Source organism: Brassica napus, chromosome C6 (genome assembly GCF_020379485.1).
Source record: "Brassica napus cultivar Da-Ae chromosome C6, Da-Ae, whole genome shotgun sequence".
Taxonomy (NCBI): Eukaryota; Viridiplantae; Streptophyta; class Magnoliopsida; order Brassicales; family Brassicaceae; genus Brassica; species Brassica napus.
In genome coordinates this window covers 10,689,164-10,760,250 of record NC_063449.1, presented here as the reverse complement: position 1 = coordinate 10,760,250, position 71,087 = coordinate 10,689,164, and the positions used below count along the sequence as shown (strand labels likewise).

The 71,087-nt window shown below is 37.0% G+C and overlaps 8 protein-coding genes, 1 non-coding gene and 2 pseudogenes across 20 annotated transcripts; 4 read left to right on the top strand and 7 right to left on the bottom strand.

Annotated features, from left to right (window-relative positions):
* Positions 1-6,115: 6,115 nt before the first annotated feature.
* BNAC06G06900D lies at positions 6,116-6,809 on the bottom strand. Its single transcript, XM_013791751.3, has one exon. The coding sequence runs from the start codon at positions 6,583-6,585 to the stop codon at positions 6,211-6,213; it is 375 nt and encodes a 124-aa protein (XP_013647205.1). The 5' UTR covers positions 6,586-6,809; the 3' UTR covers positions 6,116-6,210.
* Positions 6,810-18,501: 11,692 nt separating this feature from the next.
* Positions 18,502-18,828, bottom strand: LOC106350601 (uncharacterized protein At4g02000-like). The gene has a single exon (XM_013790465.1). It carries the CDS (start codon positions 18,826-18,828, stop codon positions 18,502-18,504), a length of 327 nt encoding a protein of 108 aa, XP_013645919.1.
* A 5,334-nt stretch (positions 18,829-24,162) lies between these two features.
* Positions 24,163-24,882, bottom strand: LOC125588336. Its single transcript, XM_048759633.1, has one exon. It carries the CDS (start codon positions 24,880-24,882, stop codon positions 24,163-24,165), a length of 720 nt encoding a protein of 239 aa, XP_048615590.1.
* Positions 24,883-28,568: 3,686 nt separating this feature from the next.
* On the bottom strand, positions 28,569-32,452 carry BNAC06G06880D. 11 transcript variants are annotated; one of them, XM_022705265.2, is made up of 7 exons: positions 31,926-32,450; positions 31,582-31,747; positions 31,186-31,310; positions 31,026-31,083; positions 29,759-29,878; positions 29,346-29,474; positions 28,569-29,267 (listed from the first exon to the last, which is right to left on the bottom strand). In XM_022705265.2, exon 7 carries the CDS (start codon positions 29,254-29,256, stop codon positions 28,816-28,818), a length of 441 nt encoding a protein of 146 aa, XP_022560986.1. In that variant the 5' UTR covers positions 29,257-29,267; positions 29,346-29,474; positions 29,759-29,878; positions 31,026-31,083; positions 31,186-31,310; positions 31,582-31,747; positions 31,926-32,450; the 3' UTR covers positions 28,569-28,815. The 11 variants fall into 11 exon arrangements, 7 of the variants coding, with proteins under 7 accessions (XP_022560986.1, XP_022560985.1, XP_022560984.1 ...); XM_022705264.2 differs by having other exon boundaries at positions 31,026-31,087; positions 31,926-32,442; XM_022705263.2 differs by having other exon boundaries at positions 28,569-29,260; positions 31,026-31,310; positions 31,926-32,452.
* A 1,353-nt stretch (positions 32,453-33,805) lies between these two features.
* Positions 33,806-36,844, top strand: LOC106348450 (oligouridylate-binding protein 1A). Its single transcript, XM_013788189.2, has 11 exons — positions 33,806-34,173; positions 34,407-34,468; positions 34,552-34,654; positions 34,744-34,820; positions 34,907-34,968; positions 35,043-35,130; positions 35,209-35,284; positions 35,379-35,409; positions 35,684-35,892; positions 35,968-36,144; positions 36,220-36,844. The coding sequence occupies exons 1-11, from the start codon at positions 34,036-34,038 to the stop codon at positions 36,472-36,474; spliced, it is 1,278 nt and encodes a 425-aa protein (XP_013643643.1). The 5' UTR covers positions 33,806-34,035; the 3' UTR covers positions 36,475-36,844.
* LOC106348451 (dormancy-associated protein homolog 4-like) lies at positions 36,590-38,956 on the bottom strand. Of its 2 annotated transcripts, XM_013788190.3 has the most exons (3): positions 38,469-38,956; positions 37,095-37,188; positions 36,590-36,984 (listed from the first exon to the last, which is right to left on the bottom strand). In XM_013788190.3, the coding sequence occupies exons 1-3, from the start codon at positions 38,722-38,724 to the stop codon at positions 36,957-36,959; spliced, it is 378 nt and encodes a 125-aa protein (XP_013643644.1). In that variant the 5' UTR covers positions 38,725-38,956; the 3' UTR covers positions 36,590-36,956. The 2 variants fall into 2 exon arrangements, with proteins under 2 accessions (XP_013643644.1, XP_022561058.1); XM_022705337.2 differs by lacking the exon at positions 36,590-36,984 and having other exon boundaries at positions 37,128-37,255.
* A 125-nt stretch (positions 38,957-39,081) lies between these two features.
* Positions 39,082-40,399, bottom strand: LOC106348449 (trihelix transcription factor ASIL1). Its single transcript, XM_013788187.3, has one exon. It carries the CDS (start codon positions 40,156-40,158, stop codon positions 39,256-39,258), a length of 903 nt encoding a protein of 300 aa, XP_013643641.1. The 5' UTR covers positions 40,159-40,399; the 3' UTR covers positions 39,082-39,255.
* Positions 40,400-44,865: 4,466 nt separating this feature from the next.
* Positions 44,866-46,575, top strand: LOC106352064 (annotated as a pseudogene).
* Positions 46,576-51,465: 4,890 nt separating this feature from the next.
* LOC106348448 (epithiospecifier protein) lies at positions 51,466-52,768 on the top strand. The gene is made up of 2 exons (XM_013788186.3): positions 51,466-51,935; positions 52,432-52,768. The coding sequence occupies exons 1-2, from the start codon at positions 51,759-51,761 to the stop codon at positions 52,648-52,650; spliced, it is 396 nt and encodes a 131-aa protein (XP_013643640.1). The 5' UTR covers positions 51,466-51,758; the 3' UTR covers positions 52,651-52,768.
* A 4,860-nt stretch (positions 52,769-57,628) lies between these two features.
* On the bottom strand, positions 57,629-57,734 carry LOC125589365. Its single transcript, XR_007325555.1, has one exon. It is a non-coding gene; the product is annotated as a small nucleolar RNA R71 (small nucleolar RNA).
* A 7,537-nt stretch (positions 57,735-65,271) lies between these two features.
* On the top strand, positions 65,272-69,055 carry LOC106370984 (annotated as a pseudogene).
* The last annotated feature ends 2,032 nt before the right edge of the window (positions 69,056-71,087 follow it).

The window sequence follows — 71,087 nt, the reverse complement described above, 5'->3', positions numbered from 1 at the left end:
TGTATTTTAAATCCTTCTTCTTTTAAATTATTACAATTTACTCCATAAATTTCTAATTGTGTACTATCTAATCATTCTCGCACTTATTAGTCCGAAATAAATAAAATAATATAAATATATTTTAAACTTTAAATTTATTAATAACTAAAAATACATAAACTTTCACCATTTTATTGTTTTTTTTACTATTTTTTCTTATTTTATTTACAAATTATATATTTATTAATAATCAAACTAAGAATAAGAAATTAGAGCACCAACACAAATAACCAAGAAAACGAGCCAGATGGAAAATAATAATCGAAGGCCAAAACCACTAAGAAGTAGGAAGATATATGCTTAAAGCACCAGAATCACAACTAGTAGCTAAAAGGTAAGAAACATCTCATAAACTAAACACGACCATGCAAGTGAAAAAACACAAAGCTCTGGATAGAAAAGACCAAAGCTACAAGAGACTAACTCCGCACACCTATACCAAAAGAAACATGGAAAAAAAGAAACAACTTGAGGAATGGAGAATAGAAGACAACCACCAAAAAATCAGAAACTAAACTTGAGACCAAAAATTACCTTCCAAGCCCACATAGCATACACGAACGAAAACATTATCTAAACCTCGAGTGGCAAACATGGTGAAAGGGAGAGCCACCAGAGATGCGATGAAAGCTGCAAATAGATGCGAGAATAGTGAGGGAAAGAGAGACGAAACGAAATCAGCAAACTATGGAGCCGCCCTCGAGCTATGAAAGAGAGCATAGAAGTCAGAACACCAAAAACTAGATCTTGAAAACCAAGACGAGCAAAGACTATTGACGGTAAGCCAACGACGAGGAATAAAACATCAAAGACGACTAAACTCTGACCCAACCAAAGAGATGCAATTCCTAACATCAGCTGAAATCTAAAGAAAAAGATGAGCAATCAATATTGACTGGAACAGCCTACAATACCGTGAGAATCAACCGAACAACTGAAAACTCAGAAATCTGATCTACAACAAATACCATATAATCTCACAGGTGAAGAATCCAAAGAAAAACAAGAGAAAGAAGTGAATCTTTTTTCGGTAATGGTGAGAAGCACCGCACACTAGAAAGGTAACGACCTACATAAACGGTGACGGCTCAAGTCAAAATATGGAAAGAGGACAAAAAATATCTTAAAAGTTTTAATTTTCAAAAATATGAAGAAATATAATACAATTTTGACGTTGAAACCGTTAATCTTAGAATTAATCAACAAATGCGTAGATGCAAAGTTATTGAAATTCAATATTCTTTTACGTTAGAGGTTCATTTCACTATTAACAAGTTTTGTACACACAATAACACATTATTCAAAAAAACAAACACAAAATATATTAACCTATCACCTACTACTACATAACACATTAAAAACACCAAATAATGCTCGTAACAAATAAAAACGACAAAATAATTACATTATCCAAAAAATCATGTTCTTATCAATAATAAAACAATATTCCGCGCGCAGCGAAGACACCCCCTTAGTGAATAATAAAGATCTTTTCCACGGTGAAAACTCAAATAAAACAAAAAGAGAAGATGAAACTATTGAAAAGAAAACGTGAGAAAAAATATAGAAGAAAAAAACAGTTGATTGAATGTTATATAGAAGATACAGAGACGATAGAGATATTAGAAGTTACTGAATTTTCAAACGTGTGGTTTGATAGTGGTAGATTGGAAGTTACAGAAAAAATAGGAAACTAATTTTTGCAGTTCCCTTCAATTTATTAATAAAAGGAACGGGATATAACTTTTTGTTTTAAAAATTTTGTTAATTTTTTTTAAAATAATGACATGTGTCAGAATATGATTGCTCAAGTGACTTGTGATTTAGTATATAAAAGATATTCTCTATATACTAAAGCACAAGTCACTTGATCAATAAGATTTTTACGCATGGAAAATATTTTTAAAAAACAAGAAAACAATTATTCAAATAACAAAAAATATTTCGATCCCAAATTTTTAGCAAATTTTACAGAATATTTCATCCACGTTCCAAAGTAACTGATCACGATCTCAAACTGTTTGTTTTCTTATATAATTTTTAATCTACAACTTTATGCTCTGTTTTTTTCTTTTGTTTTTCTCTATCTTTTCCATTAACAAAGAGACAAAACAACAGATCTTTTCATCTCTCCTATATTTCAATTTTGATCTCGATCAGTTCTTTCGTATCTACCTCCTTTTTTCTGTACCGATTCGAAAATTTTATTATTCATAGCCTTGGATTAATACTTAAAAGTTCAGCATAGACAAGTTTTTGGATTGATATGGATTGTGGCAGTGGAGTTTAAAACCATGCACGTCGGAAAGAGATTGACACTATTACTGTGATTTTGGAGAGATTTGGAGAGCATTAAAGTTTTTGTTGAAGGACTTCCAGAATTTACAGGTATTAATGGTAGTGTGTGTAATACGTTCATATGAATTTTTTTCCAAAAAGGCAGAGTAAAAAAATATAGCATAAACATTTGTATTGCGTAATTTTGAAATTAATTTTAGTTTGTTGTAGACATGTATGATATGAGTCCGGTCAAATGTTGGATCTGCGAAGAGTCCAGTCAAATATTACCTGAATAAACAATTAACTATGCACGGACGTTGATAGCATCCCTCTTGTGGAATATAGTGGCAGCAACTGTAGCTTGGATCAAAGGACCAGGTTACTGTTTTTACGGAATTGTCAGATTTTGTTATCTCCACTGATCTGATTTTTATGCAACCAGGTCCCACTACATGGCTTATGTCAATCATTTATTTCATTTTTGGGATTCTTGGGGCTTATGTCTTATGGCGTCGTCCTATTTACCGAGCTACTAGGTAATTACAGCTCTATAAATATATGATGTACATCGCTAGGGACACGATACATGAGAATAATATTGTATCCTCATTGGTAGATTTTCTTTGCATCAGAGTTCTTTCACGAAGCCATGATGTATGTTAGAGGAGTACTTAATTATACAGAGTAAAATATATTGTATCCTCATTGGTTTTTCTCTGCATCAGAACAACACTTTATTAATAGACTTTTTGAACATAAAGAAGGCATCATATTTTGTTTGGTTTCCTTCAGATTGATATTTACTTATTGTTGTTCTGGTAAAGATAAATAAAAGTTATGATAACATCTTATAATACTTCTTGTGATTTTTGTTTAAATGCTATCTTGAATAATAATAAGTTAATCAAATTCTTTTCCCCTACGAAGTAATAACTAATCTTATCTTTAAACATTAACTGTTTTTCTTAATTTATATACAATTACCTAAAATAAATTCATAACAAATTCATGATAAATCTTAAATTTAATTAATACACCACAATTCGAAATCCATATATTTAAGATCTTCGTAATTGGCAAGTTTTAAATTATAAAAATACATGACCTTTGTTTCAATTTTTCTTAAAAATAATTTTCACTGATTAATAAATAAATATATATGAATTATTATAAGCTATTATAAAATATATTTTGATGATATAGTAAAATAATGGAAATATGATAATATATATGTATATGTATTAAACAACCATACTTATACAATATCACACCAAGTAATACCAATGGTTAAATTTAATATGAAAAATTTAAATTAGTTTTAAAATAATTTAAGTAAACGTACAGAAAAACTAAAAAAATCATTTCATTTACAATATAATTTTGTCAAAGTTTACAATATACTTAACTAAAATAATTATAAAAGCAAAATAAATACCAATGGTTAAAATTTCAAACCTATAAAAATTGTAAATATATATATATATATATATATATATATATATATATATATTTTTAGATTGATATTCAAAATTAATTTTCATATTTCACAAGATGAATATGTCTGATATTTTTATTTAGTTATGTGTGTCATTAGTTTTAGTCAAATAGAATTATATAAAACTCAACATGCATTTATATAAAATTGATTTCGAATATGGAAGGTGTTTCATTAATTAATAAACATGATAAAACGTGATATAATGTTAAATATAAAACAATAATTAATTTATATAAACGTAAAATAACTTGTAAAAACCACCTAAACTGATTTAGGTATCCATTTATTCAATTTAGAATACAATATCGTTTTAAAAATATATATTTATATTTTCATTATTTATTAGTAATAACTAAAAATTGAAAAATACATAAAATAATAATTTATATAATATATACATAAATATAAATTATTCCATTTTTATATTATTGGTAGCTTAGTTTCATAAAAATTAATTTTCACTCAAAATCAAATACAATAAATTTATATGATAAAAATATGGTGATGTAATTGAATGTTAAAAAAAAATATAATTACTCAATGTAATAAATAGAATTATTATGTTTAAATGATATATTTAACAATTATATAATATATGTCAAAACTTAAATAATATAATTTATACAAAACAAAATCTTACTTATTAAAATGAAAATAAATACCCATATTTTTTTATTGGTTAACAAGGAAGACATAGAGAACTTTCTATCTCTAAAAGACGGGAGAGAGAGAGAGTCCCATATTCACTTTATTTTCACAAGGAATAGAGATAAGAGTGCTTTCCGACCGGTTTTTGCCTCCGGCGTCGCACATTATCCATCGTTGGTGGGCCTGCTCTGTTTCCGCGTAACGGTGGCTCGTTCAGCATCAGTTTTACCGTACTTTGTTTCTAGGAAGTTGTGGCTTTTTAGCATCGCTTTCGCCGGCTCTTTTCTGAGGTTCTCCCGCTCCTCTTCAATCTGTGTTTATGGGCTTCAGCTGTTCTCCAGCCTCTTAATCTGATTCTCTGTGGTTTCTTCTCCCATTCTTGTCAGGTTGTCGCATCTTCGGGTTTAGATGGATCATTAAAGATGTATGTTTGGCCTAAGCAAGTAAATCGGAGGTTAAGGATTAATTGTAGGCGGTTAATTTTCTTCGTCGATTTCGCATATCCGCTAGTTTGTTGACCAATCAGCTCGAGCTTAGTGGTGGTTGTTCCGTTTGAACAATTCGTCTCGGGTTTCACTGGCCTCGATGGTGATCCGTCGTGTCGCTTCGCTGGCTACGGAGGAAGCCAACACTTCTAATCAAAGACCAAATTCGCTTCTAATCTTAGGTCTCCATTTTATCCACCAAGGTATTCTTTTCCATACTTCCTTAGCGAAAGGGCATTCAAAAAAGATGTGCTTTGCTGTTTCTTTTTCTTTGCATCTTATGCACATCGCTTGTGTTTGAATACCTCTACTTTGCAAGTTCTCTCCGAGAGGCAGAGCTCTTTGGATGATGGACCAGGTGAACACTTTCATCTTCGGGGAGCAGTGGCTAGACCAGATGTCTTTCACCCAGTCGAAGGTCTCATTTGTTGTGTTTAGGGTGGTGTCTCTACTCATTGAGGTTGAGCTTTTGTTTCTTGTTGTGTTCTATGTTGTGTTGAGCTTGGTTCAGTTGGGCCTCGTTCCATTAATAAAATATCAGGGAAAGAAAAAGAAAAACTTTTGGAAACCTGGTAATTTAGTCGGTGGTGACGATATATATAATTGGAAAACTAATAACTAATCATCCAAGTTGGTTGCTTAAGCATAGAGATTCCTGTAAAGCAATCGTCAAAAATCTGATTAAATATTTCTAAATTATATCGGGAATCAGCGAGTTTGTCATGTAATGAGTGTACAGTATCGATAAAGATCTGAATAATAATGATAGTTAGTACTAGTATTTTATTCAGCTCAATGCCTAACTGCATTTCCAGCAAGGCATTCATCTTAACTCAATCCATTAACAAGATAGGAGTATCTCCTAATCACGTTACTACGCACTCACATTTTTAAGATTATATAGGCATATATGCATATGTTTCTAACTTGTAATCTTTTTCATTCTATTGTTTTATCAAAATATTAATACTAGAAAGTAGAAAATATCTTTTGTGATTGAAACAGCATGCAATGTTTTATTATCTCTCACCTCATTATTATCTTTGTTCACCTACGTATGGTATAGTTTTTGCGTTTGGATATTAACTATATAGTTTTAAAACCATATATGCTACTAATACCAATGTCACATCCCAGCGGTCTCATGATTCCACGAAATACGAAATCACTGTGAAAATAATATTATAGTTTATAAGAAACAATTACAACAACAATAAAGGTAATAAAAAGCTTATGAATATGATCATTTTAATATTATTACTATACAAGTAAATGCCTTGCTCGGTCATGAACTGACATAGAGGCGAAAGATAGACCGAAACCCGGAACCGCAAACGAAGCTGCTTCAACTGCCATTCGCTTCTGAATCGCTTCAATCTCAGCTCCTGCGTCTAAGAACTCTTTCACCAAATTACGATAAAACCCGTTGATCTTCTTCACCAGTCTCACGTAGTGTAGTCTCAACCATCTCAGCTTCATCTTCCTCACCATCTTCTTCAACGAGAATCCGCCACGTGGTACCACGTTGTTATTCCCGCCAAGACGCACTACCTGAGACTTTCGACGGCGGATATGAATCTTCCGGCGACCCCGAGACCATCGGAACACGGAGGTCGCAGCTATGCTAGGATCCATTTGGTTAGTGAGAGAAGAAGGAGAAGAGAGAGAGAGAGAGAGAGAGAGAGATTATGTTTAGAGAGGCACATTGAGAAACTAATATATAGAGACATTATATACACATATACATATTAGTTTTGGGGCCAATGACCTTGCATGTGACATGTGACATTTTATGTAAAATACTATTTTCATTGTCTGAATGATGCAATACTATTTTAATGGGTTTGTTAATTAGTATATACAGTTTTGATAAAAGGTATATGGCCTATTTTTTTTTTTGAAACACTGGTATATGGCCTATATATCACGACATTTTGACATAAAAACGCAACTAGACCACACATCAAACTCATGGTATGTTAAGATAGATGACTTCCAACCTAAAACTAATTAGTGATAAGTGGAGTGGACATCTATCTTATATATTACAAATGATCTCTTCCAACATCCGATGTTGGCCACAAAGTGTCTAATACACCCCATCGAGAAGATGGTTCTTTGAGCGTCAATCTCGGAATGCTCGGACAAGGATCGATGAGCCAATTTTGGACTAGATTGATGTGGATCGGGTTGTACTGCATGGATCGAGCTCTGATACCATGTTAAGCTAGATATACTTCCAATCTAAAACCAATTGGTGTAAGTGGAGTGACCATCTATCTTATATATTACTAAGGATCTCTTCCAACATTCGGTGTAGGACAGTGTCTAATATATTCTTGCTTCAGATTCTAAATTAATTTATGTGCAGCAGATTTTACGTATTTTTTGTTCTCAATAAATTGTAACGAGAGAGGGTTTGCTCATGTACATGAACTTGTTTTCATGTTTTCTCTTTATGAATCAATCAAACAATATTTCTTGTTTAAAACACACTTTAGCTATATACCTGGTTTCTTCTCTTTTTTTCGTTTTCATCTGGTAAGTTAATATTAAGCTTAAAGCAACAGCATATTGTATCTTACAACCAGTAGCAAACAAGAGTAAAGGAGATTCTAACCCAACCACTCTGTAAACCCATACATCACCCAAAAAATTCATAATCCAGATCAACCTAACCAGCCAATGATCTAGCCAAAACCCACAAACAGTCACAGACAATCCAAACTACAAAGAAGAGACAGTTTCCTCATTAACAAAGAGATCCATCAGCCATCGAGGAGCTCCTGCAGCAACATAAGATTGACCAAAACCATATTTGATAACACTTTGAGCAATGAGGAAAGCCCCTCTATTAGTTAATCTATCTTCTTTGATAATCTTCCACCGTTCCAATCTCCTTAATCTTCCCATCAACTCGATGTGTTGACATCTGAAATTTGGCCAAGCTTTTGGTCTCAAGATAACCTTTGAGAAAGTATCATCATCTAAAGTTATGATAACTTTGTTGAGATGATGAGCCTGCAAACTATCTACAGTCCACAATAGACTTTGATAGGTAGCTTCAACAGCAGTTCTGGTATTAACAAAAGCCGTGCGGCTGTGTAATTATACCTTTCCTTTCTCATTCCTCAAGACCCAAGCAGAGCCACAATTGTTTTGCAATTTGTTCCGGAAGACACCAATGTTACACTTTAACCAGCCAGTCGGGGGAGCAGAACAAGACTTCATCACAACTGTCTTTGCCTCTAGATCCTCCTTTTCTCGTAATTTCTCATTTTTTGGGCCATCAACCAGAATTCAGCCTCTTCCTTAATTTTCACCACAAGATCAATCGCTGAGACTTGCTTTCCTTCAAAAATGATTTCATTTCTGTATTTCCATAAATACCAAACTATCCAAGGGATACAGTTTCTCACCTCTTCTGAAATGGACTCATTCTTCATCATCAGTAGCAGTAAGTGGAATATTGCATAATGAGAAATCAAATCAAATCCATTTTCCGGGTGTGGCACATTTGCAAGAGCCCATACTTGTCTAGCTATAAAGCAACCAAACACAATATGGTTGATAGATTCACCCTGAAATCCACAAGCTTGACACACCAGATCTATTTTGATTCCTCTTTTGACTAGCAAATCTCCAGCAGGGATTGCATTACTCATAGCTCGCCAGAAAATTCTTAATTTTTGGAGCTGTAGCGATCTTCCAAGCCTCTACTTTAAGATCATTCAGCGATGGTCTAGCTTCAGCTTCCATATTATCCAATCTTCTAAGATAGCTGTTAATGAACCAATACCTGGATTTAACCGAGTAATTTCCATTCCTGTTGTGAAGCCAGACCCAATAATCTCCTTCATTGAAAGCTATTTTTGTAGCCAAGATGCTTCTGATATCCTCATCATAAAAAAGTTCCTCCAGTTTTTCCAAGTCCCAACATTTGTTTTGGAAGTCAATGAGGTCACTTACTTTGAGCATTATGTCTACGAAAATGTTCTTCATCAAAGGTCTTCTTCGTTCATTTCCTTCAATCCAGGCATCAGTCCAGACATACACTGACCTTCCATCACCTAAGTCCTTTCTTAACCCTTGACTAAGAAGCTCTTTGGACCATTGGATACTTCTCCAGGCATACGAAGGTCTTGGGGCATTCTTCGCAGATAAGAAAACAAAATCAACGAAATATCTGCTTTTAAATACTCTTGCAAACAGGGACTCCAGTTGATTCTAAATTCTCCAAGCCTGCTTTGCAAGTAGAGCTTGACTAAAACTCTGAATGTATTTGAAACCTAACCCTCCTTGTTCTTTAGCCAAACACATTTTTGTCCAACTTAACCAATGAATCTTCCTTTGGTGTTCTAAGGAGTTCCACCAAAAATCTGCCACAGCTTTTGTGAGATTTTCACAAGATTTCTTTGTCAGTTTGAAACATGACATCACATAAACCGGCATTGCCATTGCTACTGCCTTTATTAAGACCTCTTTTCCACCCAGTGAGAGCAATTTTGAAAACCAACAGAGAGGCGATCCTTCAATCTATCATAGATGTATGCCAACATTTCAGTTTTTGAGGCACTGAAACATTCTGGCAGACCCAAATATGATCCTGAGCCTCCTTCTTTGGTTATACCCGTAATGTCTTTGATGAGGTTCTTTGTAGAGACCTCAACTTTAGCTCCAAACGTAATCGCAGATTTATCCGCATTCACTTGTTGACCCATAGCCTTTTCATAAATCTGAAGGATCTTCATTAATTCAGCAGCTTGATCAACTGATGCTTTACATATGAGTAAACTATCATCAGCGAACAACATGTGGTGTATCATGGGCCCTTCAAGTGAAAACTGAATGCCATGAATCACACCACTCTGAATTGCTTTCTCAATCAGATGAATAAGGCTACATAATACAAAGAGGAAGGGTGATAGAGGATCTCCCTGCCGAACCCCTCTTTCCGAATGAATATACCCAAAAGGCTGATCATTTATGAGAGCTGAGTACTTCACTGTTGAGACGCAAAACATCACTATTTCCACCCAGATAACATCAAAGCCCATAGCAAGAAGAAGAGCTCTCAGATACCCCCACTCAACTATATCATACGCCTTTGACATATCTGATTTTATTGCCATGAAATCGCTGGAAATGTATCTATTAGTCTCAAGGCATGAATGACTTCATGGGCAATCAAAATATTATCAGTGATGAGTCTCTCTTCTACAAATGCAGTCTGAGTTGGAGAAACAATCTCAGCCAAGAAAGGTTGGAGCCGAGTGACTAAAATCTTTGAAATGATTTTATAAAGTACCGAGCAAAGGCTAATGGGCCGAAGATCAGACATGAAAATAGGATCCTCAGTCTTTGGCAATAGGCACAGGTGAGTATAGTTCCAGTCAACAGGGAAGCTTCCTGAGATAAAAAAACTCATGCACCTCCTTTGTAACCTGATCACCAATGATACTCCAGTATCTCTGAAAAAACAGACCAGTCATCCCATCTGGACCCGGAGCACTACTAGCCTTGATTGAGAAAACAACATCCTTCACCTCCTCTGTACTGACTTCTCTAGACATATCTTCATTCATTGCATCAGTCACCCTACTGGCAAAACCTTCAAAAAGTGTCGAAAAATCTCCAGAAGCCGATGATTTGAAAAGGTTCTTGAAATAATTAGTAGCTACTTGCCCTTTAGCCGCCTCTGAAAACTGTTCTTGACCTCTGTTATCCACCAACTTAACAATTCTCTTCCTGGATTTATTAGTTTTCACAGATGCATGATAATACTTGGTGTTCAAATCCCCTTTTACTGCCCATCTATCTTTGCATATCTGTTTCCAATAGAGTTCTTCATCTTTATAAGCCTGAACAAGCTCAGATTTGAGAAAGTTGATTCTCAGCATAGAAGGATTCATTGCTGATTGCTCCATTTCTAAGGCATACTGAAGCTGATTAATTGTATCCCGAGAGTTCAGATTCTCCTTTCTTTTCCAACTACTTAGCGCTTTCCTACACCTCTTCAATCTATCAGATACTTTGGTAACAAACAGCGGATGATTTGTCAACCAAGCCTTCTTTATTTCCTCAGTCACTCCATTCCTATGAAGAAAACGTCCATCGAAACGGAATCTGCCTCTGAATGGTACTGATGAGGATTTCAATTTTACCAAAACAGGTCTATGTTCAGACCCTCTCTTGTCCATGAAGACTTGATTAGAGACCGGGAACAATTGGAACCATTTCTTGTTTCCAAAGCACCTGTCTAGCTTGGACTGAATAGAAAGAGTGCCTCTCTGACCACCCCAAGTAAAACTGTTACCGATGCTGGGAAGTTCAGTCATATCACCAATCTCCAACATAACATTGAAAGCTTGAAATGATGCCTCACTTCTACGAGGACCTCCAATCTTTTCATCATTATTTCGAACCTCATTAAAATCCCCAAGCATACACCAAGGTTATTTCCTGAAAGCTCCAATACGAGATAACCTTTCCCATAACCTTGGTCTATCACACCTTACAGGTTCACCATATCTACACGATACAAAAAACCGGTCGTTGCCATATTGAACACCAAAATCCAGCAGGTTCTTATTTACAAACTTGAAGTCAATATTGACAGATTGTTTCCACATCAATGCTAAGCCACCGCTGTACCCGATAGGATTTACAGTCAAGTTCCTATCATAGCCTAGCCACGTTTATAGATCTACAAAAACATCCCTCTTGTTCTTCGTCTCCATTAAAAACAAAATATCCGGAAAATGTTCTTTACGCATTTCCCGTAGTCTTGGAATCACCAGATCCTGTGCACGGCCCAAGCCCTGGCAATTCCAACTTATCAGGGACATTTTAGATGCTGGACGGTCCCTCAACCGGGACCGTCATAGGTTTCTTAAACCTTGCAGAGCTTTGAGATGGCTCGACATCTTCTTGAGCTTTCTTCTTTGTTTCTGTAGCTATACCATCACCAATCTTCTTGCCACTATCAGCATCCGTCTTCATAATATTTTTTCCATTAATCTTCCTTGTAAAAGTACCCGGCCTTATCCTGGATTTTGGTTTTTTCAACTGAGTTCCGGAAGCACTCATGAAAATCAGCGCTACAACCCGTAGAACTCTCTACCAGAAAACCAGAATTGCTAGAAGCGGATTGATCGATCAAAAAAGGCCTCTCTGAAACTATCCTTCCAGATTGCAACACTTTCAATCTCGATGAAATTGCATTTGCCATAAGTTTTTCAGGCCTTTGAGACATCTTGGCATTGTCACTAAAGTCGAAGACAACGCCTTTTCCTTTGTCTAGCTCTTTTGTCACCGATGGATGAGGCTCCAATCTAAGAAAAGTCTTCTCACCGATGGGATCATTTTCAAGATCCACAATGGACTTTCTAACTCTTTCCTTCCTTGCCATCATCTCTGGTCCATTCGCCGCAAGAATATACACTCTCATATCTTCCAGAACTTCTTTGGTGATCTTAGGTCTTCCTGAAATAGGATCAATGCCCAAAAGACTTGCTGGGATGAGACCGAAGAGCGGATCATTATCATCCAAGGCTTCAATTACAGACTGTCTTTTACTTTCAGCAGACGACTCAACTACTAACTGAGGAACAACCTTAGACATCCTGAAGATAGGACATTGAGATTGTGTAAGGCCCGACCCGGCTACCCTTACCGCCGGTTCGTCCTTAGTTCGCTTGCCCCGACCCAAACTAGCCCTTTATGAAATATCCGCTTTACTTACGGTTTTTAATCAGCTTTCCTCTAAGAGGTTCAGTTCAGATCCGAGTGTTCGCTAAGTATATCCAGCATCCTAGCGAATCAATACAACAGACAGTATAATAAACATGTACCTTACTCCCTCGGTGCTTTGTTATCTAAAAATCCATCCATACACTCCGCCCTTGCTGTCTTCCTGCTTCCCATTCATCTTATCCAGCTAGCTCGATCGGATACTTAACCGAATCTCCTTGTTCCTTAGTCACTCAGCCAACCATCCCCACGTGACCCAAGTAACAAGGAGAGACGGCTTGGTCTCCAACCAGCCATCCAGAACAGACAGTACGCTAGCCATGCTTAGCGCCCCAGAACTAGTCCCTGATCACACCCGGATCAGTCAGTACACGGTCGGCTCCACAGCCCTCGATCCAGTCAGTTCTCCTCACGGCCATCCTGCCCTCAAACCATCCAGTTCCAGTATCACGCTCCCGTGATGTCGTGTACATCAGTACACTATCCAATCCAGTACAAGTCTCGGTTAAGTCAACACCAAACAATAAAGTTTCGGCCTATACCATAGCCGGTACAGAACCTTAAGACTCGATCTGAGCCCTAACCGCCAGTATCACGTTCCACATCCATTCACAGCACGGTCCGACAGCATAACCGTCGTATCCAGACACATACTCGCGTTCCCGTACGCTACCAGTACTGCTCGTAGCCCTACCAGAATCCACAGGACAGTCCATCGCTTGCTCCCTTCAGTACGTTGAATGTCGTCTCAAGCGTTAGATCCCAGTCTCATATATATCGATCGTAACCGCCCGCGCCTTGTCGATCCATCAACCCAGTCAGCACCATGCGCGCACCCGGTACACGGCTCCCGTCGTACAGACCAAGCCGATCGTCCCACTCTCTCGGTTTGTGCACGGATTCGCTGTTCGTAACCACCGTACATACCCTTGTATACATCACGAACTATCGCGATATCCTTTTCTCAGTACGCGGCTTGCTTCTAACCGCCGTACGCACCAGTAAACCCAACACGTACCGTTGCTCGGACGCGGGCTGCCGGAACCAGATCCGACCGGTCCTTTCACGGCGATCTCTGTCTCTCTCGATTTGATTCCCCCCTCTCTCGGTATTTCTCTCCAGAAAATCGTGTCCCGGACAGATGTCCGCGATCTCCCCCTTAAAGGAAACAGATGGGCGGTTTTCCTTCCCCACATAACCGCTCCCGCGCCCATTTAATTCATAAACTGCCCTCGAGCAGTTTCTGTCTCGGTTCCGTAACTACCTTAGCAGTTCCCGTCCCAGTCAGTTAAGTGGTCTGGCAACCACTCAGAACCGCCCTATAACTGCTTCGCTAACTGCTTATTAACTGCTCCGGTAACCACTTAGTAACCGCTCTCGGTAACCGCTCTCGGTAACTGCCAGATACTGTTCCCGCCATTTTCCTTGGTTAATCAGTTCATGTTTAGCTCTGTATCCGTTCCCACCATAACGTATATTAATCAGTCCTTTGGCCGACTAACTACTCTCGAGAGACAAGTCCAACTACCTTGTCTGAATCCGACCAGCTTAGTCCGTCAAGCTCAGCTACTATGTCTAGACCCACAGTAGAGTCTTAATCCGGCCAATACAATCCACACGACATGTTGCACATGCCTTGTTCGTCTGATCAGTCAAACTAACACTCGACCTTGGACTGATCCAGCTCAGACTGCGGGACGGGGATGCTACAAGTCTCCCCCACTTGGAATGAATTCGTCCTCGAATTCTGCAGTTAATAGAACTTTGTTCTATCCAATCAGAATTGCTCCAACATACGGCACTCATGCCTTAACTTAGTTCTCATACTTTCGGTCATTCGACCATTACTGTTCTCAAAACTTTCGGGTCAAAATCCCACTCACAGATTCAATTCAGCTATCGATTTCCTCAATTTAGTGCCTTTCCACATACTTAATCTCAGCAGACTCAGTTCAGTTCACCAACTCAGTAGGCATAGTAGTTCTTACTTCCGAGCACTCTCTTTGTGTTTGGACACGCACCTTGGTGAGAATGTTGGACTCCCAACAGTGCTGACCAGTTTACCTCAATTCTCAAAGTGTTAACTCACTATCTTAGCTAAGTTTTCCAGCTTAAACCTTAGCCGATCACAGTCACTTATTGACTCAGATTTTGTCCTTCCGGAACTCAGTTCCAACCACTCTCAGTCTGATCCTGACTTGACTGTTTGATTCTCGCACTCTAGTGTTCCTTAGAATGGCCTAACTCCAAGTACTAGGAACTTAATCTTTTCAGAACGCATGGATCTCATCTTGATCCTTACAGTTGTTTTCCTCGGATCACTCCCTCCCTGATCCTAACCAGTCCCCGACCACTTATGATCGACATCAGCTTTTCTCATATCTTTACTGATCTTTATTGACACCTCCGGATCATTCTTGATCCTTGCAGACATTTCTTACCGGATCCTACACTTGATCCCTTGCACAGTTTCCCTTTCGGACTCCCAGTCCTTCCCGGTTCACAATCCCATAATGACAAACTCATCTTGTTCCCATTGACTCAGTCACATTTATGTCTTGGAAACTCAACTGTTCCTAAAGACATCAGCACATACAGGACATACCAAACAGACAGACGTCCTACAGACATGTGATGGCAAACTCTCAATATTTCCCATCCATGCTTTCATCACGATCAGAAACCCACAGTAGTGAACTCCTTGAGTTCCAGTAATAGCACAATTATGTCTTGGAAGGTACATCTCCCACAGACATCAGATTGAGTTTCCGCAGACTAAAGTACAGACACGCGATGGCGAACTAATCTAGTTCCCACCGACGCGATTACAGTTACGTCTTGGCAACTCTCCGGTTCCCACAGACGTCAGGACAATACACGCGATGACAGACAGTCACGTCTTGGAAACTCTCGGTTTCCATAGATGCCAGAACAGACAGTATCTGTACAGTTATGCCTTAGCAAACCCATTCAGTTTCTAATGGCATATCATCACCACTAACACTAATGTTTCAGTATTCCCACTTGTCCAGTTGATCAAACACTTAGTCTAGTCTAGCATTATCATTCCAAGTCATCGAGCAGCCGTCTAGCAATCCAGCTAAGTCTTAATGAGCATCTCAGCCATAAGCACCTAGACTGATCTAGACTCTCACATGAAAGGAATCAATAATCTAAACTCAAATGATCATCCCAAATTTTCGAGTCATCATCAAAAATTCAGCAAGCCTTAGCAAGCATCACAGCCCCTAAGTACATTGTCTGATCTAGACGCTCCTGGTAGGAACCGATCATTTACTACTTTTGAAACTCTGACCACAACTCATCATCAATAGCATCTTATACCTCCAAGTAGTTTCTTGATCACTTAACAAGTCTTTGGCAAGTACACCTGACTTCCAATCTCTTGTTCCGATGATCCCAACTCTCGGACCGCACAAACCTACTAAGACAATCAAGCTTAGTCAGTCTTGACAATTCCATTGTCCATTTCTTTATATCCAGACTTGCTTACACTTGCCACTTGCTATGTATAAGTCTTACGCAGATTTTTCCGAATCCTTCCATGGAACTTCCAGTTTCAATTTCCCGGGCCAGCTTGTTCATTACCTTGAAAATCTTTGAATCCGTCTAAGCATTCTCAACAGACGTTCCATTCGAATGTAAGTCTTTGTACTTCACATTCCAGCATCAGTGCCTTAGCCATTAGTCCTTAGGCTCTTCCACGGACGACTTGTCCAATTCAGTTTTTCCGATTCCCTGATTCTTTCAGGTTATCTCTCAGCAATCCATCTATCGCATTAGCCAGTTCATTGAGATTCCATCTCAATCCTCGGACCACCTGTCCAACTCTGTTTCCGTTCACAACCTTCAGCTCATCCACTCGGCTATTCTGCCTTGAACCTTTCCGCTGAAGTCTTATTTCCAAATTCAGTTATGGACGTCTTGTCCATACAGAGTTAAACTCATCAGCTCCTTGGCTTCATATCCGACATCATTGTACTTGACAGTTCCTTGTCTTACTTAGACTTTTCCGAAGCATCCTTGGCTTCCTCGAGCCACTTGATTCAATCCTAACTTCAGTCAGCTTATTATCCTTACGCTTCGGATTACACTTCGTCAATGTTTCCCGTTTCTTCACTTCAGAATCAGGATCCATTGACTTAAATAAACCTCTCAGTTGTTTCCAACACTTACAAAAATTTATTGGATAACTCTCTCGAGTAATCCACTACAACAGACAGTATAATAAACATGTACCTTACTGCCTCGGTGCTTTGTTATCTGAAAATCCATCCATACACTCCGTCCTTGCTGTCTTCCTGCTTCCCATCCGTCTTATCCAGCTAGCTCGATCAGATACTTAACCGAATCCCCTTGTTCCTTAGTCACTCAGCCAACCATCCCCACGTGACCCAAGTAACAAGGAGAGATGGCTTTGTCTCCAACCAGCCATCCAGAACAGACAGTACGCTAGCCATGCTTAGCGCCCCAGAACTAGTCCCTGATCACACATGGATCAGTCAGTACACGGTCGGCTCCACAGCCCTCGATCCAGTCAGTTCTCCTCACGGCCATCCTGCCCTCAAACCATCCAGTTCTAGTATCACGCTCCCTTGATGCCGTGTACATCAGTACACTATCCAATCCAGTACAAGTCTCAGTTCAGTCAACACCAAACAATAAAGTTTCGGCCTATACCATAGCCGGTACAGAACGTTAAGACTCGATCTGAGCCCTAACCGCCAGTATCACGTTCCACATCCATTCACAGCACGGTCCGACAGCATAACTTTCGTATCCAGACATATACTCGCGTTCCCGTACGCTACTAGTGCTGCTCGTAGTCCTACCAGAACCCACCGGACAGTCCATCGCTTGCTCCCTTCAATACGTTGAATGCCGTCTCAAGCGTTAGATCCCAGTCTCATATATATCGATCGTAACCGCCCGCGCTTTGTCGATCCATCAACCCAGTCAGCACCATGCGCGCACCCGGTACACGGCTCCTGTCGTACAGACCAAGCCGATCGTCCCACTCTCTCGGTTTGTGCACGGATTCAGTGATCGTAACCACCGTACATACCCTTGTATACATCACGAACCGTCGCGATATCCTTTTCTCAGTGCGCGGCTTGCTTCTAACCGCCGTACGCACCAGTAAACCCAACACGTACCATTGCTCGGACGCGGGCTGCCGGAACCAGATCCGACCGGTCCTTTCACGGCGATCTCTGTCTCTCTCGATCTGATTTCCCCCCTCTCTCGGTATTTCTCTCCAGAAACTGTGTCCCGGACAGATGTCCGCGATCTCCCCCTTAAAGGAAACAGATGGGCGGTTTTCCTTCCCCACATAACCACTCCCGCGCTCATTTCATTCATAAACTGCCCTCGAGCAGTTTCTGTCTCGGTTCCGTAACTACCTTAGCAGTTCCCGTCCCAGTCAGTTAAGTGGTCCGACAACCACTCAGAACTGCCCTATAACTGCTTCGCTAACTACTTATTAACGGCTCCGGTAACCACTCAGTAACCGCTCTCGGTAACTGCCAGATATTGTTCCCGCCATTTTCCTTGGTTAATCAGTTCATGTTTAGCTTTGTATCCGTTCCCGCCAGAATGTATATTAATCAGTCCGTTGGCCGACTAACTACTCTCGAGAGACAAGTCCAACTACCTTGTCTGAATCCGACCAGCGTAGTCCGTCAAGCTCAACTACTATGTCCAGACCCACAGTAGAGTCTTAATCCGGCCAACACAATCCAGACGACATGTTACACATGCCTTGTTCGTCTGATCAGTTTAACTAACACTCGACCTTGGACTGATCCAGCTCAGACTACGGGACGGAGATGCTACAGATTGCCTATGAGTAAGTTTTTGGCACGTGTAGCATATTTTCTGAAGCCTTTCATAATCATACAATATGTTAACAACCTCGCCTCCTGGTAACGTCACTTTCTTTGATCTTCGCAGAGGTTTCGAAACATCAAACTTAACAAGAACCCTTACGTAGTCTTTAACTTGAGGTTTATCTGGATCAAAAGCCACTTCCACTACTTGAGCAGCAAAATCTCCAAGAGACCATAGCGCTTTTTTGGTGTAGTGGTTGATTGGAATGTTTCTCATCTGCACCCAAACAAAATATATACTGCAGATAATCCGGTGGTGGCCTCTCCACCCATCTCTCCAAAACAATAGGCCACAAGTCGTGAGTATGGACTCCTCTGTTGAGTACATCGATCAAGTGATGCTCATGTTTAAAGATAAATTGAAATCTCTCCCTCGAAAGAGCAATTCCTCTGACTCGATCATACATATGCCACTTCCGCGGCATGTTCAGGATCAAATCAGACATTTTTTGACACTGGGGATTTAGCAGCCTTCCAACCAAACTTAGTGCGTTCCTACCCGTTGAGTAGAACTCCTGATGATCAGGAAGCACGATTGGCTCTTTCTCTTCCTCTAAAGAAAGATGCAGAAGGGCGTTATCTAGATGCGATGTCAGTCTTGTTCCAGCTTTAAGAAGTGAAACCAAAAGGAAACAGAAACAACAGAAACCCCTTGATTTGAAGATAAACTTGAAAGGATATCAAGAACAAACTCAAGTATTTCTTTTAGATTTGGATGAGAAACGTTGAAAAAAAACACCAAAGAGGATAACTTTCAGATAGGGAAACGTGTTTTGTAGAAAACGATGCCCCACTTTGCTTAAGGTGTATTTTAGCAAACAAGGAAATAAGCCCAAAAAAGGGACAAAGCTAAGATACGCCGAGAGAAAAATCTTTTATCCTCAGATATTTTTCGCGATCTGAGAGACCTCTTTTGTATAGAATTGCTTGGTTTCTTCTCCTTTTGTATGTTTTAATATGATATACTCCTTCCATATCATAATACATAATGTTTAAAAAAAAATTGTTTCAAAATATATATTTTTTTGATATTTTTGTGTCAATTTTAACTTTACTGAAAACTATTTAATTAATTAAATTATGCATATTCTTTTATAATTTGTTGTATTATTTTTAATTTATATTTTTGAATATGTTGATAAGAGAAACTGTATTTTCTTAATCTTTTTGATTTTCTCTGACATATCATATATAATATATAATGAAACATTGTTAATATATCCCTTTCTTATTATTTGAGGAGCATTAGATAAAACTAACCTTTACTTCATGTGTTTATTACATGTGTGCCATTTTCTACGTGACATCACCACAAACTCTCTCACACCTTATATTCAAACACTCTTTCTTAACTAGACTAATTACAAAATTTGCCATTGCTAATTACATTAAAACTTCCGTATATACTATAAGCTTATTGACTAACAAAATAATTTATCCCATGCCCTACTACTCTTTGATTACAAACGTTTCAATTTTCAAATACGCAGAGATTTTATTACCATAACCACAGATTCTTCATAATTATCGATTTCAATATGAAAATTCGTATAGTCTGACTTAAATATTAATGCCTTTCTATATAGTTAAACTATATAAAATCCATTGTGTACGTATGTATCTACATATCTACTTATATATGTGTTGCTATATCACGAATTCGTTATATATGTGTTGTCAAACACAATGTTCAACAATTCTTACATAATCGTAAAATTTTATAGATATATACATACATTTTTTCAAAAAAAATTGCATAAAACGATCTAATATATAGTATTTTTAAAAGCTAATAATAGTTTCAAATCTCCTCCATTGTATGTTAACCACGTTTATCGTTTCCATAATTATCAATGCAATTGTAATCGACGATCATTTTATGATAGTTTGGATTCAAGGCAACACAATTTAATACATTACCATTTCGAGTGTTTCGATAACATATGAATCAAAATTGATTTGTCAATCACGGGATCAAATAAATTATTGTCAATGATAATGTTAGCGTAGGAAATGGCAACACAATTGACGTGAAAAGAGGAGTTTTCTATAAAATTTATGATACAATATTTCAAATGTAAATGTAGATTTTGTTTTCAAACAAAGACTTCCTTTTTGGATATGTAATTACTGAGTATTTTTTTTTACTCTCAATAAGCCATATATAATAACATTGCTATGCATTTTAAAGATATAGTATACATGAAATCCTTGCTATGCATTATAAATATCTTTGCTATGCTTTTTAAAGATTTTCTTACAGCAATAATGGCATTGGTGAAAAGAAATATATATTAAAACTTACATATTACAATATTTTTCTACTTGAAGGGATTGTCAATCACACAACACTTAATGGGACATACGATGATCTCCATGATATTTCAAATCAGGAATGTATAAAGATAAATATGACACTATTGGAATAAATGTATGTTATAGGAGTTGAACTCAATAATTTCTATACAAAAATTACGACGAAAAATGAAAAGTTTCAAAATCAGAATTGATTATTGATTTGAGATCGATTGATTTTTTCAATCAAGCTGCAATCTTTGTTTCCTTATATTAAAAATAAGAATAAAATGTTTTCTGATTTTGAAAGATCAATTCGCAAATAGAGTAATAAGGCGAGTTTCAAAATAGAATTGTAGCGCAAGTTATTCAGTATTAATTATTGAATATTACATATATTTAAAGCGATTTCGAATAAAGATAGCAAACCCTAGACCCAAAACTTCTTGTATATAAATATGTAGCTGATGTTAACATCTCCTCACCACAGTCTATATCTCAAAACATTGTTACCAAAACATTAGGTTTTTCTGATTTTACCTAGGTGGTAACATTGTCATTTTACCTAGGTGATAACATCGTGATTTCACTTTATTATGTTATTCTATCACATATGCTGCAATATCATGTTTTATGATTACAGTAACGTCATCATTAAGTGTGTTTTTTATGGTGTCAATACTCATGTTTTTCAAGAATTTTATTAGTTTATTGCTTATATTTTGTTTTATCTTATATGTATATTTTATTTTATGAAAACAATAATTCTATTGTATGTGTTTTTTTTTCCTTCATAATTTAGTTTATATAAGTTTTTGATTACTCTTATAGATTAGCTTTCATCCGAATCACATACGATTTCATCATTTGAAATCTAATCCTTCCTCATCGTATATATAAATAGGTTGTTTGGAGCACATCTACTCATCACATTCTTCTTCCCAAACCTTCATTACAAATTCGATCTTGCAAGCAAAACACTTATGGTGGATCTCAACTCATTATATAATATGTAATCTTGTAACTATAAGTTTTGCATTTCTAATATCTATAGATTAAAAGTTATAATCTCTTTTAATCCATTCATTCCGCGTAGGGCGCGGATATCACCTATTGTTATTATATGAAGAAAAGTTCAATGATTGACTGAAGTGTCTCAGAGTTTGTCTTTAACCTAATTATGTTAATTAATTCGATAATATTTTCCATTTTGGTCCACATAACTTGAACTAAGATAACGGATAATTCTTTTTCTATATGGTAATGTATGTATCGTTATCAATCACTTGTCAAACTATGCGCGTTTAATCCTACCAAAAAAAAAAAAAAACTATGCGCGTTTAACTAGATTGAATGAAAACTTTGCCTATATATATGCTAAACTTCGAATACAATTATAAATCCCAAATGTTATTATTCAGCGTACTACATAGGCCTAGGACGGATCCGGATATCCGGAAAATTCAGGGTACCCGGATCCGTGAATTTAATATCCAGATCCGGATTCGTCGTTTTCGGATATCCGGATTTCGGATATCCGTCCCGATATTTTATTACCCGCAGATATCCGGATCTGGAAAAATAATTAAAAATAATATATTTTTAAAAAATACTAATTTTTAATATAATAAATCAATTAAATATTTATAAATATATTTATATATGTCTATAATATTGAAAAACTAAAATATAATATTATAAAATTAATTCATGTATAAATATTAATATATCAAATATAAATATTAATAAAATTTAAAAATTTAATGTGTTTTAAAAATACGGATCCAGGTCCGGATATCCGGACCTAAAAATTAAGATATCCGGATCCAGATTCGGTTTGGACGGATCCAAGATTTTACTATCCGGATTCGGATCCGGACACTCTGAATATCCTATTTTCAGAGCGGATCTGGAGCGAATCTCGGATCGAATCTGGATCTCGGATAATAAGTCTCATGCCTAACTACTATATAATGTTTTTAGATCTGACGATTTCCCTCAAAAATAATTGTCATGAACAATTAAAACTGGTAACCACAGAAAGGCATATATATATATATACCCAAAAATAATTAAACACAACCCATATGAGTGTCAGAGTTGTCATTTTGTGTGAACATATATCAATAATATATAACATGTTTTTGGATGTCTTGGTCTGAGTTGAGCATATTCAGACCCTATTATATAGTCATGTACACAATATCTATATGTAATGGTACGAGACGGTGTTATATGGCATCAAAATTCTTAAATATTATATAGTTTATTTCATGCGCAAGAAGGTTCAGTGACATAAGGTATGACGTAATTTGTTTTGTTTACTTCATGCGCAAGGAAGAGATAATGTAAATAAGTTTCTACGACATCGTCACTAACTTTACGCATTTGTCTCCATACTTGCATAGCTCTATTGACCCATTTTGTTCAATTAAATGCGAGATAATATAATATGTTACATGCTAATTAATGCATTATTTAATTATGTAAATGTTATTTATACCTTGTAATATATTGAAAAAAATTACTCTTTAAAACACATTTTCACTTTCCAATTACACAAAGAAACACTTTCCCCATGTAAAACTGTAGTTTGTGCCTTTGTGGACAGTCACCAAGATTCAGAAAATGAATAAATGATATCTATGATTTCTGTGTACGTTGCATGACGGTTGAAAATCAGATAAAACAAATACTCCGTATTTTCTAGATACAGCATATCGCACTACCACGTGACGCCGTACAGGTGACAGATAACGAAAAAAGTGGGTCTACATTATTGAGTGGATAAAGCCGACCCATTAAGACTAAGGCCCGTTATTCTATAGTTTTTGTCAATCCACAATCGATATCAACCAAAACGGCCTAGATCTAATGGCCCAGATTCATTATCAGTAGCATTCCTCTAGTTCCCTTTACTGGTAGCTCCAAGGTACTTTATTCTACTACAACAAAACACACTGAGACTACTTCTTGTCTTATATCAAATATTTTTAAATTATGCATATGTGGGTTTAATGGTACAACACACAGTAAGTGGTATAGATCTGGCAAAACATTGCTAGAGTTGAATGGGAACAATGCAATCAAAGTCATGGACGATGCTGATATACGATTTTTTTTTTCCACTAAAATGTAAATATCATATAATGAAAAAAAGATTTTACGAAGAAGATTTTAAGTTTGAGCCATCTTGGCAAAAAAGAGAGAAAAAACAAAATTGACCATAGAGATTACAAACTAACAAGGAAGAACCTTATCTCAGCCACATCGCCATGAGCGAACGAAAATGCTTACTAACTCTCCTAACTGATATAATGTTTCTCATGTCTTTGTCAATGCCATAGAAGATAGATTCTGGTGAGATCGAAGTCTGGTTATGCATTAAGTTGTTTCTTTGTTTCCAAAGATGGAAGATAGTGGTTTGAGTAGCCAACTTTCGTAGCAAAGTGAGCTTCTTGGACGGTGATGATCTGATCCAAGACAACAGCTCAGACCAGTTGGTGAGCAATGTTGAAGGCGATTGGCACCTGAGAAGCACCTCCTTCCAGACTTGAGTGCTATATTCGCAGGTTAGCATGAGGTGGTCTCTGGTTTCATCAAATCTGGAGCAGAAAGCGCATTCCGCAGAGACGAGCATTCCCCAGCCAGCGAGCCTTGATCTTGTTGGTAGTCTGTCGTAATTCGTCACCCACATCGTGAAGCAGTGCTTGGGAACCGCCCCCTTGAACCACACTACGTCCACCCAGTCCTTTTTCTCTTGTCGTGATCTAAGCACTTCCCACGTAGTGGACGACCTGAAAACACACAAAGGAGAATTACCAGCAACCCATTCGAATATGTCATCCTTATCATGAGTTAAAGGAAGAGTAAGAGTAGTTAAGTAAGCATGGAGTTCCACTTCCTGCTGTGATCTTGGATGCGGTAATGACCATGAAGATCCTGAAATAGCGTCAGACACCATTGCATTCTCCATGATTCTCAATACACGAGGCCCGGCCGGTCCTATAACCGTGGAGAGCTGATATACAGTTAGTTGCTCGTTCTGTTCTTTTTGCTGCTGTTGGAACCTGATGTAACACACATCATTAACTTAACGAGCTTTGGTTTTCTAGTTTCCTTTTCTATGTTAGTTGCTTTTTCCTTGTGCACTGAGGTTTCAGTTATATTTCATAGCCGACTAAGACTTTATTTCGCTATATATAGGACAATTTTTGATTATTGATTTGTAAAATTTAGAGCGTTGTGTTAAACAATTTTTGAATCCTTACTTTTGGGCATTCTCTAAGAATTCAATAGACTAAAAATACTAAGTTAACTAGCATTCTTAGAATTTAACGTTACCTTCCATCGGTTACTTCCGCTCCATCAGAACCGCTGGCCAACGTTGCACAACTTACCGTACGCTGGTACAGAATCTGATCCTCTACTGTTCCGTTTGCTTAATGGTTTGAAAGTGTTTTTTTCTTTATTGTCTCAAATCCTTTTGCATGAGAGTGCGTATGACAAAGTACTTGAGCAACTCCTTACTTCATACAAACAAGTCAAGATCGGTGATCCTCTTGAAAAAGGGACGTTGTTAGGACCATTACATACTCCTGAATCGAGGAATAACTTTGAGAAAGGAATCGAAGTCATCAAATCCCAGGCAAGTACCTCAAGTCCAAAGAGTTCTTTAAACCTTTTCAACTTTCGGCTAAAACCATTTTGCATTGCAGGGTGGTAAAGTACTAACCGGCGGTAAAGCAATAGAAGGTGAAGGAAACTTTGTGGAGCCTACGAAACTTGAGATATCATCAGATGCTGCTGTTGTTAAAGAAGAGCTATTTGCTCCGGTTCTATATATATGCTCTAAAGTTTAAGGTAAAAAGTCTTTAGAAATCATATAAGACTAATAGAATTTATATACAAGTAAACATCTTCTTGTGGATATGGACAGTCATTTGAAGAAGTTGTAGTGATAAACAACTCGGTTCCTCAAGGTCTAAGCAGCTCCATATTCACACGTAAACCTAAAACACATCTTTAATTGGATAGGGTAAGTGCTCTTTTGAAAAGCCACAATCTTTTGTACTCCAGTCTACTGAAAGTAGGTTTTGACAACTCTCTAGACCAATGGGAAGTGATTGTGGGATAGTGAAAGTGAACATACCGACGAATGAAGATGAGATAGGAGGTGCTTTTGGAGGTTAGAAAGCGACTGGTGGTGGTCGTGAAGCTGGTAGTAACACTTGTAAGCAGTAACAATTTCTCTCTCTCTCTCTGTTTTGATTTAATAGATTTTCCAGTTTAAGTTTTTTTGATTGGTTAAATCGGTTTATCTTTTGTCAGTACGACTACGATCAACTATGGGAACAAGTTACCTCTAGCGCAAGGAATCAACTTCGGTTAAGTCCCCAGAGATTTACTTACCGGTTCATGTTGTATTTGGCGGGATGTTTGTATGGGTTAGACCAATGAAAATTGATGGTCCAGTTTATGAGAGACCTTGTGAGGTACTCCCACTAATGATGGTCTCAATTTCCACTTGGCAAAAAAATTGATGGTTCAATTTATTATTAAAAAATATATTTACAGTAAAAATATTTTATATATTAAAACAGAAGTAACAACCTTGATTTATGTGTGATTTTTAAAAAATGGACCTAAAATGGATCTAATAGACCTAGTGGACTTATTCCTAGAAAGTCATGTTACATTTAATCTCTAATCTTATCATTTAAATTTTGGGACTACCAGAAATTTTTATTGGCTATCAATAATTGGATTTACAGAATAGATGATCCATTGGATTTATAGATAATATAAATTAAATAGATATAATTTAATGTTGTAATACTATACCTCCATATGTTAAATATTTAAATATTTGTCGATGTCAACTTTTAAAATTATAAAGATTTTCTTAAAATAACAAAAATCATATTATCTAGCAATGATTAATCTTTACTACCTTAAACCAATGAAAACAAATTTTAAACTATATATTTTATTTTAAAATTTAAACAAAAACTAAAAGTTTAATTATTTACTCGATAATATAAATATATGAAGCGAAAAGTTTAATTTTTTAAAAACTTTCTAAATTTGTGAAATGTTACAATATCTTTGAATATGACAATAAAACAATATTTTACTAATCTTTATATATATAGTTACGATTTTAATAATGAAATAATAATTCAAAAAAATATATATATATAGAAGAAGATACAAATACATGTGAAAGTTTAAAATAATCTATTCAATGAAAAATATACCGTAAACTTATTATGTTTTAAAAATTGATAGACACATATATTATAATATATACCAATTTAGAATTGAAAGCAAAATATTTATATAAAAATAAATAAAAACAAAAATCTGCGCAGTTCAAAATCTAGTTTTTTTTTAAGAGACTTGTGTGGTTTCTATCCACTGTGGATATTCTTAGGTTGAAGATGTTATAAAAGTATTTAAAATCGTTTCTAATATTTCTTTTCACTATCTATCTTACTTTTATCATTATTTTTTATAAATCACTTTATCATTATTTAATTTTTATTATAAAAAATCAGTCTAAAACCCGCAGTAATGCTCTTAATCTTTACGAAAGAACTTCTCTCTGATTTTATAATCAAGTTTATTTTGATTCGGTTGTGTCTCTGAATATGAATACGAATTGCCTGTGAAAATGTTTTATTTTATCTTCATCGATTTTAAATAGCGGTTTCTGTTTTGTAAAAAGTTGTATTAAAGTTTTGCGCAAGAATTGTGTGGATGGATTTGCAGCGAAGTTGACATCTTGAAGGTTTTTCTTTTGAAAAAATATTATGTCAAAAACATGAGGGGGTTTGTTGGAGAAGAGAAATAGATAGATGACATCAGATTGCTGTCCGTTCTTGATCAACGGCAAAGGTAGCCAATATTTTTAGCGGACGTCCGAGTTTCAAGCAGGTTGCTCATAACAATTCTCACTGCCCAACAATTGACAAACTTATTATAAGCTTTTTGGTTATATAACCCAAAGGCCAACAACATAGATTTGGCTTCTTTGGAACAAGGAATATGCCATGGACAAACAATAAGTCCTGTTTCAATCTCACACCAATCTTAAGATGCTGATTCTTTGTAGATGTGTATACAAATTTCTGTTTGTAGACCTCTTTGTGTACATAATAAACAATAACTACCCAAGTGAAACTAAAATATTTATTTCTTTGTCAATACTATATCAATAAGTTTATTTAAATATAGCTATCTAAGCATATTACGAAGCATTATTCCTTGTGGTGATACAACGTTTTTCTTCCGTAGAAGCCGGCCAAATTATATTTTGAGAAATTTAAAATACTTAGTGGAACCTAGAATCTTCCTCTAATATTTAAATTTCGATTAATATTGATTACTGAAGACTAGACTAGATGAGAAAACAGGTTCCACATCACACATATTGTTTGTTACTTGGTTCTGTAATTAAATTAAAAAAAATATTATGTTTTGAGCATTTTAAAAACAACATTATGGGTTTATTTTATTTTATTGTCATAACACAAGATAAACATGGTGACAATTATATCTTATTTAACATTCGGTTATTTAAACGAACATTTGGGACAAAATTAACGATAAATTAGTTTAAAATCATATCGTAAAATAAATTCCAACAACCAGTCCTTATTATCACACCAAAACTTCCATTAGTAAAGGACTCGTATCAACACTTGACATTGCCACATAAATAGTTACAGTATATTACAACAAAACGATATCCTAATTTTTTCAATTCTATTTACATCATTTTTCATTCCCGATTTTTTTTTCTTTTAAACATCTTTTCTCTAATTTTTTGTAATATATATTATTCATAATCTTCCTTCACACACACGCTTCCTTCTCAGTTTGATTCCTCGCGGAATATTCGAATCTACACACCACCGGACAAAGCAGGCAAGCAACTCCCAGCCCCACCAATCACCGCCGCAGCACAAATCACTCCACCGTCCACAGCCGGAACACTCCTCGGCGACGGCAAAGCTGAAGTCACGACCCTCGGCAAACCCAGAACCAATCTTCTCCTAAACATCTCTCCGATCGCCGATATGAAATCGACGGCCGGAGACGGAGAAGACAAAAACTCGCCGCAAACCTTCACGTGGATCGCTATAGCCTCGTCGACGCCGATCTGTCTCCGGAACATCTCGTAACTCACCGCCTCGGAACAGAGCCCGCAGATCAGTTTCCCGGCGTAGAGAACGCGTATGCTCTCCATATACGCCGCCGTGTACTCTTCCGTCATACCGCATAATTCGCAACTCACGAACTCTGTCTCCGACGACTTCGTGATCGCCATAAAACTCGCAGACATCTCTCTGTATACTAAAGAAACATAACAAGAATCAGTTTTATTTGAATTAAAAAACAGAGACGAATCTGATTCTCAGACAGAACACAAACCTTTTGGTCCGAATCTGAACGTGTGGTGATAAATCTAGTAAGTTATGTAAGTACACGTATGTATGTGTGTAAATGATTTTGCTATCTCTCTTTCTCCCACTCTGCTACTTGCGCTTCGCCGTTGAATAGCTTGGAGAAGAAGAAAATCATTTTATGAAATAAAAGAATGATCAAACACAGGAATACTTAGAATTCATTTCAGTTATCAGAACAAAAAAATTGTAACTTTTTGCAGTTTTTTTTGGTTGGAAAACCTTTTTTTGCAGTTTTGCTTTAAAATCGTTGGTGGAAGAATGAGGGAGATAGAGAAAGCAGATGTATTTATAAGGATTTATAAAATAGAAAACCGCGACTCTTTCACACACTCTTCATAAACAAAACATTTAAATGATCAAAAGGAGGAAATAGTACACAATATTTTGATTTGTTCCTTATAATTCCACGTCCGCATATGTTGATGCGGATCAAACTGCCAATTGATCGTTGCCACTGTGTGGAGTTGCATGCCAGCTGAGCATTTTATTTTGTTTTGACTGACAAACATAAAATCGCATTAGGTTGAATTGTTAGTGAATATGTATAGCTGTAACATGATTTTATGTTTTCCTGGCAAACATTTACAATTTTGTTTCTGACAGAAATGAAGTTAGGTTAAGCTCAAATCCTTTTCATACCGCCAGACTACTACTATTTGATTAGTTTACGTGATTTTTTTTTTAAATATTTAAATTTATTCCAATTTTTTTTTTTTTTGGTAAACATGTTAAGATTTATACCAAAAGATTTTAAAGTAAAAACTCACAAACAGTGAAGTAACTTAAGCAAAGAGTAGTTAAATTGTTCGATTATGAGTTTGTTTCTAGTAGAAACTAAATTAGTGATTAGACGAAGATGATATCCTATCTTAAACTTTATCAGAAAATGTAACATTCAGAATCAGATTACCGATATATACTGTCTTAGGATTAGTTGAATTTAGGTTTACACATATAAAAAACAAAAAATATGAAATTTTATAAATCAAATTGCAATTAATTTCCAAACTAAATGAAATGGATTAGACTTAAATCAATTTAAAAGTACAAGTTAAACAGATTTTTGATTGTACCAGTTTAGTAACACATGTTTTTTGAAAAAGAATACATGTATTTTTTTTTTTAACAGTTATCATGATCTTAACGTGCAGGCTTTATTTGGCAAAAAGTGTCAATTATGGTATTTTTGATCTTCGATAATCTGGACAATTATGAAGTGCACGAATGGATGAGACACACACGTGGACGAAGAAGAGTTGAAAGCGTGCAAGATAACTCTAAGATCATGATTATTCCTAAACCTTAAAGGGGTTCTTAATAATTTTTTAGTAATAAATATAATTTTAAGAACTTTTGTTAAGAAACACATAAAATTTATGATACAATGCTAGTTTCTTAGTTAAAGGTTCTTAAAAAAAAATTAAACATTGTTGTATACTTGTTCTTTTAACTTCTGGAAAATCAATCACCAAGATATGAATATATGAGATGAAAGAAGGGGATCCATGAGGAAACTAGAACAAGAAGGAAGAAAACAAAGCGTTACTGGCAACATGACAATGAAACAACAGATCTGCATTGTGAATCATCCAATCATAGGAATTAAAAGCTGTGTGATAGACAAGATAATCTGAAAAAAACTCACAGTATAAGCATCACTTAGACATGTATACATCATCAAGTTCTTGTTTTACCTGCACCATCTAACTGACGAGTTGTACCACACATCAATAATAACAATAACTGAGAAAACACAAACTGAACAAAGCAAAAGAATATAAATCCAAAGGAGTGCTATAACTAACCACCATACACGGGCTGCACTAAAGAGACCATTCCCATCATAAACAACCACTCCATCTTTATTATCAATTCCAAGAGCAGAACGGCCAGCAGCAAAAGCTTGCTCAGACGGTAACATATGTGGCAACTGTTACAAGACATTGGTGTATCATATTAGATGATCACACTCATAGCACAAGAAAGAAGCATAATAGGAAACACAAAAGGGAAAGTTACAATACTATGAAGTTAACAACAAAGAGTCAAGATGTTTTCAATGGATGTAATAGAATGAACAACCATATACTCACTAAATTTATGTTGAAAATGGCAGCACAATAAGATAACTTTTATATTGATAAGATTTCACTTCATACAACACGTTTTTATTCATAAAAGGGGAAGATAGTGATTCTTACACTTGTTGATCGATCTGATATTCCATCCAAATCAGAAAAGAGAGCACGGGGAATATGAGCAGCCTGTAGTAGGAGAGAACAAAGTTCATTAGGAGCAAAGCCTGCTTTTGCTTCAACTCCAGTAGAAGCTATAGCCAGAGCCTAAGCGAGTGTAGAATCCTCTCTTCTGCAATTATCATCACAACAACACACAAGAAAGAGTCAAACTTTATAAAACAGAGCATCGATTTGACGCTGACCTCATCACAAACACACAAGAAAGAGTCAAACTTTATAAACAGAGAGTAAAACAGAGCAGAACCCAGTAGGTAAAGCAGCGATCAAACGAACACTCAGTGACTTACACTCAGGAAGGCGGCGAATTTAAGGGTCTTTTGCGGAGAAAGAGAAGGAGTGAAGCATGCTCTTGTTTTACGTCTAAGTCTAATCTAGTCCGATCAAATTCTAGTTCGATCTAGTTCGATCAAATTCTTTCGAGCGTAGACATCACTCTCCCTCTCCCTCTCCCTCTCTCTCTTCCTCTTCCTCTTACTCTTGCCCCAGAGCTCAGAGGTCCTTTCGATTGGTGAGCCACCGAGAGAGAGGTCCGTCGTCGTCCACGAGAGCCACCGAGAAAAGCCACAGAGACAGACCTCCCGTTGAGTCTAGGAGACACAGAGAGGGACAATATCGCTGTTGAAGTCGCATAGAGAGAGGTTTGGACGGAGAGAAAGAAGAAACCGAACAAGCCAAAAACGACGCCACCTCTCGTCTCTCTTCTCGTTGCCCTACACGTGTCCACTAAGAGTCGACTCTTCCTTCTCCTAAATAAGACGCGGTTCTTCTGTAATTAGGTATTTTTCATTTATTTTTTTTGCAAAATTAGCTTAAGAACCGCGTCAAGACACCGCGGTAATCATGCTCCTAGATCGGGTTAAAATCGCTTGCCTTGAAGAGGATAACTAAAGAAGGTTCGTCGAATATTACCATTATTGTATACTTTAGTCAACTATTTTATCATCTTTTAATTGGGTTGTTGTGTTGGCAATTATGCATCTGGAAAAGGGTAACGAACGAAGGCTTACGCTAGGGTTGCGTTAGAACAAGCAAACCTTATGATAGAAGATCACACTGTTTTTTCTTTTGGACAGCAAGTAAAATCACAATATCTCTATTTTGTGACGTCGATTGTACTTGGTCTACTGACAAAAATAACATCGAATACATTGCTGCGCTGTCGATTTTTATTAATTTGTTTGATAACAATTTTCTTCCAGAAGTTTCATCTGATCAACTGACTTTCAAAGTCGTTGACATTTTGCATGTTGATCTTAAAGAATAAGAAATCAAGATGCATTTAGACGTGTTTCTGAAGAAAAGTACACAAGAGTCACAAACATACAATAAAAGCAATTAAGCCAACATTTATCAACAAATGGACTGAGTACTGAAAGTCGGTAACAGGCAAACAACACATTCAACAAATATTCTTACACGTACAAAAGAGTGACTGCCACATACTTCAAGAATAGTATGGTTAAATCTAGGGTTTAGTGAGCCTAATCTTAAAAAAAGCATTCATATTTTTAAGTTTATAGTCATATGTAAGTCGAGAATTGTATATAGAAGCTCAAAATGTCAAGGTCAATAATTTTCTTAATGATACTAGAAGTGATTGGGATAAGCAGAAACTTCGAGATGATGTTGTTGATGAAGACTATGAACAGATAGTAGCACTAAAGATAAGCTCAAAAGCTAACCATGATTGATTGGGTTGGCAGGATGAAATATATACAGTGAAATCTGGATATTGGGTGTGCACACATCTACCAGATAATGACTTCATAACTCCAACTCAAGGCATATTTTCTATGGAAACTTATATCTCGTAGCCTAGCCACGAGGGTCAATTTGGGAGATAAGGCATATTACAAATGATGCAACGTGTAAATTGTGTTGTATGGCAGGATAAACAGATGAGCACCTATTTTTTGAACGCATATATATGCTCAGTGTTTGGAGATCGCAATCTCAAATAATACAATTAAACAGAGTCTGGTTGTCTGAGTAAATTTGGGACTTGGGCTGGGCCATAAGTAACTCTCTTTGAACCGTGGGCTGGGCCGCGAAGAACCAATAATTTTATAATGCTAACAGCCCCGTCACATTAGCATTTACTCTCTCTGTCACAGAGAAATCGTCCTAGTGCTATATATGGTCACCAGTCTCGTACAACCCTTTCTTTACTCCGTCCATTCACAAAGAGCGTTCATTTCTGTTTTCTCTCTCCTCTCTTATTTCTCTTTTTTCCTTTTTTTTCTTTTTTTTGTTTTTTTTTTTTTTTCCTCTTTCGTTTTTTTTTTCTCTCTTCGTTTTAGTTGATTTCGAACCCTAAGCTAAAAAGGGGAAAGAGGTCTTTTCTCGGGAAACAAAACAGATATTTTTCCATCTCATTCATCGCAGTGAGAAAAAAAGATGCAGAATCCGAGGCTCAAACAACAGCAACAACAACAACAACAACAACAACAAGCTATGATGCAGCAAGCTTTGATGCAACAACACCACTCTCTCTATCATCCTAGCCTTATGGCTCCTCCTCCCCCTCCTCCTCAGGTTATTGTTTGATTCTTAGCTTTCCAAATTAGGGTTTCATGAAAATTCCCGATTCGCCCTTTCTCTCTCTTTACCGCGAAAAGTTTCGAGCTTCTGATGATGGGTTAGGGTTTCGAGCTAGTGATTCGGTTTAATTTTGATGGGTCATTTCTGTAATTTGATGGGTCATTGATTACGAGTAGAAAAGCTGTGATTTTTGAGCTTTGGCATATGTTTGTTTTGTGTGTGTGCAGATGGAGCCTCTACCAAGTGGAAACCTTCCTCCTGGTTTCGATCCCACTACTTGCCGCAGTGTGTGAGTGTTTTCGTTTGAAAGTTGTTTTCTTTCTTTGACTTTCTTCTTGTAGTAAATTCTGTGTTTTGGGGGTTGGTTTGCAGGTATGCTGGCAACATTCACACGCAGGTCACTGAGGTTCTTCTTCAAGAAATTTTTGCTAGCACCGGCCCTGTTGAGAGCTGTAAGCTCATCAGAAAGGATAAGGTCGAAGTTTCGCAAGACCACACCTACTTTCTGTTTCGGTTTGTAACGTTCCGTGTTGTCTCTAAATGTTTATGTTTTACTCTTTACAGTCATCATATGGATTTGTTCACTACTTTGATCGAAGATCTGCTGGTTTGGCTATCATGTCTCTTAACGGCAGGCATCTGTAAGCATCTGGAATTTACATTTCATGTTTATCCTGTTTAATCTATTTTATATGTTCTGTTTGATTATAATCCTGGATTTTAACAGGTTTGGACAGCCTATCAAAGTTAATTGGGCTTATGCTACTGGTCAAAGGGAAGACACATCAAGTAAGTTCTACTTATTGCTTTTTCTTTGAGAGAGGCTTGTGATACTGAATGAGTTTTGTGTCCATTAAATGCAGGCCACTTCAACATATTTGTCGGAGACCTCAGTCCAGATGTTACTGATGCAGCTTTGTTTGAGAGCTTCTCTGCCTTCAATACTTGCTCGTAAGCTCTTCTGCTTATATCAATACAGGTTACAAAACTGTACCTGTTGATTAAGCTTGTTGGTTTGTCGTTGTTTAGGGATGCAAGAGTAATGTGGGACCAGAAAACTGGACGCTCGAGAGGCTTTGGGTTTGTTTCCTTCCGCAATCAGCAGGTTCTGTTATGTCTCAGATCATGTGTGATTTGTTTGCTTTAGCTCCATTCATGTTTTCATATTGATTTTAAATTGTTAATTGTAATCTGTGCAGGATGCTCAAAATGCCATAAATGAAATGAATGGTAAGAATGATTATATGGTCTTTTTTATTGTTTCCCTTTTGTAAAATTTGATTTCATTGTGCTTATACTCTAAGGATGCATTGTACTGTGTCATGTTACGGCTAAAGAATGGTAGCTCTGGTGTTATTCTGTGTGTTTGCAGCGTAGCAGTGATGAAGTGTTGAACTTGCATGTCTTTATTTGCGGATTAGACTTCGTGTTTAGTATTTTTTACTATTTTTTAGTATAGTTTTGTCAGTAGGTATTATCTTATGTTTCTCTTATCTGTTATCAGGTAAATGGTTAAGTAGCAGACAAATCAGATGCAACTGGGCGACAAAAGGTGCTACTTTTGGCGACGACAAACATAGCTCTGATGGCAAAAGTGTCGTTGAACTCACAAACGGCTCAGAGGATGGTAGAGAGATCTCAATCACAAACGAAGAAGCTCCTGAAAACAATCCTCAGTATACCACTGTGTATGTAGGAAACCTTGCTCCTGAAGTAAGTTCTCAACTTTTTAAAGAACTGCTCTTTATAAACACAGAGACAGCTCCTGACAGTTGTCAGTTTTTGCAGGTAACTCAGCTTGATCTACACCGCCTGTTCCATACACTTGGCGCTGGAGTGATTGAAGAGGTCCGTGTCCAGCGAGACAAAGGCTTTGGTTTTGTGAGATACAATACTCATGACGAGGCTGCTCTTGCTATTCAGATGGGCAACTCTCAGCCTTTCCTCTTCAACAGACAGATAAAGGTACTTACTAGCCCTTACTTGTAAATTGGTTTTGCCGGTTTTCGCCTAAACCGATTCATGTGATAAATTTTGCAGTGTTCATGGGGAAACAAACCAACTCCAATAGGCACAGCCTCAAACCCGCTTCCACCACCAGCGCCAGTGGCAGTCCCTGGTCTGTCCCCAATGGACCTCTTAGCCTATGAGAGGCAACTGGCTCTAGCCAAGATGCATCCTCAGGCTCAGCATTCTCTTAGGCATGCCAATGCAGCCGGAGCAAGTGCTGCTATGTACGATGGTGGTTTTCAGAATGTAGCTGCGGCTCATCAGCAGCTCATGTACTATCAGTAATAAACTCTTGGTGCCTTCGCGCTGAGATACCTTTTCTTTCTTTCTTCTTAATTTTATCACTTTCTTGTTTTCATTTTCTAGACCTTGTTCAGAGTCTTATGTATGTGTCTCTCTCTCATTTGAAGTCGCTGATTTTATATGCATGCTTGCTGGTTCGTACCCTGAGTCTTACTTGGCTTGCAAGCAAGCAATAAAATAACGTTGAAATAAAATGGAGTTTGGTTTGGGTTCTAGACATGTTTGTCTGAGAGGGAGTAGTAGTGTCTTGTATTGTGGTTTTGTAATGGTAAACTTGGTCCAAGTATGTTGTCTTTTGACTTTTATGTAATAATTTTATGTTTTGTTATATAATACTAAATCATTGTTAAAAGGAGACATTATTTAACAGTTACCATATCTGTAAATATTAACATAATTACATGCTTAGGTGATTAATATTTATAAACAAAAACCCGTAGAGCTTTCTCTCTTTCTCGTCGTTTTCAACGGTCCAATGCGTTTATCACAATCCTATATTTTAGTATAAACAAAAATAAAGGGTTATATATAATGCAAATTATGCAATTACATATATATGTGAATCTATGAGGAAATCAAGTGATGCAGATAATTATACTAACCATTCATAAGTAGTGAGACTTGAGGCATCAACTTCACCGGCGGATGGGATTTTATCTGCGCTGAATGGTCCAAAGTGATCACACGGTGTTCCAGCTGCATATAATACGTTTATCAATCATGAGGCCTTTAATTGCGATACTAAAGAGACATGGTGTTCCAGCTGCATATAATACGTTTATCAATCATAATTACATCATTGTAATTTTGTGATATCATCACCTATTGTGATATTTGATAAGCTACATTTTATTTTATTTTGCTTACTAACATTTTAGGAATTTTCTTTAGTTTTGATATACATATATATACATGTTATAGTAAATTTTCATTGAACATACCATTTGATTCGTTCTCCAAATATTAATAATGATTTAATCTCTAATAATTAGCATTCATTACTCTATATTAATATGATTACACCAAAAAAAAAAAAATTCATTCTGTTCTTCTCTAATTAATATTAATTGCTATTTATTCTTTAATTTAACAATGATATGTTAAAGTCAGGGCCGGCTCAACACTGTTAAGGGCCTTAGGGCGAAAAATATGTTTTTTACCCTCTAAAATTATACGTAGATAATGTTTAAAATGTTTTTAAAATTTAATCAGTAATATTTTGTAATGAAAATAAAACTATATACATATCAAATAATTTGGATCCTTTTCAATTTTATTTATTATATTTATAATTTTTTATATATAAAAATATAGATTTTTTAAAAAATTAGGCCCCTTAATTAGTATTATATGGGGGATACGGACTTGGGCCCGGAGCGGTCGCACCGCTTGTCCCCGGAGCGGTCGCACCGCTTGTCCCCGGAGCGGTCGCACCGCTTGTCCCCGGAGCGGTCGCACCGCTTGTCCCCGGAGCGGTCGCACCGCTTGTCCGCCTAATGCTTGTCCCCCCTAATAAGCCGCCCTGGTTAAAGTAATACTCTCTATGTTTCATTTTAAGTGTCACTTTGAGTTTGTGTACACATATTTAAAAAACTAATTAATTATGTATATTTTCTGTATAAAAACACAATTATCTATACAACTAACCATATTTCAACCAATAGAAAAATAAATTATTGAATAAAATTAATAAATTTTGCATGTCGAAAACAACATTTATTTTGTAACGAAAAAATTTGTCGAGGGAGTATATTTTAAATCTATCATTACATGACACATTGAAACCATGCACGCTGCACTATGCATACAAATCTCAATGGAAGTAGCAACGTATAGTTGTGTTATGTAATGATTGAATGTTATAAAATTAAAATGGATAATCTATCATAACTTTAATAACTTTCTTTTAAATGTGATCGTGTTACAGGATAGTTCCTAATTAATCTAGTTTTAAAGGAAGGAGGAGAAATAAATACGGGTTAGAGGCGTTCCCGGGGTGCTACTTGACCCGGTCGGAGAATCCGGAGCACGACCCGGACCCATCTTCAAATTCCGGAGCCCACGAACATTGTTATTCCCCTTGGTAACGACTATGCTTCTTGTGACTTGATCGGTGGAGAGAGGAGGAGATTGGACAGTGGCTAATGAAACATGCTTTCTCAATTCTCCCAGACCATTTTCCGGAGCTGGTCCGGCCACCGTGTCATCCCACAGCTTGTGTAAGAACCCCATCCGATCAAAATATTATCTAAAAAACTATTTTGAAATTATTTGGGTTTTTATTTTGTCTCTAACCTTTTTCAAATCTTCTGCGAGGAAAATGGTTTTATAGAGGCGATGGACAAAGAGACGCATTGAATATTTTTGGTGAGGTTAATTATTAGCTCTAGCTTAATTAAGGAGGTTTTAATTATGGGTTATGATGCTGCTGACTAATTAATAGTTTCTTCCTAATGTTTCTCTAATCTCAATGTTCTTAAAGACATGACTAATATTCTGTAAGTTATGTCTCATTTGAGGTTTATACTAAGACAAGTCTGAATCTTTGTTTCTGATTCTAAGCTTACTCTTGTTTCAGACAAGATAACATAACACAGCAACATGATGATGATGGTCATCACAGTTCTCTGAACCCCTGCAATAAACTTCTACATTTACATATCCCACAAAGTACAACAACAGCAACATCAAACGCTAAGCCAGCAATCTAGATAAATTTTTTTAATCATATCAAATTATCATAAAACATTCTGTGTTCAAAAGTCAGCTACTTACATCGCCATTATTCTTGACATTGCGATCATCATCATCACCGTCACGCTTGCTCCTCTCCTCTTCTTGATTGGTCCGCGTTATCTCCACCTGAGTTATCAAGAAGTGCATCCTCTGCAACTCCATCTCTTTAGCGAACTTCATCCTCTCCTTCTCCAACTCCATCATCAGCTTAAGTTTAGCAGTTTCCGCCTTCTCATACGCCTCAGTGAACCCAAGTATGGCCTTAGCCACATCTCCAACTCCTGACTCACCCATCTTCAACCGCTTCGGCAACGGTTGCGTTGGAGGGAGATTCTCAGCTGAGTGCTCAGGTTCAGACTCAGACTCAGACTCAGTCTCGGAAGCACTCCGTTTCCTGAAATGCCACCTCATTGGACCCGAGCTACGTGCGCCCACCGGAGCATTGCCACCACCACCGATCAAAGACTCGAGCTTTTTGAAGAAGGCCCATTTGCTAGGCCCATTCTTGGCCTTCTCTTGCTTATACTTCTTCTTAACCGTATCGATCCTGTTCTTGCACTGAACGTCTGTTTTGGCGTACTTGCATTGACCACTCTCGTTCACGATCTCAGCCACTTCGTGCCACTGCTGCTGCTTCAACGTTCCTTTCCCCGGCTCCGAGAATCGATCCCCCCACGCGTTGATTAGAACCTTCGTCGCTTCCTCGCTCCAGCAATCGTCTCTTCCTCCTCCGCCTCCGCCTCCGCCGATTCGTCCGTTTCTGTTGACGGAAGGAGTCTGAACTACCAAAGCCAACGGAGATTGAGAGGAGGAGGAGGGAGGGGGTTTCGTTGCAGAGGCCACCGTGACGTTGCTCGTAGGCAAAATCGGAGCTGGTGAGAGGGCATCTCGCGGAGATTGTTGAGACTGAGTCTTGTCTTCTTCCTCCATCGTCCTCAGATCGATGCGAAATTCCAGGTTTTTTGGGTAGATCTGAGATTGTCTCACCGGCTAAGATCGCCGGATGAGTTATCTCTCCGTTATTGACCCGATTTTAAATTGACGAAAAGGCCCACCACTCTTTTCTTTAATAACAGAAAAATAATAATTTAGACGTGAATTTTATGGAAACATTAACTTTTCCCAAGCTAGAATTTTATTGAATTATATCAGAAATACAATGGTAAATATTTTAAAACGCAAAATCTATGTATATAATACAAAGATGATGAGTCTTTTTATGCATCCATATCATCAATTGGTTAAAGAGAAAGTATAACACCTCAGCATACATATTAAATTTTTACAGAAAAAGTTACATATGTTATTATCTTAATTTGTTGATGGCCCCCACTTTGTGCAGACAAATATATATATAACTAACGAATTTTAATTTTAATGTTTATTTTTTTATACAGATTACAAATTATTAAATTAGATACAAATTTTAAAATAATATTATAAATTATAAAACCCATTGAACCGTCCTAGACATAGGTCGATCCATCGACCAACAATTAAACAAGAACATGACCGACATACGATCCACACCAAGGGTTAGAGATAAAAGACCAAACGGCCAGCCAACAATCAAAGAAGAACATGTTTGACCGTCTAATCCAACACCATGGTCCGAAACCGCTACTTGACGGGCTAGAGAAGATCCAGTCAGAGTCACAAAAATTACTCCACAACCTAGACTAGTTCATCCACTAACTCGCTCCGTTGCGTCAAGGCACAAGGCTTTGCAACCCGTACCTAGAGTTAGCGTTTTCCGTTAAATCGGTCTAAAGCTTTTCAACCCGTACAACGACTTAACCGGACTAGTCAAATATCAGAGTAGTCATGATGCGCATATAAAACAATTTTAAAATAATATTTTATTTATCGGGTGTAAATTTTTTGGATCAGAAAATAGTAATAATCAAATTAGAAGCTTAGATTTAAACACTTACTGTATTTGTGGGCTGAAAAAAAATTCCGGTGGCATTGAAATGATTATAAAAAATGGCAATCTATAGAACATCAATTGAATAACAATAGCCAAATAAATATTATATATTCTCTATAATTTATATTTTAAAACAGTGAGAAAAAACACAAAAATAATAAATTACAAACATTATCTATATATTCTCTTAGATTATATTTATATTATGTATACTATTTGTCAATTTTTGTGGATTAATGTTTTATCGTAATTTTTCACTCTTCCATGTATTTTTTAATATTTTTGGTTAATTTTCATTTTGTCTTTTATATAATATTTATTGTTTTGGTTTAAATATATTATTCTCATAACATTTGTGATTTTACGGATCAAAAAATAATTTGATGTTCTTCATATTCTAATATTAATTTATTTTTAGTTTGGAATATGATTGTTTAATATTCAAAATATAGAAAATATTTAACATATATTTTAGGTTCGGAAGTGTACAATTTATATTTTATGACATATATTTTTATTGATGTTTTACCTTTAATCTTAACTTTAATATGTATTTAGATCAATATTTCCAATATGAATCAGAAAAATTGGCTATAATATTAATCACTAAAATCATAAATATAAGATTAACGTAATTATGATATTATTGGTAGAATTTTTTTAATATCTATTTATTAATTAAATATTGTAAATGACATGATATGTATATATATTATAATACTTTTGAAAATAATAATAGCATATGTATATCAGTAGAATTAGTGGATATTTGTTTATTAATCATCTTAAATATATTAAAACAAACTTTTATAAATCTATCTTATTAGAGTAGAAGTACCTTTACTATTTGTTTGGAAACATGAACGGTAGTAAAAAATAAATATAATGCTATTTGGAAACATGGAAAGCAGTAAGTTAGGAAAAAAAAGTAATGGGCTTACGCTATTAAAAAAATTAGAAGTCCATTACATGAAGTATTAAAAATTAATGGGCTTATGTTACTTGATATACATATTTAAATCAAAATAATAATTTAAAATTGATTTATATTTAAAAATTCATTCAAAATATACATATATTCAAAATTTGATTTTTACTAACATATTTTCCAATAACCATTATAAACATGTTTTCAATATATATAAGAAAAATACAATACAAAGCCCAATTTCAAACACCAACTTAAATTATGGTTTTTATATTTCACATTCAAATTTAAAAGTATAATATATGTGATTATTATGATTGTACGTATAAAATATTGATAATTATAAGATTACTTATTTGATGGTATGTATAAAATACGATTAATTATATGATAACACATATTTTTGTAACCTATGATGACACATATATGATATATAATAGTGATTAGGGGTGCGCGTCCGGGTTCATTTTCGGGTCTGTTTGGGATTTCGTGTTCTGTTCAGATCTTTGAGGATTCGGTTCAGATTTGGATAACCAATTTAAATTATTTTAAATTTATTATATGCTTTAATTTAAAAAAAAATCTATAAGCAATATAATATATTACATATAAATTTGAAAAACATATGTCAGAGTACCTAACTTAACATATAAATTGGTTTGGTTTAAATATTTGGATAGAAAATTAATAATTATTTAAGTATTTTTGGAGTTTTGAGTATATTTTAACTATTTTATATATTTACGTTTGATTATTTGTATATATTTTAAAGTATTTAAATGAACTTAAAAGTATCATATATACTCTGGATGTTTTTATATATATTAAATCTAAAAATAGTTAATATATATATAAGTATATAAATCTATTTTGGATACCCAAAATACTTCCGTTCCGATCGGATTACGTTTCAGTTCTTCAAATACCAAAATTTTAAATAATTCAGATATTTAATTAATTTCGGTTCGGATTTGGTACTACTTATTCGAATTGAGACCAGTTCGGTTCTTCGAATTCGAGTTTTTTTCCCAACCCTAAATAGTGACATAAAAAACAAATAGCTTAATTTTTTTTAAATACACCCGCGCGAACGCGCGGATCAAAATCTAGTACTAATTAAATTAATGATTTATCCTAAAATCATTGAGAAGATGACAAATCAACAAATTCACTTCTCAAATAATAGTACAGATGTTTTGACCAAAATTTTAACAATGCATCATATAGTGCTAAAGACTCTCCAAATTGCTGTGTCTGCTAAGTATCAAGATAGGGTTCTCATAGTTACAGTTGAGAAGGTGCGGCCGCAGCCACCGAAGCCTAAGACTCTCCAAATTGTGATTTCTTTAACGGTTTAGAGAAAAATCAGTGTTCTTTTAGTGTGTGTTTTGAATATTTAATTACTCATGGGGTTTCACTTTCAGGGCCCAAATCTATTAACATTAGAAAGTTTGAATGAGATTAGATCACAAAACCAGCAAAATAGAGGTCGTTCTGGCAACAACAGCTCCGGTCATCCTATCATGTTCTCTGCTAGGATCTCTTGGAGGACTAGGATAGCTTTGTAATCTCGTGTATAGTGGTAGAATTAGTTGGTGTACAGGATGGTTTAGATGAATTTGTTTCGTTGTGGTGAAAATTACATCGATGGGATAGCATATCAAGTGTGTTTATATACTACTAGATCTTGTCGAGGTATGTGAAGTTTAAATCTTAGGTTGGACATATTTAGATTATGAAAATTGTTGTTGAGCCGAAAAAACAAAGTCGAAGGGATAAGATCGCCGGATGAGTAATCTCTCCGTTACTGACCCGATTTTATATTGACGAAAAAAGCCCATCACTCTTTTCTTTATTAACGGAAAAATAATATAGACGTGAATGTTAATATTCACATGAGTTTTATGGAAACATTAACATTTCCCAACTAGAATTTTATTGAATTATATCAGAAATACAATGGTAAATATTTTAAAACGCAAAATCTATATATTCAAAGATGAAGAGTCTTTTTATGCATCCATATCATTGATTGTTTAAACGAAAGTATAACACCTCAGTAAACATATTAAATTTTTACAAAAAAAAATTCACATATGTTATTATCTTAATGTTTTGACCAAAATTTTAACAATGCATCATATAGTTCTAAAGATTTTAAAATTAAATGTACGTTTTAAAACTGAAAACAATAATATTTTTAAAAAACATAAATAAATTTTAAGAAGTTCTAATTTTACTGGAAATTTGTGATGAAAAAAATTAAACTAGCTCTGCTAAATCATTTATAAACGTTTAAAAATTATTTATAGAAGTTTAAAAATTCAACTCCATCCCTAAATATTAAACACTAAACAGTAATCACTAAATCTTAAACTTAAATCTTAGAGCACTTTGGATTGATCTAAACATTATATTTAACTAATGATATTTTAAGCAATTCTCAATAAATTTTCAAACACCAGTTTCTAACAAATAATAGAATTAATAGATCTGGTTATACTCATATAAAATATTTTAAATATAATAGTAAATATCGACATCTATATGTATACCACGTTATTTAATATTTAATTTTATTATTTTGAATATAATATAAAACAAGTTTGGATATAATAATTTATTAAATAATATAAACCAAAATACAATATAATTTATCAAAAACGAATGAATATAATTATATCAATATAGTTATAATAAAGTTTAAAATTTTCAGTAAAAAAGATATAAACTCAATAATTAAATATTATTTGATCCAAAAGTATAGTAAGTTAGTATTTTAGAATATATATATAATTAATTAATTTTAAATAGAAGTATAATATCTGAAAATAAAAATGAAAATATTTAGTTGTTAGTATAAAATAAATCAATTGGATATTATAAAGTTAATGTAAAAATTACATTTTCAAAATTAATCACTATCATTTATTTTTTAGTATTCAGCTTCCAAACTTAATAACATATACAAGATTCAAAATATATATTTATTTCAATTATAATTATGCTTAATATCTAATTTAATATAACTTTTAATGAACAAATTATTTGATTTTGATATTTTTTAAATTAGCAACTTTAAAATAAATATAAATAAAAAAGTATCATTAAATTCAAAAAATTAATGTATAAAAAGAAACCATATTTTATGTGTTGAACACAATTAACTATCATCTTTAATTAGAATAATGTATAACGAATATATATTATATTCAAAAAATGAATGCATAAATATTGAAAACAATGTATAACATATATATATATATATATATTTGATAAAGATATATTGAAGGTAAAAAAATATATATTTTCATGAATATTTTAATGTAAAACAAATAATGATTTCTAAAAATAAATAGAAAATATTTAAAGTTGTAATAGAAAATAGTCAAAGTTAATAACATCTTTAACTGCGAACAAACTAAATATTGTAAAATTTTTATCAAAATTTCATCAGAATCTAAGTTATGTTTTTATTGTATCGCTTATCCGCTCACCCGTCTGTACAGCGGTATCACCTTAGTTGTTGTTATATAAACTGAAGAGATAAAAAGTAAAATTTACACTCTCTTTTGCCATTTTAGTTCGAAATATATTTAAAAAATTTCCAAAAAAATTTCAATATATGTAAGTTACTTTTTTCTTTATGTAAATACAATCGCACAATGGTAGTATAAATATTTGAACCACCCGATAGAGCATATGATTAGAAATCAATCAGGTCCAATGGACAATGGGCCTAATGGGTTCTAAGGCCCTAAAAAATAAGTTTTGACGCAAAGCATGGCCTAACAGTCATTGAGATTCAAACAAATCAAAGCTAACAATCCATAAAAAAGACACAACATGAGTTATGTTGCGATCAACCACCGGTTTGGTCTGCCAGAGACAATCAAAAAGCTGATCTTTCCGGTTTCTCGCTCAGGCGAGGATAAAGAGATCAGAAGAAGAAGCAATACTAACATCCCAATTGATATTCTAGAATCTCCCAAAGAGTGCATCTTCTACATCGACATACCATGAATCTCCAAATTTGATATCCAAGTGCACACATAGGTACGTGTAATCAGTATAACGAGCATTCACTTAAGTGTTTGATGTGGTGATGGTTTTTAATAGGTGACTGTGGAGGACGAGATGACAATAGTGATAAAGAGCAACATGAAGAGGAAGAGAGAGGATTGTGATGATAGAGAACAAGAATGCAAATACATTAGGCTCGAGAGGAGACTTCCTCAGAATCTCGTGAAGAAGTTCCGTTTACCTGAAGATGCTGATGGGGTTCTGACAGTTACAGTTGAGAAGGTGCGGCCGCAGCCACCAAAGCCTAAGACTCTACAAATTGTGATTTCTTGAACGCTTTAGAAAAAAATCAGTTTTCTTTTGAGTGTGTGTTTTGTAGATCGTTAGATTTGTGATCTTTGGATATTAGATGACTCGTGGGGTTTCACTTTCAAGGCCCAAATCTATTAAAATTAGAAAGCTTGAATGAGATTAGATCATAGAACCAGCAAAATAGAGGTCTCGATGGTAACAACAGCTCCGGCCATCCTATCATGTTCTCTGCTAGAATCTCTTGGAGGACTTGGATAGCTTTGTAATCTCGTGTATAGTGGTAGAATTAGTTGGTGTACGGGACGGTTCACATCGAGTAGTGGGATGAATTTATTTCGTTGTGGTGAAAAATACATCGATGTTTCGATGGGATAGCATAGAATCTTGTAGTGTGTTTAGGTATTATTAGAACTTGTGGATTTATGTGAAGTTTAAATATTAGGTTGGACATATTTAGACTATGAAAATTATTGTTGAGCCGGTGAAAACAAAGTCGATAGGTTCTTTAAAAATTTTATATCCAACTAATATAAAGCATTTTTAGTATAAACTAAAATAAAAAAGTGAATTATTTTAGGAGCTCCTATATTTTTACCGATTTGGATCAAAGCTCAACAATTGGGATACGCCTCATGAGCGATTATTCGAACATGGGATTAGGATATATATCCCGTATATGTATGGGGTTTACTCTAGTCTATATATCGTGAAATGTATACAATTACAAGTTAGTTAAAAAAGTATACAATTACAAATGTATATGATCAACAAACAGACTTCAACCAACGGATTACAAACAATAAAGGGTAGATAAACATCTGATGTAATAGATAGCTAGTAGGAGTTTCACAAGTGCCATGAGTTCGATTTTCCTTGGCCAGACGTTTTAAGTGGCAAGAAAACTCGGATTTCTATAGGTCTTTTAGTGATTAGTCTTTGGACCTAGAAAACCTTTGGGATCACACCAAAGTTATCAAAAAAAAAAAAAAAAAGAGTTTCACAAATGCCATAATCAAATGTATATGTTAATGTTTACATTCTTACACTTATAAAAGTTTTCTGTATTAGATGTTGAATCAGTTAAAAACTTAAAATTATTACATCCCAGGAAATATGTAACACGTGGGCGAAGTGTGTGGTTGTGACAACTAACAAATCTCAGTCATTATATGTTAGTACTGCCTTGTTTGTTTGCAATCATATTCATGGGTAGCAATGAGGTCTGGCACTTCCAGAAAATTAACCCAATACCAGAAGTTTTGCCCAATAGCCTCTTGTTACTCAAAAGAGATATATTTTCTTAGTTTAATTTTATCCGTGTTTGTTACATTTTTCTTTGGTTGAAGGTTTTCTTTTGGTTATATTTTACATATTTATTTTTTTAAAGAATGTTAAATTTATTCATCTCAAAAGTATATTTCTCTTAAACCCTTTCTTAAAAAAAATAATATATATATATATATATTTTTTTTTTTTTGACTGAAAAATGGTTAAATCCGGATCTATTAAAGACACAGACTTAACCTCCGGGTGGAGGTACAACCCACAGATAGACCCTTTCATGGGCATTCAAATGAGCCGAAAGCAATAGCCCATATCCGTGTGGCCAGCGGGGTTCGAACCAAGATTCGCCGTATTGGGTTTATTCCCTCAAGCGCCAGTGGACTACCACCACTGGTTTATATATATATATATTTTACAACATGTTTAGTAGCATTAGGTTTGATGTTTCTGAGTAAGAGAGCTGTTATGCAATTTGAAAACAGAACAAAACTGCATCAAAATTGCAGGTCTTCATCTTGAACCAAACCAGGTCGTCATGCATGGCCTTCTCAAAGTTCTCATATCGGAGACTCTTATTGAGTGACGAGATTCTATAGAGGACCAGTACCTTATCAATGAACTTTTTTTTTTTTTTTTTTTTGAAAAAGGGCTTTCTAACTTAATGAGAATAGTTGAGGGCTGATGTGTTTCTCCATGTTTTCTCCCATTCCTTTCTCTCCAAATCGTGTGTACTGAGGGCTGATGTGTTTCTATATAGTTTAATTGTCCTAATTATAATTTGATGAACACTCGAAGTTGTTACAATGATAAGCTACATATTCTTATATAATCACGTTATGCACAATTTCGAATGCTATTTCCCACTTTCAGTTTTATTTATTTCCATGCTATTATTTTCTGCTACAAATAATATAACAAAAAGGTGAAAAATACGAGTTTGGATTTTATAGGATAAAGCAACCTAAAAAATATACAGTTTAACTCTTAGATTGTGATTTGGCAAAATAAATTTTTTAGATTGTTTCTCAGTTGCATAAACATGTTATTGTTGTGTGCGTTGTTTTTAATAGCTGGTAGTGTGCGTTTTCCTCACATAATCCATATACATTTATAAATTTGAATCCAAATCCATTTACGTTTAGCATTACCATTTAGCATTTAGATTTCTACACTTATAAAAGTTGGATATCATTCTCAAAAAAAAAAAAGTTGGATATCATTCTCAAAAAAAAAAAGTTGGTTACGTCCAAGTGCAGGCACAGGCACGCAGGAAAATATATAACAACACGTGGGCTAATAGTGTAGTTGTGATGACAACTAGCATTAATTATATGTTTGTACTGCCTTGTTTGTATGCAATCACATTCACGAGGACCACTCGGAGTAGTTGAAGAGATGACATACAATTTACAGACGTTGTTGCTTTTCGTGCGCTATCGATACAACCTTAATTCTCCAAGCCGCGTGAATGTGACCGTTATCTCCCAAACACGTTGCATTGATAAATTAATATCTTGGTGTGCATTTTTGTCAACAAAATGTTATTTTAAGATTAAAATTCTAATATGATCAAAATATTTGTTATACGCTAACTAAATATTTGATTTTCTATTCCAGATTCATTATTTTTTTCCTAGCTTATCATTGTACTAATATATTTGAAAGTATAGTCATTTAAAAAAAAAAAAAGGTGTAGTCATTTTCTACTACCAACTCTGTAGTAAAATAGAAACACAGCTTTCCCCGACATTTAAGTCTACTCGGCTACTCCTGTTAAAAATGCCAAAGATTCCTAGAGTGGATCCCGTGATAGGTGAGTATGATGGAACGTTGCTCTTTAGACAGTGTCTGTGCGGTCCACGAAAGAAGTTAAGAATATATTTAACAAAAGCCACAAATTGTAGAAATATTTAACAACCGCTAAGGTGTAAAACTAACAATTATTTCTATATTTTATTTCTATATTTTATTCCCAAAACAGAGTACTCAAAATATTCAAAATAGAAAAGTGTTTTCTCCAATAATTACTTTTTACTCAAATAAATTTTCTAAGTATATATATATTAATTAATAGATTATATAATCTATAACTTTTAAAATGTTGTTTTTTTGTAAATTTTCTAAGTATATATATATTAATTAATATATTATATAATCTATAACTTTTAAAATGTTGATTTTTTGTCTTGTAATAATATGCCAACATAATCGTAACATTTTTAAAACTAAATGATTATTTTAAAATTAAAATTTTGTTACAATATAAAAAAACACATTAAACATAATATTTAAATATAAAAAGTATAATATATAATTTTATTTAATTGGGAAATGAAAAAATATGAAAATGTACAATTTTTGTAAAGAAAAAAATTAATTTTAAAACAGAATAAATGAATAGTGTTATTCTTTTTTTTTTTGTCATCTAATATTGTTATTCTATATTTGAAATAATATTGTTAATTCTTTTCTATTTGATGTAAGATAAATCATACCACTGAAAACATTTGTCTTCTATAAATAATGTTTAGAAGAAGAATTGAATATTTCTAAAAATGTTTTTAAAAACATGGAATACATAATATATTTTTAAAAGATCAAGATTTAATTAAATAATAAAACGATGATATCTTTATAAACTTGATAAACTTGAGATGATACAACTATAAAAAAAGGATTTTTTTTATTTTGTTTCTCAAAAATAAAATATATCTTCTAAAATTAAATAATTTTTTTTGTCTCTTCTTTGTAAAATCATATTTTTAACCTAAACTACATTTTGGCGTTCTTAAAAAGCATTTTCCAACAAAGCTGGCGTATTGTGTCAAACTATATAAAAATGATGCTACTAATTTAATTCGGTTTAGATTTAGTTTTTTTTTTTTGTAACTTAAGCAATCAATAAAATATTGTACATAAATCAAAATTTAATATACATACTGTGTTAAGGCTTTGATGAATATTTTATGCATCAGGTATTTGTTATTAGACGTATGCCAAAGATGAAGAGATCTCGGTTTCTGTTGGAGCGATCGTGGACAGCTTCTTTTTTTGGGACAACATTAAATTTTATTAGATAGTAAAGGGGAAATACATATATTCAATCAACCAACAAGGTGGAATATCAAATATAGCAGATAATGTATGTGAATCATAACTTTTTTTTATAAGATATCTGCTGCTTGATTCTTCTCTCTGTTTACTTGACCCAGCGAGCAGTCCGCTAACTTGAACATCCAGTTCCACATTTTCCTTTTGATCATTGATGATTCTAGTGAGATTACTATTATCCCCTTCAAACCAGTTCGTGGACAGCTTCGTGGATAGTTGTCATAAAAACTGAGCGAGTAAGAAACAGGGTGGTCTTGTTTTTTGTACCGTCCAGCATAAAACCAAGAATTTAAGTTCAATTTTCTATCTTCTTCTTCAAAAAAGGTTTTTCGAAAGCCACATATACTACTCGATAAGGTAATTGGATTCGACTAATCCCAAAGATAATAACCATCCAAAAAAGCTAGCTTACTCGATAAATAACTGAGTTAACGCCTCGTTCTCATCTTAATCATGCACAATGAGATTATTAATTATTTGTCCATCAGGCTGCCACGATAAAACTAGCAAAAATATTTTCTGCTTTCAACTGTTATGGAACGCTTAACGTGATTAATATTAAATGCGTGCAATCACAGCCCTCCGATCCAATGCAACTTCGGTCTCTTATCAGGGGTTTTTAACTCATGATTTGATACTTTTAGTTTTTTTTTTTTTTTTTACATTTTTCGGTTAAAAGACGGCTCTTATATCTCTTATTTAAGAGACGGTTCTTAGATTTTCTTAGTTATAATCTAAGAAAAGTTAAAAACCGTTTCTTAACCGAAGCTAAGAACCCCAGTTAAGAGACTGAGGTTAATCATGGTATTCAAAAGGGTTAGGGCACGTTAGCCTATAAATAGAACGACATGAAGAGAAGCTGAGGGACACAAACAAGCAGAACAGCAAAAGAAGTTACAAACAAAAACCAAACACTTTTGTGACTTCTATTGCAAGAAGAAGATGAATATTCCATGTTTTAAATTCACTCATATTCACTCTGTCTCACACCAGTTCTGTCCCGCCTCGCTCACTCAAGTTCGTCATGCTTCGCAAAAGTTCCGTCAGGCCTCGCACATCTCTACTCGAAGCTTGAAGATCGCAGCTGTAGCTCCAACTTTGCAAGGCGAGTGGATCAAGGTATATGTATTATTTAACATTTGTTTCGTCAATAATATATTATTTAATTTACGAAGGATTTTGATTTAAAAGCCTTTTAAAAAGGATTTGATTTAAAATGTTGAGTTATTTTCTCTCAAATTCATATTGTTGTCCGAGAGAAACATTCATATTCGTAATATATACATTAATATTTAAAATAAACTGATATACTTTACAGTTTTACCTCTAAAAGATGGCTCAGGACTATAATATAATTAACTAAAACAAAGCCGTATGCCGAGTTTTTTTTTGCTAAAAAAGCCGTATGCCGAGTTGACGAGTTCTTTTACATCAATACGAAGTTTTTGATGAAAGCTAGAGTGCTAAAAACATAGCCACAATTCATTATGAATCAGTTTTTTTTATTTGAATTAATTTAACATTGTTTCAAAAAAAATTATGAAGTTTTTTGAAGCAATATGATCCATAAAGCAGCAATAAACATTGCTACCGTCATCATGTTTTTGATTAATAGGTGGAGCAGAAAGGAGGAAATACACTAAGTGACAGAAGCTCACACGGCATAGCTGTGGTCGGGGATGAGCTCTACGCTTTCGGTGGCGAGTTCAATACCAACGACCTTCACGTCTTTGACCTCAACACTCAAAATTGGTCAATCGCTCCGGCCAAGGGATCTGGATCAGACATCCTGGCGCAGCACAAGTTTATAAAATACGAAGTTCGTTTAATCTAGAGAATACCCGAACAACGACAAGCTCTGAGATCGTTGATTCACGAGAGAATGCCGAAATCAAGAGAAGAGATGAACTAGAAGTTCTTATGATTAATGAATAAAGCGTGATCTCAGCTCACTTTACAAGTTCGTATAAATACATGAAAGAGATCCTAAAACCTAGGAGATAAAGACGACTAACTGTAAAGATAATTATAACGTCCTAAGAAAAGCCCAACTACTAATGCAATCCTAACTACTGAATCTAATAAACGAAACTGATTCCCTCCCCAGCTAAGAGGCAACGGTCGCAAGGATGTGGAGAGGAAGGGATGCGCTGCATCAGGTCTCCCCAGGTAGGAGAAGATTCACCTCTGAATCTTGAAGGTCGTTATCACCAGCGTACTTAGAGAGGTACTTAACATTGAAGACATTAGCTGTCTTGATATGATCTGGTAACTCGATGCGGTAAGCATTTGCATTGATCTGTTCCAAGACTCAAACCAGGCCAATTTTCCTGGAGCGCAGTTTGTTGTACTCATGTGCTGGAAGGCGGTCCTTTGCCAACACCACCCAGACCAGATCGCGAGGAGCAAAGAGCAATTCTCGTCGCCGAAGATCAGCACGCGCCTTGTACTTCTGCGCAGACTCCTCCAGGTTCTGCGTAACCCTCTGTGGACGTCTTGAAGTGATGACACAAAATCAGCCGCTGACCCATGAATGCACTTCTGATCAGGCAGGGGAGCCAAATCCAAAGGGCAGCGAGGCAGCACTCCGTATACAACATTGAAGGGACTGAACCCTGAGCTTCGGTTAACGGCGTGGTTGTGAGCAAACTCTGCTTGACAGAGACGCGACTCCCAAGCCTTAATGTTATCTCCAATAAGAGCACGAAGCATGTTACCCAAAGAATGGTTAACAACCTTTGTCTGGCCATCAGACTGGGGATGATATGCGGTACTCATGTCCAGACTAGTGCGCATGAGTTTCCACAACGAACGCCAAAAGTGGCTGAGGAACCGTGTATCACGATCGGAGAAAATTGACTCTGGAAGGCCGTGGAACCGATAAATCTTAGCGAAGAACAACTGCGCGACTCGAACCGCGTCTGTCGTTCGCTTGCAGGGAATAAAATGGACCATTTTTGAAAAACGATCCACGATGACAAAGATCGAATCATTTCCTCTCTGTGTGCGTGGTAGCCCTAGTACGAAATCCATGCTCAAGTTGGTCTACGGTTGTGTGGGGATTGGTAGTGGAAGGTATAAGCCCGCGTTTGAGGCATGGCCTTTAGCCATTTGGCACGCATGGCACCTCTGAACATACCGCTCGACGTCTCTCCTTAGCGATGGCCAATAGTAGGACGACGACACCAACTGTAGCGTCCTATCTCTTCCAATGTGACCCTCTCTATGCAGTTCATCAATGACGCAGAGACGTAGGCTGCAGTCCGGGAGACATAACTGGGAACCTCGAAAGAGAAACCCATCAACCAACGAGAAGTCCCTACGAGTCTCTGCCTTCACCTCTTCTAAAACCTTTCCAAAGTAAGGATCAAACTCGTATAGCTCAGAGAAAGAAGCGAACCCAACAACTGTTGTGTGCATCGTGGTTAACAAACTATGTCTGCAACTGAGAGCGTCGACGACTCTGTTAAGTTTACCCGACTTGTGCTTGATGGTGAAGGTGAACTGCTGCAAATAGGCAATCCAATTAGCATGTCGTGCCGAGACTTTAACCTGACAATCCAAGTGTTTCAATGCGTCATGATCAGTGAAAAGAACAAAGTCGCGATACACCAAATAGTGTCTCCAATGGCGTATGGACTGGATGATGGCGTAGAATTCGACGTCGTAAGTGCTATAACGACTACGCGCTCCCGATAGTTTCTCGCTGAAGAAAGCAACATGGCGTGAATTCTGACCGAAAACGGCGCTAATGCCCATCTTAGAAGCGTCGCAATTGAGCTCAAACATCACAGAAAAATCTGGCAAAATTAGTATTGGAGCCGTTGTGAGCTTTTGTTTGATTAGCTCGAAGGCGTCGCCTGCCTCCTTAGTCCACACAAACTGCCTACCCTTCATGCACTCTGTTAAAGGCGCCATGATGGAGCTGAAATGCGAGATAAACCTCCTGTAAAATGATGCAAGACCATGGAAACTGCGTATCTTTGAAATAGTCTTAGGAACCAGCCATGCTCGAATCGCCTCAACCTTGCTTAAGTCCATCGATAATCTCTTCTGAGAGACCACGTAACTAAGAAATAGTACTTGGTCAACACCCCACTCGCATTTCTGGCTAGCCACAAAAAGCTTCTCGCGTCGAAAGACCTCCATAACTTGCCGCAAATGGTCGATATGCTCCTCAAGTGACTCGCTGAAAACCAGAATATCGTCGAAGTAAACGACGACAAATTTCCCAATGAAAGGGCGCAGGGCCTGATTCATGATACGCATGAATGTACTGGGTGCATTTGATAACCCAAAAGGCATCACTAGCCACTCGAATAAGCCTTCGCGCGTTTTAAACGCTGTTTACCACTCATCCACATGGTGAATTCGGATCTGGTGATATCCACTCTTAAGATCCAGTTTCAAAAATATGCCCGCAGAACCAATCTGATCCAGCAGATCGTCTAGTCGTGGGATAGGAAATTTGTATCGCACTGTGATTTTGTTTATAGCTCTGCTGTCAACGCACATCCTCCACGATCCATCTTTCTTCGGGATAAGTAAGGAAGGGACGGCGCAAGGACTCAGACTCTCTCGTACGTGACCCTTAGTGATATCTTGCATATTTGCATTGTTTTATCCATTCATTCATAAATATTTTCATCATAGAGATTAGGATTTAGACATGTTTAGGTTCCATTTTGCATACATGAGTCTCTATTAGGTACTGGAGTGCCACATGGAGTTCTTGGGGACATTTGGATGCATTTGGAGCTCGAAGGAGGTGAAATAGGTGATCATTAAACGAGCAGAGCATGGGAGCGACCTCCCAGAGCGACATCACGAAGTCGCTGTGTCCCACCTCTCAGAGCGACCTTCCTAAAGCGACGCCATGAAGTCGCTCGCGTTCTCGTTACTCCGAACCGTCTTAGATGACCCTGGAGCGACCTCTCAGAGCGACCTAGCTGGAGCGACCCCGTGAAGTCACTCGCCATATTCATCCCGTTGGAAGCCCAGAGCGACTTGCCCAGAGCGACGCACCAAGGTCGCTCGCATCTCACACCCCTCTCGGAGCGACCTCCCAAAGCGACACCCCGAGGTCGCTCGCGTCTCTATGGCGAGACGACACGAAGCGAAGCCTGGAGCGACCTCTCAGAGCGACCCACTGAGGTCGCTCCCGAAGGCCGGAGCGACTTGTCGCAGCGACGTGCCGAGGTCGCTCCACGTCTATTTGTTTGGCCGAATTCATGTTTTCTCAAGGGCCTTTTGGTCATTTCATTATGCACGTTTTTATTTTCTAAACCTATGTTTTAATACTCTGGAAGCCACCACCAGGAGATTATCTTTGGATCTATTGAGAAATACACAAAAACTCTCTTGAGAAGTTCATCTCTTGGATTTTGATTGTTATGTTCTTGTGTTCTTGTTGATTTCTTATCTATTTCTCTACATGATTAATCTGAAATCCAATATGAGTTTAAGAGGAATCATGGAGATTAGTGAGTAATCACCTTTTGAATTCATGGGTTAGGGAGATTAAGGGTGATTAGGTTAGTTCTAGGATGTTTTAGTGTAGATCATTCTTGTTCCTTGCTAGTAGAGTATTCTTAATGCATCTTCTGAGTTGACCACTCAAAAGTTGATCAATAGGCATTTCCCACCCGAAAGGTGTTTGATGAAATGCCTGAGACAACTTTCCTAGGCTTTTAGTATACTTTGCCAAAGACATTTGTTGTTAAAGATGCTAAGATAGCTAATAGACTTGTTAGTAATGATTGCTTTCATATTATTCAACCAAAGACATTTGATGTTTGAGATATGTTAGCAAATGAGCATTCATCTAGAGATAGAGCTTGCTTAGAATTGTGTCTAGACTTAAGGTTGATAGTTTGATTGATCATTTGCCATCATTAGTTCGATACTTGATCACCCAAGGTCTAATCCCTATGCCCATGAGTTCTCTTTTCCCTTAGTCAAGAAAGTATCATTCTGTTATTGCTTTCTAGTTTTAGTCATAGCTTAAAACCCATCTAAATCATTGGTTGCACTTAGATTAAGTGAGTACTTGCATTCTCAGTGCTTTGATATCCCTCAGAACTGGTTCGACAATCACTATACTACAACATTTGTCTTAGGAGCCTTGAAAACTCTTAACATCAAATTGGCGCCGTTGCCAAATTCTGAGTAGATTTGAACATTGAGATTTAGTCACTTACTTGAGACTAAGTCATTTTAATTTTGTTTTGTTACTGATTTTTCTTCTTCACCTACCTTTCACTTTCAGGTGTATGAACTTGAGGAGCAGAGGTCCATCAAACCTAGTTCCAATAGTAGCAGACATCAGAGCTTTCGAGAGGGAGTGTGCTAGAGCTAGAAGAGAAGAAGAACAACAAGCCCACTTGCACAGATTGGATATTGATATGGCAGATCCATCGCAAGGGGCAGAACACCAACCGCGGGCAGCTCGACCCATTGGTACTTATGACCGGCCCAACATTCATGGTCACAGACTGGGAATCCGAGCACCGGCTGTGGCAGCCAACAACTTTGAGGTCAAGTCCGGACTCCTCAATGTGATCGAGAATAACAAATATCATGGCTTGGCTTTAGAGGACCCATTCGATCACTTGGACAGGTTCGACAGCTACTGTGGGTTGTCAAAAACCAATGATGTGTCAGAGGATGCCTTAAAGCTGAAGTTATTCCCTTTCTCTTTGGGGGATAAGGCACGTCAGTGGGAGAAGTCTCTACCCAGCGACTCTATCACTACTTGGGATGAGTGCAAGAGAGCATTCTTGGAGAAATTCTTCTCATCCTCAAGAACTGCTAAGCTGAGAAATGAGATCTCCAGTTTCCAACAGAAGAACTTGGAAGGCTTCAGTGAAGCCTGGGAGAGATTCAAGGTCTACCAAGCTCAATGCCACACCATGGTTTCACTAAGGAGAGCTTACTGAGCACATTCTACCGTGGTGCTCTTCCTAAGTACAGGGCCAGACTGGATACAACTAGCAATGGGTTCTTCTTGGGGAGAACTGAGGAAGATGCAGAGGAGCTAGTTGACAACATGGTAAAGAGTGATGCAGTCTACAGTGGAGACCACGACAGAAACAGCCGAACAGATGATAAGCAGACGAGGAAGGAGTTGAAAGCTCTACAGGATAAGATAGACATCCTCCTTGCTGATAAAGCCACACAAGAGCAGCTGCACTTTGTTGGTAACCCAAGTCTAGAGACACCACCTGTTGTCCATGAGGTTGAGGGTTTGGAAGGTCAGGAAGAGCTGTGTTTCATCAACAACAATTGTAACTGGTACAAAAAAGAGCCCAACTTTCAGTACAACAACTACCAACAGAAATCCTACCCCAACAACCAACAGAGTGGTTATCCGCCTCGAAACAACCAGCAAGGCAGCTATCAACCTCATCAAAACCCCTCATCTGGTTCCTCTGCTCCTCAAGAGAGCAGCACTGACACCCTGCTGAAACAAATCTTGGAGTCTCAGACTAGAAGTGAGAAGCATGTTGGACATGAGTTGAAAAACCTTCATTCCAAGATTGATGGGAGCTACAATGAGCTCAACAATAAGTTCTCACATCTTGCTTCTACAGTCAAGAATTTAGAGAATCAGTTTGCTTCCATGAACACTCACCAGACTCGCCAGCCAGGATCTCTACCTGGAAAATCTGACCAAAACCCCAAGGAGGCCAAAGCTATCACCCTTAGGAGTGGTAAACAGTTACCTCCTACAACCATCACCAGGGATGCTGGGAAACTAGGTGAGGAGGTGGCCATCAACTTAGATGATGAAGTGGTGATTGTTGATGAGAAAATCAATGATGAAATCTTGGAGAAGATTGTGGAAGCCAAGGGTAAAGGAAAGGTTGGGGAAGAGAAGAAAACAGTGAAGGATGGTGAAGTTCTTGCTCCAGCAAGTGAGAATTCTTTTGTTCCTCCTCCCTATGAACCCAAACTACCATTCCCTGGTAGATTCAAGAGGCAGCTGCTAGAGAAGTACAAGGCTTTGTTTGACAAGCAAATGAGTGAAGCTCAGGTTGCAATGCCCATCATCGATGCTTTCATGTTGATTCCTCAATACAACAAGTTCCTGAAAGATGTTGTTGCTGCAAAGAAGAAGGAAATGGAAAGCATGATGATTCTTACCCATGAGTGCAGTGCCATCATCCAAAGGCTTGATGTTCCAGAGAAGTTAGAGGATCCAGGATGCTTTACACTACCTTGTGCTCTTGGAACTATGGTATTTGAGAAATGTCTCTGCGATTTGGGAGCTAGTGTCAGGGTGATGTCTTTGTCTGTTGCAAAGAAGCTTGGATTCACTCAGTACAAGAAGTGTAAACTCTCTCTGGTGTTAGCTGATCGTTCAGTGAAGTACCCTGTGGGCATCTTAGAGGACCTACCTGTGAAGATTGGAAAATATGAGATACCTACAGATTTTGTGGTGCTTGAGATGGGTGAGGAGGCTCAAGACCCATTGATTCTCGGAAGGCCATTCTTAGCTACAGCAGGAGCAATTGTTAAGGTGAAAGCGGGCACGATTGATCTCCATTTGGGTAAAGGGCATGTTCTCCACTTTGACATCAAGGAGAAAATGAAGAAACCAACTGTGTTCGGGCAAGCCTCCTACATTGAAGAGATGGGCACTTTTGCTGATGAGCACCTTGAAGAGTTACCACCTGAGGACGACGAGGAGGGAGCATCTCCCTCTACTCATTCTCCATAGAAGGTAACCCACTACTTTCCCTTGTATATACCATTTCGTTTTTGCATATTAGTTTTCTCTTTTTGGGTATCTCTCTCTCCTTGACAACACAGAGACTGTGTCATTTAAGTTTGGGGGAGGTACCAAGTATTTGATCACGTTTGCTTTGATTATTTGAGTCTCATGCATTGCATAATACATATATATTTGCATAAAAAAAAAATTCATTTAGTTTGCATCATTGGCATTTCTAGGAGAGTCTAGAGCATATAGGTTGCATTTACTTGCATTGGGAGCAATGATTTTTAAATGCCTTGTAAAGAACACTACGTTGCACCTGAGTAGCTTTTGCACCTCTCAAAAAGACTTGTATGTTTCGAGCCTTGAAAACTCTTCCTGAAACTTGTTGATTGCTGAAACTCAGTCTTTGAAGCCAACTACAACCTTATTTGAACTAAACGAACTTAATGCTTCTTGCTCATGGTCCCTTGTGTACTGAGTCATGGCTATACACACCTGAGTTGTCACATCCTTTATGCCAATCTTATTCTGACAAACTCTAGTGGTAGACCACTCCCAAAACCCTTCCCTCCTTTTAAGCTTCCATTGTTTGATGAGTGAGGCCTTCTTCGGAAAGTCTTACATGTGCATAATGTTGAGAGTATCGGGAACGACAATGCTTGATCTTCATTCTTGCTAGATTGGGCACTCTATTGTCTAGCTATAGGTGGGGGGGGGGGGTGAGAGTTGTGATTATGATTTGGGAGCAATGAAAAAGGAAAAGAAATAACTCTTTGTGTTTAAGTGAATTGTCTTACTGAGATAAGTAGAAAAACCTCTAGCTCAAGTTATGAAAAGTCTTGGCCCCCATTTAAAAAAAAAAAAAAAAAAAAAAAAAAGAAATGAAATCTGAAAAGAAAAGAAAAAGAAAGAAAAAGGGGGCTAGCAAAGTTGTTAGGAGCTAAGTAATATTTTGAGGTTGTGAAAAATCCCTTGTAGATTTCAAAGAGAAGGAGTTAATGTTCTTAGGATCTTTTGGTGAGAGATGTGAGTTGGGTTTGACATTTGAGAATGATTGTGTAATTGTATGTTTAGGAAAAGGGTAGAACAATGGAGATTGAGCATTGTATGCATGAGTTGATCCCTTTCTTAGATATATTATGTGCGTTGTCAAGGCTACTTGTTTCAAGAGTAAACCACCTTAAAGATTTTATGTTTCGAACCTTTTGAATCACTTGAATAAAAGTCTTCCCTTACCCAAATGACTTGGACCGACTGACCATTTGCAAGAATCCACCTGATGTTTTGTGCTTAATGAATGTGAGAGTTGGTTGATTTGAATGTGTGGATGCTTGATGATGAATGTAAGGGCAAAAAAGAGTTGAGATAGGCCTAGAGAAGCTAGAGTGTAATAAGAGAGTGTGCTCATGTTGGATTAGATGTTGAATTGAGTGCTAGTTGTGTTTCTTTTGGCTAAGAGCTCCCATCTTCAAACCTCTCTCCCTATGAGTTCTAGAAAGTTCACTTGTGGACAAGTAAAAGAACAAGTTTGGGGGAATTGATATCTTGCATATTTGCATTGTTTTATCCATTCATTCATAAATATTTTCATCATAGAGATTAGGATTTAGACATGTTTAGGTTGCATTTTGCATACATGAGTCTCTATTAGGTACAGGAGTGCCACATGGAGTTCTTGGGGACATTTGGATGCATTTGGAGCTCGAAGGAGGTGAAATAGGTGATCATTAAACGAGCAGAGCATGGGAGCGACCTCCCGGAACGACATCACGAAGTCGCTGTGTCCCACCTCTCAGAGCGACCTTCCTAAAGCGACGCCATGAAGTCGCTCGCGTTCTCGTTACTCCGAACCATCTTAGATGACCCTGGAGCGACCTCTCAGAGCGACCTACCAAGGTCGCTCCCGATCTCAGAGCGACCTAGCTGGAGCGACCCCGTGAAGTCACTCGCCATATTCATCCCGTTGGAAGCCCAGAGCGACTTGCCCAGAGCGACGCACCAAGGTCGCTCGCATCTCACACACCTCTCGGAGCGACCTCCCAAAGCGACACCCCGAGGTCGCTCGCGTCTCTATGGCGAGACGACGCGAAGCGAAGCCTGGAGCGACCTCTCAGAGCGACCCACTGAGGTCGCTCCCGAAGGCCGGAGCGACTTGTCGCAGCGACGTGCCGAGGTCGCTCCACGTCTATTTGTTTGGCCGAATTCATGTTTTCTCAAGGGCCTTTTGGTCATTTTATTATGCACGTTTTTATTTTCTAAACCTATGTTTTAATACTCTGGAAGCCACCACCAAGAGATTATCTTTGGATCTATTGAGAAATACACAAAAACTCTCTTGAGAAGTTCATCTCTTGGATTTTGATTGTTATGTTCTTGTGTTCTTGTTGATTTCTTATCTATTTCTCTACATGATTAATCTGAAATCCAATATGGGTTTAAGAGGAATCATGGAGATTAGTGAGTAATCACCTTTTGAATTCATGGGTTAGGGAGATTAAGGGTGATTAGGTTAGTTCTAGGATGTTTTAGTGTAGATCATTCTTGTTCCTTGCTAGTAGAGTATTCTTAATGCATCTTCTGAGTTGGCCACTCAAAAGTTGATCAATAGGCATTTCCCACCCGAAAGGTGTTTGATGAAATGCCTGAGACAACTTTCCTAGGCTTTTAGTATACTTTGCCAAAGACATTTGTTGTTAAAGATGCTAAGATAGCTAATAGACTTGTTAGTAATGATTGCTTTCATATTATTCAACCAAAGACATTTGATGTTTGAGATATGTTAGCAAATGAGCATTCATCTAGACATAGAGCTTGCTTAGAATTGTGTCTAGGCTTAAGGTTGATAGTTTGATTGATCATTTGCCATCCTTAGTTCGATACTTGATCACTCAAGGTCTAATCCCTATGCCCATGAGTTCTCTTTTCCCTTAGTCAAGAAAGTATCATTCTGTTATTGCTTTCTAGTTTTAGTCATAGCTTAAAACCCATCTAAATCATTGGTTGCACTTAGATTAAGTGAGTACTTGCATTCTCAGTGCTTTGATATCCCTCAGAACTGGTTCGACAATCACTATACTACAATATTTGTCTTAGGAGCTTGAAAACTCTTAACATCACTTAGCGAGAAGAGTTTCCACCTGCCTGCGAAGTTCCTCATGCTCTTGAGGACTCATGCGGTAGTGGGGGCGATTTGGCAATGCTGCTCCCGGTACCAAGTCTATCTGATGTTGTATGTCGCGCAGGGGAGGTAACCCCATAGGCAGATCACCCGGAAAGATGTCCTCGAAGTCTGTTATCAGGTGAGCGATCACAGGCTGAACTGGCACCTTTGCTGATGCTGTGGTAGGATCGGTATTGATTACCAACGTGAATGCGAGTTTATCAGTCTGCAGCTCCTGCGCAAATGTGGCGTAAGAACAAAAGAGTACCGTGTTGCTGGAGCCAGTACCCTCAAGAAGCTGGGGATCCGCAGATGGTTGTGTTAGTGGGTCTCTGGCGGCAGTACTTGATTAGGGAGCAAGAGAATCCGGCGGTTCTCGAAGAAGAAACTGTAAACATTGCTTCTGCCACTATGAGACACATCTCTATCATACTGCCAAGGTCTTCCCAATAAAATGTGACTGACGTCCATAGGGACCACATCACAGTAAATTTTATCCTTGTAGTGAGCTCCGATGGACAGAGAGACAAGGACACGATGCGTGACTTGGATAGTTGATCCCTCTTTAAGCCACACTAGTTTGTATGGTGCTGGATGATCAGAACGTCTCAAGCCGAGCTTGGTTACAGCCTCCTCAGAAATGACGTTGCGACAGCTCCCCGAGTCAATCACAAACCGGCATATCTTTCCCTTCACCGTACAAGTTGAGGTGAAAATGTTCGTACGAAGCCAAGGTTGGTCATCGTGGCGCATGGGTGCAAGACACACACGCCTCAGCATCAATAGTGTTCCCTGGTCACCATCGTTATGATCATCGACAATCTGCTCAATGAGAGGTTCCTGATCGTCTGTTCCATCATCATCCCATTTGACGTCGTCAGCTAGTAGGCCTCGTCGATTGGCGTTGGGACAGGCTGTTTGCCTATGGCCTGTTTTTCCACAAGTATAACACCGCAACGCATTTGGGCGGTTTGATCGACGCAGCTCTTCCGTTTGTTGTGGTGGCCGAGTACCTGTTTGAACCTTAGACGCGTCCGCCATGTCTTTGTTGTGTTGTCCTTGGCCGGTAGTGTCACCTCCGCTAGGTTGCAATCGGGTACGATTTGTTGCAGACCAGTTTTGAGACGTAGTTTTGAACTGTGTCTCAAAGGCAACAGCTCTCCGATGAGCTTCAGCAATGCTTATTGGATCAAACTGCGACATGGCGTTCTGAATCTGAGACCGAAGCCCTCCAATGAAACGAGACACCAACTAAGTTTCGCTGTCCAAGATCTCATTCCGAGTCAGCAACAATGTGAACTCCTCAGCATAATCATCCACACTACGCGACCCCTAGCGCAAATTTGCAGTCGGGTGAACATGGTGCGGTCAAAGTTGTACGGCAGGAACGCCTTACGCATCACTTTCTCGAGCTTCGCCCATGAGTTGATACTGGATTTCCCTTCTCGAGATTGTGATGCCTTTTGTTGAAGCCACCATGAGGCTGCTTTGCCTCTGAATCTGGTTGCAACCAACACAACCTTCCGCTCTTCCGGAACCCTTTTAAATTCCAATAAGGGGCTGTTTGGCCATCTGGATGAAGATGAGAGTTTTGTTTGTTTAGGCACTAAAAGTGCAACTCATCCAGATGGATCATCCGAATGACTTTTAGAAATTTAGGCTTAATTTTAAAGTCCATCTAGCTGAACCAATTTGGATCATTTGAATGGAGATGGTTCATTCAAAATGGTATAATGTCTATTATGCCCTTAATGTAATTCACAAATTACAAACCTAAACATAATATCATTTTGTCAAACACGAAAACTGACAAAACCACAAAAACGCATTTTCCCGCCAAAATTGGAAAAACGTGTTTTTACGCCAAATTTGCAAAAAAACGTGTTTTCATACGAAAATCACAAAAAACATGTTTTCACGCCAAAACCCCAAAACGCATTTTCTGCTAAAACAAAAACACATTTTCCTGCCAAAATCGCAAAAATGTGTTTTCTCGCCATAACCTGTTTTCCCGCCATAACGTATTTTCCCGCAAAAATTGCAAATACGCGTTTTCACGCCAAAACCCCAAAAACGTGCTTTCCCGCAAAAATCGCAAAACGCGTTTTCACGTCAAAATTGCAAAATATCGTTTTTCCGTCAAAATAAAAGATTTTCTTTTCTCGCCAAAACCGAAATTATTTGTTTACCTGCCAAAACAAAAAAAAAACGTGTTTTCCCACCAAAACCGAAAATCTCATTTTCCCGCAAAAACTGCAAAATGTGTTTTTCCAACAAAATCGTAAAATCTCATTTTCCGGCCAAAATCGAAAAAAATTTGTTTTCCCGCCAAAACTGCAAAAACGCATTTTTCCGTCAAAATCGCAAAATCTCGTTTTCCGGCCAAAATTAAAAAATTCCGTTTTTCTGCCAAAACCGAAAATCTCGTTTTCCCGCCAAACCGAAAAAACGCGTTTTCCCGCCAAAATCGCAAAATCTTGTTTTCCGCCCAAAATCGAAAAAACCCGTTTTCCCGCCAAAACCGAAAATCTCATTTTCCTGCCAAAGTCGCAAAAACGCGTTTTACCGTCAAAATCGCAAAATCTTGTTTTCGGGCCAAAATAAAAAAAACCCATTTTCCCGCCAAAACCAAAAATCTCATTTTCCCGCCAAAACCGCAAAAACGCTTTTTCCCGCCTAAATCGCAAAATCTCGTTTTCTGGCCAAAATCGAAAAGTGCGTTTTTCTGCTAAAACAAAAAAATCTTGTTTCCCCCCCATAACGCAAAAAAAACTCGTTAATTTTGAAATAATTCTAATGTAAATATATTATATTAAATATAATATAGTTAAAATTAATATCAAATATATGATTAAATCAACACAAAGGTATTTTGGTAATTTGTTTACTAAACTCATTTAGATGGAAATGAAAATAAAGAATCAAACATAAGATTCATTTAGATGATTCATCTAGATGAGCTATTTGGATGGACAAACAAACAATCACAAAAATCTGAATGGATCATCTAAATAGGTCATACAAATGAATCATCTAGATGGAGATGACAAATGCTGAAACAAATAGCCCCTAACTCTTGGACTGCAACTAACCAATCCAACAGTTCTTCCCCACGTACTCCTCAATGAAACTCGGGAATCTCCACTTTGAATCCCATCTCCCAACTCCTGTCCTCTCGAGCATGATTTGGCAGGTTCCGTCTTTGATGTTGACGATGTCCTTCTTCTGCGAAAGGATTATCTTCCCCTTCGGTCGAACCATCTTCATCAAGAAAGCGCCTCCTATCATGATCGTGTTGTAGGTGCTGTAACACGGTTTCAGAAAATTCCCTCATCGAGGAATGGATTGTCTCTTGAATGCCTTCTTGCATCTCACGAAGAGTTCTACGCAACTCCTCCCAATCATTCAACGGTAGATCGTTATTGTTGGTGCGTCGTGGAGCCATCAATATTGTCGAAAAGAACCGAAAAAGTTTAGGTCGGAAAAACGAGCCTTGCTCTGATACCAAAACTGGCGCATCACAAGTTTATAAAAGACGAAGTTCGTTTAGTCTAGAGAATACCCGAACAACGACAAGCTCTGAGATCGTTGATTCACGAGAGAATGCCAAAATCAAGAGAAGAGATGAACTAGAAGTTCTTATGATTAATGAATAAAGCGTGATCTCAACTCACGTTACAAGTTTGTATAAATACATGAAAGAGATCCTAAAACCTAGGAGATAAAGACGACTAACTGTAAAGATAATTATAACGTCCTAAGAAAAGCCCAACTACTAATGCAATCCTAACTACTGAATCTAATAAACGAAACTGATTCCCTCCACAGCTAAGAGGCAACGGTCGCAAGGATGTGGAGAGGAAGGGATGCGCTGCATCACATCCCTAAAAGCAGCTTCGGCGTCCGCATGGTGGCCGTGGGAACTAAGCTATATGTCTACGGAGGCCGCAATAAGACGGAAGGTTACAACGACTTTTACTCGTACGATACGGTGAAGAACGAGTGGAAGCGTCTGGCGGTTCTCGGCGAAGAGGGAGGACCCGAGGCTCGTACTTTCCATTCGTTGGCTTCGGATGAAAACCATGTGTATGTATTTGGTGGGACGAGCCAAGGCTATGGTGTTACGCCGAACTCCCATCGGTTCAGAACGGTCGAGGCCTATAACGTTTCTGAAGGGAAATGGGCTCAGCTACCTGATCCTGGAGACAACTTCGAGAAAAGAGGAGGAGCCGGGTTCCATGTTGTGCAAGGGAAGATTTGGGTGGTGTATGGGTTTGCGAGTTCGCTTACGACTGATGGGAAAAGTGACTATGAGTCTGACAAAGTTCAATATTTTGATCTCTCAAATATGGACCGTAGTAGAGACCAAAGGAGAGAAACCATCGGCGAGGAGCGTGTTTGCGAGTGCGGTGGTAGGAAAACATATATTGATATTTGGAGGTGAGACCTGGCCGGATCCAAAGGGCCATTTCGGTCCGGGGACGTTGTCCAAAGAGGGTTTCGCATTGGACACAGAGACGGTGTGGGAGAGGTTTAAAGGAGGGGATGAACCGGATACACGTGGTTGGACGGCTTCCACGGCTGCCACAGCCTATGGGAAGAAAGGCCTCTTCATGCATGGAGGTAAAACTCCTGAATATACGCGAATCAATGATCTCTACTTCTACGCAGTAAATTCCGCCTGATCCATGCATGCTCTCACTCTCAAAGTTAATTATTATATGATCCACTAAAGGTTTGTGAAACCTATGAAACAACATCCGCTTATGCGTGCATGTTTTCTTTTATTTATCTAAATCAAGTTATGTGTATGATGTGTGTTTGTGGTTTGGGAATGGCTATCAACCTATCGTTCGAATAATGTGTTTATGTGTGTGTCGAATAAATGATATATTGAATCTAACGGATTTGTTTGTACCATTTAGAGCACGATTATCGTGTCTTTTTATGCTGTCCGCGAATGGTCCGCTTTTCAATTTTTTTTTCTTAAATTAGAGAAAAAAACTAAAAAAAAATAATAATAAGAAACTCTTAATAGAGTATATGGAATAAAATTGCTCTTAGTCGTGCTATAATCTATACATAGACCATGAATGGATAAACATACTCACGGATAGAAATATTTTATCAGTAAATTCAGTATATATATAGGCGTTATAAATTTTCAACTCATCTCTTTAATTAAAAGAGAAGTACACTTTAATTAATCTTACCTTTTCTTTAACAACAGAATTAATCTAACTATCATGTGAGATATTATATTTTATGCCACTTTTTTGTAACCAAATCCTAAATATTTATTAATGGCAAGTTTGTCATTTGTCCACCCCTTAAAAACAATTCATTTAGTCTGCCATCTTCACTATCCCTAAAATATAACGAGATTAAATGATTTAGAATATGGGGACTGTGCCTAACATGTATGGTTGGTGTCGGAGAAATAAGTTGAATACCTAGACGACGACGGGATTGCGCAGAGTAAAATTTATAGGGATAGTGATATATTGGCGAGTCTACAATATAAGAAATCTTGATACAGAGAACTGAATAAGAAAAAAAAAGAACAATAGACGACGGGATACATGTATAGAGGAAGACATAGCCATGGGAGGCAGATGGATCGGATACAAACAAATTGGAATCAATCGATCAATTGAACTGGGTTGATAAGATATCAAGAATAAAAATCTATTACCCCAGACCATTTTGAGGAGATCTGCTCCAACTTTGTGATGAATGATTCTAATAGAGATGTGGTTGAGATTGGTCTGATCGGTTCAAATGGAATCCCAACATTTCTTCCGTTGACACCTACTCATCTTAACGACTCCAATGGTCATATCCACTACTTCCAATAAACTAGATGGTTGTGTTTCAGAGTATCATGTGACTTTTTTTTTGGTTCTGAAGCCAATGCTGAAGACTTGAGTTTTGAATTATTGGACAGATTTGTCACAGACTTGAGTTCTGAAGCCAATGGTTCAATTCTTTATAAATCTCTCGCTCTATAAACAGTTACCGGATAATAAGAGGCTTTAATCTTCATCTTCTTATTGGTTCCAATAGGTATAAATCTCTTGCTCTTCAAACAGCGCAAATTGTTTTCACTTTTAAGTTGCACAGTGAATGTATACAAATTGGTTCCAATAGGTACTACGCTGAAACAATATGTTTTGGCAGTGAAATGGACGCACAGACATGAGATGAGCAACCTGCAAGTCTGTTCAAACAACAAAGACAACCTAAAGCTATAAGAAGATTATGTGTTTCAGATTTTGAGAACCATCAAGACAAAAGAAAGCTAATGCTTATGTACATGATCATTGCAGATGTAAACAAAAGTACGTGAAAGATGGAGATACAAAGCATATTTGTGTCTATGAGTTTTTATAGAGCACTACTCTGGTTGTGTGGGTGAATGTGTATAAGTTCCAATGGAGCAAGATGAGAGCTTTTAATGGTGGTTTAAGAACAGAGATTTGATGAGAGTGTTTATAGGTGTATAAGAGAATAAGTGACAGCGATTAAGAGACTAGAAGTATGAGAGAATAAGAGATTACATAATAGATTTGTGTTTCTGGTTTTCAAAACCCTTTCATTGATAAAAGAGGAGGGGAAATCCCCCTCTCTCTCTTAAGATATTACATTTTCGTCCATAATAGCCTATTTATAAGCTTCATAGGTTTACACAATCATAAACCTAAATCTAATGGATAATATTAGCTGAGAAAGATGAATGGCTGCGATGAGGAGTTGGTTGAGTCCCAATCTGCGTGAATGCTCTTGATTGGTGGAGAGGGAGCTGGCTATTGATTGGTTAATTCAAATCTGGTCAAGGAAAGGCTGGCTCCTGATTGGCCATGTATGTTCCCATATATCAGTCTTGATACATGGTCCCCTACAACACATAAAGACAGCTTGCACACAGCTTGTCTTATCCTTATCTGATTGGTTTCTCTTCTAAGACCACCTTATCCACAAGACATCTTTCTCTTGATGCTTTCTTGATTCCACACGACCAGGGCCTTTTCCCAACACCCTAAGATTGCACAAAGCCTCCTGGACATGTTCTGATCACACCCTAAGCTTGCACATCTTGTCCTGGACTTTGCACAATCTCAAAATATCTCAAATGGGCGAGTTGTGATCTCTCGGGTCGTACCGGTCCGTACATGGCCGTACGGTCTCGCCCTATCTTTGCACACTCGCACATTTGCTCCTCAACACTCTTCTAAGTCTCTCCTAGACTTTGCCCTTGCTTAGAACATCCATCAGATCACTTCTGGACATCTTTAGAGACTTCATAACTCTTGATAGACAATCTCTAAAGCTCTTGCCCTATCTTTGCACAAGATCCATCTCAACTCAACACCTTTAGCTTCTCCATTCCTTTCTTCAAGTTAACACTCCTCCTCAAGCTTGACTTTAGCTGATCCTAAGTCAAGCTTGGAACCTTGAAGAACTTCCTCATTAAAAACCTCACCAAGGAAAACCTTTTGGGACAAAACCTTGATGACGGAAAAAGAGTAAAGTCTCCATGGCCTAGGGATTAGCCAGTGAGTCTTTGTGTCTTAGTATCAATGTGATAGACACAAAGATTCTGGATCATGGCCTCTTCACTTCACCCTATGCCTTGTACTCTTCTAACAACCTGATCTTCATTTCTCCCATTTCACCTAACCTGTTGTTAGGTTGAAATGCTCGGACACACCAGATCAGCCTCTTCTTGGAGATACAAACACTAGCACTAGCTGAGCCTTGGCTGCTTCTTCTTCTTCTAGAGTCGTCACCTTGTTGCTAGAACTACATGAGGAAGCTGCAGCCGCTCTCCAATTTTAGAACCTAAACCACACGTAAACAGAGAACCGAACCGATTTTAAAACCCCACCCAACCCTCCTATCCAACTACATACCCGACCAACACCTACTAAAGGTAAAAACAAAAAACAAATCGATTTCAGTTTTCCTAAGAATCCTAAATCGAAAATCGAAAATCAAAAACCTTCTCATCCATTTCTCTTTCTCACACACCCTGAGACAATGAGTAATGAGTCTGGAGCTAAGAATTCAGAAACCTCATTCCATTCCAGGTTAACATCAGTCAATGAATCATCCATGTTTGATTTCTGAAAAAAAAAGCAAAAAACAAAATAACAAAATCAACAGAGAGATAAGAGAGTTTGGAAGTTACCTGTCGTCGTTCTCCTACACTCTTCGTCGTCGATTCTTTAGAGAGAGGCGCAGATTTTTTGATTTGGGGATTTAAGGCTTGTGGTTTTAATTTTGGGTTAATCCGGTTTACATTTCTAATCGAGTCGTAATCGGGTCATGTTAGGTTTAATTAGGTTAGACATTGGTTTAGCTTTAAAACACAGAATAGTAAACCTAC

Excerpts from the sequence above, each read along its gene's own strand:
- LOC106348451 (XM_013788190.3), bottom strand. The coding sequence starts at position 38,724 with ATGGGGTTCTTACACAAGCTGTGGGATGACACGGTGGCCGGACCAGCT. Across the intron at positions 37,189-38,468 it reads CCCGGGAACGCCTCTAACCC|CTGGAACACCGTGTGATCAC; the intron begins GTATTTATTTCT and ends TATTATATGCAG. Across the intron at positions 36,985-37,094 it reads AGTCTCACTACTTATGAATG|GATTGTGATAAACGCATTGG; the intron begins GTTAGTATAATT and ends ACTAAAATATAG.
- BNAC06G06880D (XM_022705263.2), bottom strand. The coding sequence starts at position 29,256 with ATGTCTGCGAGTTTTATGGCGATCACGAAGTCGTCGGAGACAGAGTTC.
- LOC125588336 (XM_048759633.1), bottom strand. The coding sequence starts at position 24,882 with ATGGAGAATGCAATGGTGTCTGACGCTATTTCAGGATCTTCATGGTCA.
- LOC106348450 (XM_013788189.2), top strand. The coding sequence starts at position 34,036 with ATGCAGAATCCGAGGCTCAAACAACAGCAACAACAACAACAACAACAA. Across the intron at positions 34,969-35,042 it reads TCAAAGGGAAGACACATCAA|GCCACTTCAACATATTTGTC; the intron begins GTAAGTTCTACT and ends CATTAAATGCAG. Across the intron at positions 35,410-35,683 it reads TGCCATAAATGAAATGAATG|GTAAATGGTTAAGTAGCAGA; the intron begins GTAAGAATGATT and ends ATCTGTTATCAG.
- LOC106350601 (XM_013790465.1), bottom strand. The coding sequence starts at position 18,828 with ATGAGAAACATTCCAATCAACCACTACACCAAAAAAGCGCTATGGTCT.
- LOC106348448 (XM_013788186.3), top strand. The coding sequence starts at position 51,759 with ATGAATATTCCATGTTTTAAATTCACTCATATTCACTCTGTCTCACAC. Across the intron at positions 51,936-52,431 it reads TGCAAGGCGAGTGGATCAAG|GTGGAGCAGAAAGGAGGAAA; the intron begins GTATATGTATTA and ends TTTGATTAATAG.
- LOC106348449 (XM_013788187.3), bottom strand. The coding sequence starts at position 40,158 with ATGGAGGAAGAAGACAAGACTCAGTCTCAACAATCTCCGCGAGATGCC.
- BNAC06G06900D (XM_013791751.3), bottom strand. The coding sequence starts at position 6,585 with ATGGATCCTAGCATAGCTGCGACCTCCGTGTTCCGATGGTCTCGGGGT.